Source organism: Dipodomys spectabilis, unplaced genomic scaffold (assembly GCF_019054845.1).
Source record: "Dipodomys spectabilis isolate Male_0828 unplaced genomic scaffold, ASM1905484v1 ptg000002l, whole genome shotgun sequence".
Lineage (NCBI taxonomy): Eukaryota > Metazoa > Chordata > Mammalia > Rodentia > Heteromyidae > Dipodomys > Dipodomys spectabilis.
The window spans coordinates 60588371-60660459 of NW_024870679.1; the positions used below are offsets into that span (position 1 = coordinate 60588371).

At 37.4% G+C, this 72089-nt stretch overlaps 1 protein-coding gene across 2 annotated transcripts; it reads left to right on the forward strand.

Annotated features, from left to right (window-relative positions):
- The first annotated feature begins 10375 nt into the window (after nucleotides 1–10375).
- Mysm1 (Myb like, SWIRM and MPN domains 1) lies at nucleotides 10376–50357 on the forward strand. 2 transcript variants are annotated; one of them, XM_042676826.1, is made up of 20 exons: nucleotides 10376–10449; nucleotides 14694–14769; nucleotides 16321–16391; nucleotides 17960–18037; nucleotides 18134–18157; nucleotides 19348–19426; nucleotides 22247–22345; nucleotides 24536–25296; nucleotides 29320–29450; nucleotides 30664–30767; nucleotides 32361–32438; nucleotides 35130–35218; nucleotides 37854–37908; nucleotides 38300–38350; nucleotides 38891–38965; nucleotides 39489–39677; nucleotides 40461–40593; nucleotides 44725–44830; nucleotides 45009–45066; nucleotides 46245–50357. In XM_042676826.1, exons 1-20 carry the CDS (start codon nucleotides 10388–10390, stop codon nucleotides 46401–46403), a joined length of 2478 nt encoding a protein of 825 aa, XP_042532760.1. In that variant the 5' UTR covers nucleotides 10376–10387; the 3' UTR covers nucleotides 46404–50357. The 2 variants fall into 2 exon arrangements, with proteins under 2 accessions (XP_042532760.1, XP_042532769.1); XM_042676835.1 differs by lacking the exons at nucleotides 16321–16391; nucleotides 17960–18037; nucleotides 18134–18157; nucleotides 19348–19426.
- Nucleotides 50358–72089: the final 21732 nt, after the last annotated feature.

Consider the following 72089-nt stretch of genomic DNA (forward strand, 5'->3'; position numbering starts at 1 on the left):
AGCAAGTTTATGTGTGTGGAATAAGAGTACTATTGTGCAAGACAGAAGAACACAGTGCAGAAACAAGTTTGATATTCTATTTCAAATCTAAAATTACTACCTCTCTCTAGAAAGGAATTTGTAGTTGAAGAACTTAAGTCCTGATAGATGAATAAGAGAGTAAAGTGAGGAATGATTTCACAGAAGCATTTTGCAAAATTTGTTCATAATAATAAAATGATAAAATATATTACAATTTTATAACTTCAGTTGATAACCATGGATGTTACTCAACTGATTCCTATTATCTTTACTTCCTTGAAATTTTTCAAAAGCCTCCTCTTTCAGTCACAGTGAAACTGTACTCACCTGAAGTCCTTACATGACTTTTATTTTCCAGAACCTGAACTTTCACCCAAACATTCTATCATGTCTTGATTGACTGGCTCAATATCATTACTCAGTCCATGGACCACTGATTCCTAGAAAAGAAAAAGCAATACTTTGGATGAACAGCTTCTCCAATATTCTCAGCTCAGTGTATCTGATATGTTTTCTCTATCAACAATAATGTAATTTCTCCTATTCAAGCCTTCCATATATCTCGTGCACATATTCATGACATCATTGGCTGTCCATGCCTCCTTGTCATTGTTCAAGCTTTCTCCCATTGCCTAGAATGCCCTTTTCTTATCTCTCCACACATTAAACTTCTAAAACCATGTCCAACACCAGTGTCTGTGCTTATACCTCTGCAGGAAAGTAGAGCTTGAAAGACAGTAATTTATTTTGGAAATGACCTCAAGGATCCTGAGGGAGGACTGAGAAGTATGAGAGAAAGTCAATGCAAATCATTACATTGTCCCTTTCTGTGGGACCATTTAAAGAATTGTTACTGGTAGGAGATTTATCAGCTCCTGCTCCCTACTGGTCACAGTTGGGATGTTAACACCCTTGCATTTCCAAGTTGTATATAGGTCAGAGAAGTCCTAGTGCAGAAAATGAAAAGTGCACTAGTGCTGTCACATCTGCCTATTCAACTGAAAGATGAGGGGCAGTGCACAAGAGGTCACAGAGTTAACTTGACATGTTAAAGCTTCATGGTGCCCAGGCATCTGTTCTGTTGCTTTGTAATGATCAGTAATTTATATATTGGATATGAACTTCTTAGCAGTGGTGATAAGATTCTGTTCACCCTGGTAGTACTGTACACAACACAATTACTAGCACTAGCATTTATTCTTAGGACCAATGGACAGAAACCACAAATTTAAAATGAATGAATCACTTACTGACAGCTACTCCATTTGTCAAGCTGTGGATTGTTCAAGGGAAATCTTATAAATAAAAATATGCAGGGCAAAAGAATTGATTAAAAGAATTGACATAGTAAAAGATCATCTATGATCATGGGGAAAAAGGAATTATTTTAACAAAATTATCAGTAATAACTGGTTGAATTTTTTTTACAAAGAAACCTAACAAAAGAAATAATTATATGTAGTACTAATAAATATATAATCATAAGACATTCCAATGAACTCATATTTTTAAAACCGATGTTTAATCAGGAGCTGGTGCCCACGTTTGTAATCCTACCCACTCAGGAGGCTAAGATCTAAGGATAATAGTTCAAAGCCAGCCTGGGCAGAAAGGTTCACAAGAATCTTATCTCCAATTAACCACTGAAAAGCAGGAAGTAGAGGTGTGACTTAAGTGGTAGAGCACTAACCTTACACTAAAAGCTCAGTGACATTACATGTCATGGTCCTGAGTTCAGGCCCCAGGTCTGCTACACATACACACACACACACACACACACACACACACACACACACACACACACACTACTCCTTTATAATACTTGTTGAGTCATTTAGAATTTAAAGCTCATATTCGTTCTATGACACCTATGCCCTAAAAATGTGCCTTTGCCTCCTATTTAACTTCCTTTTGCTCATTTATCTCCATCTAGGTGGCCTTCATTAGGCACACTCCAGCATGGGGACTTTGCATGAGGCTGTTAACTTCTGCCTAGAATCTGATTTTCGAATATTAGCTTGGCAAATTCTCTCACCTTTTCCAAGATGGTTCAAATGTTACCTTTCCTGTGAGGACTTATCTAGGCTCTCTGTTTAATATCTAAAGCCCCCACTGTCTGAACACTAGACTCAGTGATCTTTTTTCACTAGAAATGGGGATCAAAAAAACATCAAAAAACGAATAAGCTGTGTCCCAAAGGATTCAAAACCAATGTAGTTGAAATATGAGACATGCATTTTATTGACTGAATGTTCCCTTACAACAACTGCGAGGGTTTACAGGCAGTTTATAGACCTAGGGAAGAGAGGTTATTGATAGTTACATAACGAAATTTGTGGTGGGGAGGGTAAGTAGTAGAAAAATGAGGAAAGGGGTAACAAGTTTTAAAAGAAATGTTTACACTCCCACCAACAATGCAGTAAGGTTCCCTTCTGTCCACATCCCCTCCAGTATCTGTTGTTATTAGAGTTCTTGATTATAGCCATTCTAGCTGGGGTGAAGTGGTATCTCAATGTTGTCTTGGTTTGCATTTATTTATGGCTAGAGAGGTTGAGCATTTCTTCATGTGTCTATTGGCCATCCTTCTTTCCTCTTCAGAGAAGTTTCTCTTTAAGTCTTTAGCCCACTTATTTATTGGGCAGTTGTTTCTTTGAAGATTTGTTTTTGGGGGATTTAATTTTTTGAGTTCCGGGTATATTTTAGATATGAGACCCTTGTCTGTTGTATGGCTAGTGAAGATCTTCTCCCAATCCATGGGCTTTCTATTGCTCTTGCTAGCTATGTCATTTGCCCTGCAGAAGCTCTGCAACCTTATGCAATCCCATTTGTCCAACCTTTCTTTGATTTGTTGTGTTTCTGGGTCTCTATTAAGAAAATTTCGGCTTGTGCCAAGGAGACCTAGGGTTTCTCCTATTCCATCCTGTAATGTTTTCAGTGTCTACTTTGACTCCAAGGTCTTTGATCCATTTGGAGTTGATTCTGGTGTAGGGTGATATATAAGGATCTAGCTTTAGTTTTCTACAAGTATTTAATGAATTTTGCCAGCACCATTTACTGAAGAGGCTGTCTTTCTTCCATTCTACTTTTTTTTAGCTCCCTTATCAAAGATTAGATGGCTATAGGTCTTTAGCTAACCACTTTGGAAAGCAGTATGGAGGTTCCTCAAAAGACTCCACATAGAGCTCCCCTATGACCCAGCAATCCCACTTTTGGACATTTACCCAAATGATCACAAACAAGACCACACTAAAGCTACTAGCACGACTACGTTTATTGCAGCATTACTTACCATAGCTAAGATATGGAACCAACCCTAATGCCCTTCAGTAGATGAATAGATCAAGAAAATGTAGTATATATACACAATGTAATTCTATGCTCCATCAGAAAGAATGACATTGCCCCATTTGCTAGGAAATGGAAAGACTTGGAAAAAATTATATTAAGTGAAGTAAGCCAGGCCCAAAGAAACATAGGTCCTATGGTTTCCCTTATTTGCAATAACTAGTACATGTCTGAGTCAAGCAGAAAAGGTCAGATAAGTTGATGTTAGGGGAATGAACCCCCAGGTAAGTATTCAAATGTTTTTTTTTTGTTTTTTCCTTTCATGCAATTGTTTCTAACATATTTATGAGATGATTTCTATGTTGCTTTGTATGTCCCTCCCCCACGGTATAACCCATGCTTTCACTGTATTTGATGTTGGTATAATTTGTGGAGGGGAAGGGAAAAAACAAATCATTTAACTAGGGATACATCTCATTGTAACAATGAGATATACAAGTCATTATGTTGAAAAATGAACTTAACTTTGGTGGGGGGTGGAGGGAGTATGGGAAGGGTTAGGAAGGGGAAACCGAGGAGGCTACAATGCTTGATAAGAAATGTACTCGTTATCTTATCCATGTAATTGTATTTATTGTAATTATTCTCACAATAAAAAAAGAAAAAAAGAAAAAAGAAATGTATTTATTACCTTACTTATGTAACTGTAACCTCTCTGTACATCACTTTGGCAATAAAAAATTAATAAATTTAAAAAATGTAAACTCATGACAAGGCTCTCATCCTCAAAATATACTTTCTAGACTCCTTATCCTACTGCATATTTTCTTTTTCCTAGTATTTAAGCCCTTGCACAAATGTATAATTAATCTAGTGTGTGTATTGTTTATTGCCTCAATCATCTATTAGGAAGTCACATCAGCATATAGGACTTTGTCTTTCTTATTCGTCAGCAGATACTAAATATTACATGGAATTGATTGACTATCTTGCTTGAACCTTGGAGACAACAATTGACTTCATAATAGAAGACAAGCCAGTCAAACTGATGAGACATCTGCTAAGGATCAGGAATGGATCACTTAGAAACAACCATGTTATACTGCAAAAGCTCTCCAGCATGCAAGGCCTCAAACAATTTCCATCCAGAGTGATGAGTGCTGGACAGCACATGCTGAGTGGCGTAGGGTCACACAGGAAGGAGGGGAATAGCTAAAGGAACCAATATGAATGCTAATGTCTTCATAGATAAAGTGTTGCTGGGTATTTTAATATTTTCTGAAGATAAGGCATGCTATTTTCCATAATGGCTGCATCAATTTACATTCTCATTGACAAAGTACAAAGATTCCAATGTTTTCATAACCTGCTCAGTATTTATTTTCTGATTTTGACAGTAGCAATCCTAAGGAGATAAGGTATCAGTTGCTTTCAGAATTTATTTATTTTTGTTATTTGAAGAATCAATTACCTGTATACTTATAATTAAGTTTTCTGTTTTTAATTTTAAAACTTCTGGTCTTATTCCCTATTGAGTCACTCATTCAACAAAAATCACTTAGTTGCCTACTATGTAACAAGCATTATGCCAGACCATAGATACAGAGAAGCAAAGGCATGTTTTCCAAACTTCTTATTCTCAGAATAATGGGATAGACAGGCATATCAGCCAATAAAAATAGTGGTTAACATGTGGAACAAGAGAATGGAGGTCAACAATGAAAACTGTGGGTCAGACATAGCCCACATGAGTATTTGATTCAATAGGTTACGTTTTTTAAGGTTTGAGCTAGTTTTCACAATTAATCTTGATTTCTATCTGTCCTTACAAGGAAAATCAGAACATCTAGCAACTTTGAGCCAGAGTTCCAGAAGGTCAGTAATAGATCAGGGCTGAGTCAGAAATTGTGGCCCATCGGAGTTAGTGAGTGAGCCAGAATCCCCTTGCAAATGTGGATGGACTGGAAATGGGAGAAGAGGTAGGGACTCCAGGCATTTTGACCCTGGTTCACACTTAAATAACCAGTGACTACATACCTATGCAAACTCTAACACTGCCCTACCTTGTTATGATCAATAAATGTCAATTTGTTTGTTCAATAAATGTCTGGCAGATCAATTCAAGAATTTTACTGTTGGGTAAGATTATTTTATATGCCATTTGACCATTTTGATTTTAGAAATGGAGAAATGAGAATCTATAGTAGTTGAATAACTTGTCCAATGTAGTACTAAGAGAGGTCCAAAATAACTAGCCAATCAATTAAAGGGACAATAGGGAATTAGAACATAGAACAACACAGTTGGCATTGTTGTTTTGCCTATCCAACATCCTTTCAGTCCTTTCTGAAACTATACACTACACTTACTTTGGTTAAAAGGCACCATTCTTCCTTAGTCCATGTAGTCCTGGTAGAACTGATTCAAAGTGGGCATGTGACCCACATTTGGCTCTGCCTACCCACCTGGAGCTCCGCTGGTGGCTGAGAAGTCTGAATGATGCTATTGGTCCCCAAGCTAAGACAGCAAAATGATAGATAAGCTGTATTTCCAAGCTACCCACTTAACTATTCTGAGCCTGTTAGCACATCTGTAAACAGAGTAACAATTCCCATCTCAAAGGCCTGATGCCTGACTGTAAAGAAATAATATATGTAAAATGCCTGGGCACACAGTAGGAGCTCATTAATGCAGGCATCACTTTTTTGGTCTTCCAAATAATGTCAGATGGATGTAGCATTACTGTAATTAAAATGTAAGAGTGGCTTGGCAGACTTTCCTTACAACATACTGAGGACAGCTTTTTCAGTAGCTACCTTATGTGATTTCAGGGAATTGGAGAGGGCAAGGCAAATAAAATGCAGCTTGATTTCCTGGAACAATTCAAGCCATATCCAACTCCTGCCAAGTGTAGCCCATGAATCTATGTCTGCATTCATCTGTTCTCTCACCTCTGCATAGATAGAGTGGTTTTCCTCCCTACATACCAGCTATTGTACTTTTAAAGTGCAAACTTTTTTGAATCCCTGGCAGTCATTTAGCTGACAGTTTCAGCTCATAAAGTAATGATAACATTAGGAGCAGTTGTACCACACTTCCTGCTTTTAAAGCACTTTACAAATCTGAACTAATTAGCATGAATGCTAACATGCCAGCTTTTATGGATTAATGTTGCAATTATACTTTGTCTTTTCAATAAAAAACCACTAGAAATGGGGGGTGAGGGACTCAAGAAGTGAGCAAGCTGTCTCCCAAAGGATTCAAGACCAATGTAGCTGAAATATGAGACATGCATGTTACTGACTCAGTGTTCCCTTACAACAAAGGTGAGGGTTTAAAGGCATGGAACCTTCCGCTAACTTTGTTTTAAGGCCAGCAAAAGGAAGAGAGCAAGACAAAGGGGATAGCCGCATTTAGGAATTTGTAAACTCATGGGCCAAAGCTCTCATCCTTAAAATATACTTTCTACTCATTTCTTGACTTCAGCAACTCAAAAGAACCAGAACATCATCTACTTGTGATTTATTTTTATACCAAATAGAATGCTATTAGCTCACAGAGCATTGCAAATATATATACCCTATTTTTTCCATTGTAATGTGAAAATACAATGGAATAAGCATAGAGGGCCAGCAAGGCTCACATGTGAATCCCAGATCTGGTACTCATTATCCATGAAACCATAACTCTCTGAGTTTTTAGTTTCCTTCCCTTTAACTTAAGGAGTGATAATGCGTTCTTGGAAGAATTCTTGGTAGGTTCAAAGAAGATACTGCCTTACATATCAAAGAGATCTGGTATTATTGGTCCTCATATGCCCTGTCTGTCCATAAGTAATCTTCCTCCCCTTTCAGAGCACTATAGATATGTTATTCATTTTTTAAATATATAATTATAGATTTAGGGATACAGCCCAGTGGTAGAGCATAGTATGAAATAGGACCTGGGTTTGATCCCCAATACAACACACACACACACACACACACACACACACACTCACATTTAAAGAGAATTAGCACTGAAAATAAAAGTACATTTTAATGAGAAAAAGCTAAATGTACAATCATTAGAATATTTCGTGGGCTTAACATGGTATGGAGTTAGAAAGATGCTTAATTCGAATTTGGTCCTTTGGCTCTTAGTCTTTAAGAGAAAAATGAAAAGTGAAGGGACATGGTACATATACAGCAGTGGGAAGCACGTGTGGGAAGACTGCAGCCTGGCTGGGCCCCTCAATGTGCAGAGTGGCCAGACTTCAAAATTTGTCAAGAATGATATGGCCACCAGCCTGACAAATGATTGCTTGCATCAAGAATTAAAACTTCCATTTGCAACTGGCTATAAAGTGTGATCTGTCCTCTGTGTGTGTGTGTGTGTGTGTGTGTGTGTGTGTGTGTGTGTGTGTGTGTGTGTGTGATATCGACAGTACTGAGTTTTGAACTCGGGGCCTTGCACTTGGTAGGCAGGAGTTCTACTATGTGTAACACATTCTCAACACTTTAATGCTTAGATGTTTTTCAGGTTAGGTCTTGAATTTTTACCTGGGCCTGGCCTAGACTATGAATTACTTGCCTACAGCCTTCAGTATAGCTGGGAGGCTAGGTACACACCACTATACCCGACTTATTAAGGTAGGATTTTCCTAACTTTGGGGCTGGGCTAGCCAAGAAATTGGTTTTCCAATCTCTGCCTACCAAGTAGTTGGGATCATAGGCATGAGCTACTGTGTCTGGTACATTCTTTTATAAAAAGACAAATCACAACATCTGAAGGTTGGCTTTTCTCTGGGTGTGGTGTTAAAACAAAAAGAACTGGATATGTTTCCAATACAATAGCTTCAAGCCATTAATCATGGATTTTTGTGGGTACATATACAACAAATATTTGATATCTCACTATAAAGCCAGTTCTGCTAGAGTCATAGAAATAAAGAAATAAATGTAAAAATAGGATCATGTCATAACATAGGGAGTCTGGCTTATGAGATGGAAAACATTAGAATCTTCCTTCATACTAGAATCAGAAATCTGTGATTGTCCATCCAGTTCCCTTTCCCTTAGACCTGGCATGTAAAGGAACTGACAGCACTTATTACTATGAATTTAGGTTTGTAAGTTTAGTTGTAAATTTATGTGATCTTCCATTTACTTGAATATTTCTGCTCTGATGAGATTGTCTCCTGTTTTAACTCTGAAGACAGACAAATACACATATATGTACACACACACACACACACACACACACACACACACTCACCACTGGAAAAATATTTGTCATAGGAAAAATACCACCGCTGAAGTTAATTTTGGTTTGAATTTCTGCTCCATTGCTTGCCAGATTTATGTCTGTTGGTAACTCCACAACTCCTCTTGTTAACTTTAAGAAACCACAAGTGGTTAGCTTTTTGGATGTGGCACAGGACTTTACTTTCTTCCACGTATATTTCAATGTCTACTGATGCGATGGACAGAGAAACATTTATTACAGCATTGCAGGAGACACCGTACACATTTTATTTTGAATTATTCTTCTAGGAGGTGCTCTTCTCATTTAATGTGATATATATTTAGATAGTCCTGTCATGGTCCCAATCTCTATTGCTATATAAAATCAGTGAAAGGCATATCCATTTTTCTCTTCTTTTAACTGTTCAGCCAAGCACAACAAATAAATCCTTGCTCTAAATTAAATTTGACAAGCAGCTTAAAATGCCTTCTTTATGCTGTTTGGGGTTACTATTGGGAGTGGTCATTGGATAAACCCTTTAACAATAGAAAGCACGCTTCTCCAGGTGGTCTGACAATGGAGTTCATACAGCGTTCAGTTTCTGAATACTGGCTCTCTCTCTTTTCAAATCTTGCTCTCCATCTTCTGCTACAATATTCATAGTACTCCCCTGGGAACACAGGTGACTTGGGACAAACAGGAAATTGTGAGAAGTAGGTACATTTTGTTGATTGTTGCATTCATTTACCTGATGGGTGTTTATTAAGAACTTATTATTTGTTAGACACCATGTTGAATGGTCATATAAGAACTAGGTTTGTCTTTCAGGCATTCCCAAGCCAATGGAGGAGGCAGACAGGTGAAGCAAGGATTACAATGCAAATGACATATGCTAAGGTAGAAGTATAGTAAAAGGCAATGTCTAATTTCTTGAAAAGCACACATTTTTTGGCAGATATGATGGTATTACTCACCAGTCAAAAAGGCATGCAATCTTAGCTCTGTCAACTTTCTGAGCCTCAGTTTTCTTACCTGTGAAATATAACTCATATGTACCTACCTTACTAGGGCATTATTGTAAGGGTTCATGGTCATGAAAGTTGTGTTTTATTTTGTTGTTGGCCATGGGACTTGAACTCTGGCTCTGGGCCCTGTCTTTGAGCTCTTTGGCTCAAGGCTAGCTACCACTTTGAGCCACAGCGCCACTTCCCAGTTTTCTGGTAGTTAATTGGAGATAAAGAGATTCATAGACTTTCCTGCCTGGGCTGGCTTTGAACCACGATCCTCTGATCTCAGCCTCCTGAGTAGCTAAGATTACAGGTGTGAGCCACTAGCGGCCAGCTATGAAAGTGATTTTTAAATTCTAAGGATCTCTATAAAAATTACAAGTTAACTTCTTATCCTCACATCAATGTTTAAGACTGTTGAAAGAGGCGGAGATCCAGAGTTAGAGAGAGAGGCAGAGGCACAGAGTTAGAGACGGAGGCTGAGACACAGAGTGACTTTTCAGTCTGCCACCTGCACAGTTCAGGACAGCAGATCTGGCATGACTTTTGATCTAGAAAGCCATTTGCTGTTTTTCTACATTTTACACAAGAGAAAAGTATTTGCTCAACAACATACGCTTAAGAAGTCCAGACAGGGCCGCTTTCCTAAGTTTTCCCAGGCCGACCAATTCAAAATAACCAACACTGGCCCCTGGGGGCGGGGGGCGGGATGTCCACTGGAAGTCCCGCCTCCCTGGCTGGGGCCCGAGCAGGCTCAGCTTCTCGTCTCGAGATACATCCGGTCTCGCCTCCAGCCTCTTGATCTCTCGCGAGATCTCTCGGGAGCACGGGCGGGGTCAGGAGCCATCATGGCGGCAGAAGAGGCGGATGTGGATGTCGAAGGGGACGTGGTGGCAGCCGGACACCCCGGGTGAGGCGTAGTGACTGGGTCAGGCCGGGGCGCGGAGGGACGCAGGGGCCGGGAGAGCCGCCAGGGGTGAGCAGGGGTCCTGGGATCGTCGCAGGTGTTCCCGGGGCCGTCGGCGGGGCCTGGGGCCGGGCCCGGAAGTGGCCCGGGCATCGCGGCCGCGGGCATCGCGGCCGCCGGCGTCCCGGAGCCCGGCGCGCGGGCCCGGGGCCCCTGAGGGCGGCTCCTCGCCTTTTGCCGCCTGCAGTGGGAGCTCGAGTCGGTTCCTTTCACGTCCGCTCCATCGCAGAACCCACCGGACAGTAACCAGCACCAGGCGCCTCACCGGCGGGCCCGAAGCGCGGGGCCCCTCCTGCCGCCCCTCGCGAGCTCCAGCCCCCGCGGGCCCGTCATGGCATTCGCTCCTGCCGCGGGAGGCGCGTGGTGACCGACGTGAAGGGGGTCAGACTTCAGAGGGGAACAGTTGGAGGTCTTCCTTCTGTCTTTGCTGGCCCTACTGCTTCCCCGAGTGACAGGCGCACGGTCTGTCCGAGTCCCACAGCGCTCAGGTGTAAACGGAAAAATAGCACGGGAATCTCACAAGGATGTTGGCTAGCTCAAGTGAAATCACGGAAGACAGTCCTGCAGGACTGTAGTTGTACAGGGATTTCAGTTCCATAAGTCAGGTTGTGGGTGATAATTCTGTATCAGTGTCATTCCCTCCACCATCTCCTCATCACCCCACCCCCCACCCCCACCTTTACCGTCAAGTTACTAGTTCAGTTTTTACAAGATGCATGTTGAATATAATTAACTACATTTCCTCACCCTTCCTTCCGGGGCCTGTTATTTTAAATAGAACCTCCTCAGACTCCTTTCTTTTTGAGTAAGGAATTTGTCTCCTTTTGGAAGAGGTCTAGAACTCTCAAGACCTGAGTTCTAAGTGTTGTGTAAAGTTACTTGTAACTGTCAATAACATTAAGTTGAACTTTATGAAGTTCCTAATACTAGATTATTTTTTACCTGTAACTTGGCAATATTACATATCAGACCTAACCATGAAGCATTAAGGAAAAACGATGAATTCTCTCTCTGCCTGGTGGCTCATACCTGTAATCCTAGCTACTCAGGGAACTATGACCTGAGGGTCATTGTTTGATGCCAGCCTTGGCAGAAAAGGCCTTGTGACTCTTTATCTCCAGTTAACTGTCAAAAAGCCATTCTGGACGGTTTGCTCAAGTAAACTGTTAAAGCACTATAAAAAATAAGTGAGGGATAATTAACTTTGCATAGTCATTTGAGTCTTTAGATAAAGTCATCCAAAGTTGTGCAGATCAATAAGGAACCTTTCATAATAATAATTTTTTTTTTTTTCCTTCGGTCCGGTCATGGGCCTGAACTCTGGGCCTGAGCGCTGTCCCTCAGCTCTTCAGCTCAAGACTAGCACTCTACCACTTGAGCCATAGCGCCACTTCCGGCTTTTTTTTTTCTGGTTATGTGGTGCTGAGGAATCGAACTCAGGGCCTCATGCATGCAAGGCAAGCGCTCTACCACTGAGCCACCTTCCCAGCCCCCTAATGTTCATATTTTTAAAATAGCTTTTGAATCTTAAGTATTTTTTTGCATGTTTGATATAATTTTCACAAGTCAGTGAGATAAGTAGTCAGGAATGTATCATTTAGTCTATAAAGAAGTGAATTTGTCTTGGAGACAATGATGATCACCTGATGGCATTGACTATATGCTGCTTCCATAAGTCTATTGTAACTTTTCTGACTGTAGTTTTTCTTTCTTTTTTCATATTGAGCATTAGGTAGTGTTGATGTCATAAAGTGAAATTACAAATAATCGGTTTCTGATAGTCAGAGCCTTGTTTATACAATTTCAAGGAGCAGCATTTTCATTATGTTCTGGCAAATGATGCCTCATAGTGTTGGATCTACAATAAGTGATTGAGTTTGATTTATGCCCTTTGAGGTGTGTTGATACAGCACAACAGAACATTTGTGGACCTCTTGAGAATTGAGAACATACTACTTGTAAGGTCTTGCTAAGTGTAAGGTACCAAAGTTAAAAGATAGCATTTTACCTTCCTTCTACCATTTCATCTCATCTTTTCTTGTTGTTTAAGTCATGAGATTGAAGAGGTTTTGTCATAGAACTACGTACACATAGCCCTGGATCTCTTCAGACTTAATTTCTATCTGAAATTTTATCACTGCTGCAGTATTGCCAATATCCTACCATTCTGACCTACAAAAATGTCAGTTATCTAAGTTCAACCTAATACTTGATATTTCCAAAATCTCTTATCAACCAAATCTTTGTCCTAAGCTTCAGACTCATTTGCCTAACTCTTTGAATCTATCTGCATTTGGGTATCTCACAAGTACCTGAGTCTCAATTTACAAACATTCCCAACCTGCCTTTCTAATGTTCAGTGAGTAGCACCAACATCCAGTCACCCAGAGAACAAACCTGAACTTCAGTCTTTTTCCTAACTTCCATTTCCTGCATTTTATCAGTTATTAAGGGCTTGCTCATTCTAACTATTCTCTTATATGTATTCACTCCTCTTGGTTACACTGATTATTCTTTTTTTAAGCAGCTAATGGCAAAGATTATTCTTTAGATATAGGTTACTAGCACTTTTCTCACCTTAATCACTATTTATTACTCCTTGGCCCCTTTTATTATTTCCTGAAGATAGTCTTTCCTGCATGCAAATCTGATCATGATATTCCCTTCATTCTCCAATTGGTTTTGTCATAAAATTCTTCATTACCTACCTACAGAAGACCTTCGTGGTCCATATCCATCTTCTTTGCTCATTTAACAAATGTTGATGGAGTACCTTCTATAGTCCAAGCCCTGAGCATGTAACAGTTATAAAAAGCCATGTTCAGAAGTAATTTCTTGTTGAAAAAAGCACATATAAACTATGTATGTCAGATGGAGGTAAATGGAAGGAAGATGAATGGCTTGTCTTTATTGCTTATACTTGTCCAGGAAAACACTTAAGACCTGAAATTATGGGACCTCATTGCTAAGTATGGATATACCATAGGATTGCTTTGGAAAAAATGACAATATTATTGGCAACAGACTGTGGGTTATGAAGGAGGCTTATATTTCAGGCTTATAATATTTCTGGCTGGGGCAATGAAAAAAATAGAAGTGTCATTGGCTAAGACAACTTTCATAACAATGGAAGAATACTAGATTTGGAAGGAAAGGTGATTTAGGTTTAAACCTGTTAACTTGTGGTACCTATAAAGATTCAGATTGGTGTCCATATGTATATATCAGAGTGTGGATGTTGCTGATCCTTACTAAGGAATAGTAATGAAAAGATTTCTGCAATGAATGTGATATGGTACGAGTCCCACCTCCTATACTCTTGGAAGACTTAGTTATTTCTGCAATGCTTTCCTTCTGCTAATATGTCTTATAACCTGTATTTAACCTTGTCTAGATTAGATTTGACATGTGTTAAAACTTGTGTGCTATAAACAGTTGAAAGACACTACTGCTTTCAGTTGATGGTAGAGAATACCTGTTAGCCCCTCAGTCTGTTGTAACCATTATAGGTCTAATTAAAGGTAAAGTATATATGTTAATTGATAAGTTTTTGGTCTTTTAGAACTCCAAAATTTTAGTTCTGAGGAAAAAATACTCAGTAATTTGATTCAGAAACTGTAGTTTCATACAGGCAAAAGTAAAATGCTAAATTATGTCATAGATAGGGACCCCTAAAACTTAACTATTAAACCTTTTTTTCATATGAAGTGTACATTGTCATGTATTAGTTCAATAAAATGAGTGAGAGAAATAACTAAGATTGATTTTCCATGAACATAGGAATCCTCCAAATAACCCAAATTATTTAAAAAATTTTATGAGATGATATTAAGACTTCCTTTATTACTTTCTATTTTGATTCTTCTAATTTCATTTTTTCCTTCATTTTGGGGTGGTATTGGAAATAGATGTTATGGCTTAGATACAACTAAAGAATTTAATAACGTTGAATGAATTTATACACACACATACCCCTCCCCGCACACAGATAAATCTGGATTTTTGGTTCATTTAGGTTATTTTTTTCCTCAGAGAGTAAAAGTAAAGTGGGTGTTTCTGTAGTATTAAGTCTGCTGAGGAGAGTGTGGAACTATTTTCTTAACATGAACAGCTGGCTAGTTTCTTTGCTATATAAGTTAAAGCCATTTACTAAGACATTATAATTTTTTACTCCTTAATTATTACAGAAATGATGGAAATGAAGCATCAGTTTTACAAGCTGATCACTATCTTGATTCATGGAGAAATGAGAATGGCCTTATTGTAAGTATTTTGTTAAATATTATTCATTGCCCAAGTTCTTGTTCTCAAAAATTACAGAAGCAGTACTTCACTTTGAAAATATGAGAACTGTCTTTCTTAACTAAAAAACGGTCTGTTAGAGGCTATTTGGAGTCAGGTGGAGTTAGGTACAAATTGTTACCACTTCTCAAGTTTGTGAGTCTTGGTTTCTTCAATTTAAGAAATAGGTAATACCACAGAATGTTTTTGTTATTTCACAATTATTTACTGAATACTTACCATGTGCCAGACACTGGGCCAGGTTTAGAGAATACAATTATAATCAAGATAGACATGGCCCTTCTTTCAAGGAGCTTTTATTCTAAAGAAAAGTCAGATGAAAAACCCTACTACAGTTTATGAAGGAAAAAAAAAATCAAAGTATTGACAGAATACTCAGTGTAGGAGGATAATTAAGATAAAGCTGTGAATGAAGAAAATGTTGAGGAAGTATTTAAGTTTAAAGTCATGGGAAGACTAGGTAGATATGTGAATGGATGAGAAATAAAATCCGAAGCAGAATAAAGAGCAAATGGAACAGCTGTGGTTGAAAGAAATCTAATCTCTGTGTAGAATGTGGTAGAAAAAGACAGTGACAAAGTTGAAAAGTAATGTAAGATCTCTGCCTATGGTTTAGATCATGCCAAAGCATTTTAATTTTTTATAAGTGAACTAAAGCATTGATACATTTCATAAATATTTTTAGTACAGATGTAAGCTCATTTTTATAACATTTATCTTGCTTGCTCAATGAATAAATATTAGAAGGGAGGGAAGCAGAAATAAAATTATAAGTACCCTTTAGGAAACATAGTAATCTTTGTCTTGGTTGGTAGCAGAAAAGATAAAACGGATAGATTTGAATTATATTTTAGAAGTAGAGCTTTATGTTAGATTGGATATCAGAATTGAGGTAAAGGAAAAACACAATTCTATCTTTGTAGATTCACTTAGTGACTATTAATATATTTTGCTAAATTGGAAATGCTGGGGAAGAAGTAGATGGAGACCTGATAATGAGATCTGTTATGTTAACTTTGAGAAGCCAATTATATATTTAAGTGGAAATTTCAAATGATTAGTTGATAAAATAGTGGAGAGCTTGGAAAAGCACTATGAGCTGAAAATATGTAACCTTGAGAGTTGATCCATAGATGGATCAATAGGATCCATCCATCTTGTGGATGATCTATAGAGATTGTTGCTGAGGGACACAAGTATTGAGTTTTGGAACTAGGTTAAGTGTTTAGTAGAATGTCTGATATCATGTTCTTTTGTACATGATACCAGCCATTTTACCCTGTCATGGGTTAGGAGCATGAACCCTGGAATCCAGAATATATGCCTCTAAGTCAGATCTCTTTCATTGGAAATGCTAGCAGGGAGATGGATGTGTATATGAAATGTTAATGCCTATGTCATAATGTTATTGTGAGAATCAAAGGTACAGGCTGTTAATATTTGTTATTATATAATTATGTATTTTACTTAACAAAACAAATTAATAAATTTAATAAAACTTTTTTTTAATAGCCTTGGACTCTGGATACCACTATCAGTGAAGAGAACAAAGCTGTAATTGAGAAAATGTTGTTGGAAGAAGAGTATCCTTTAATGATTATGAAGAAAGTAAAAGTTTCAAGGTTAAAAAAAAAAATCTGTCAGGAAGTGGTGCTGTGGCTCAAGTGGTAAAGCACTGGCTTTGAGCTAAAGAGCGTAGGGATAACATCCAGGCTCAGAGTTCAAGCCCCATGACCGACCAAAAAAAAAAATCAGTGCAAAAGTTATAGAAATAGATCACTGTAATTACTAGATGAGTTTTATTTAGCTGCATACTCCTGTTATCACATTACCTCCTGATACAGAACACACCATTGTATTCTTCAGGTTCTGCTTTACTACTAGTTCATCTTTTCAGCCAACTCTTTATGATATAAGAATACTGAGGAGAAATTAGAGAATATTTAAGTTAGAACCTAAGTCCACAGTTTCATTCTTAGTTATATAAGCTAAAACTCAAATATGTCCATTTGCCCAAGGACACAGAATTAGAATTTGCAAAATTCTCAACTGATTCTCAATTCTTACAATTTATAACTTTTTGGGGGGAAGAAACTTAAGTAAAAGACACAAAACATATATAGCAGAATGAACATTTTTCTTCCAAATTTGTGAATACTTCCCTAAGGTCCAGCCATTTTGCTGCTTCTTGGGATTTCCTTCATCTGTGCTTGCTGTTTGTAATTAACTTCTTGGGACTTGGTTTTCTTACAAGTATGATGAAAGGAATGAACAAAACAATTGAATTTTTGGCGATAGTCTAATAAATACAGATTTATTTTTAACTCTTCTGTTTGCATTTCATAGATTTCTACTCAGTAAGCCATAATTTCTGTTCTTCCTGTTCCTATTTGTTGCTGTAAATTTTAGAATCTGTAACTTTAATTATTGTAGGTTATCCCCTTTTGTGTTTTCTTGTTTGCTAACTTTCCCTAAACATTGCAGTTATAATCTAGATTATTGCTTTTCAACAAGAAGCATAAGTATTATAAATTTTCCTAGTAGTTTCACTTAAAATAAGCAAAATTAATTTTAGTTATATAATGCATATTTAATTTTAATACTCTTGTTTCAATATTTGTCCATATTAGTGGAATGTTTCAGTCTTTGTTTCATACTAAGTATTTGAAACCCAATGTGTATTTTATTTGTATATTACATCTTAGTTCATGCAAGCCAATTTTCAAATGCTCAGAAGTCACACGTGTGGCTGGCTAGTAGCCACTTGTTCCTTTTCAGATATGGAAGCAAATAGAATAAGGGTTATATAAATATTTAGTTACATATAAGCATAAGAGATACATAATCAGTTACTTAGTAGAAGCATAGAAGACTAGGATGGTGTTTTTTTTTTTTTATAATTTTGTCCTCAATACAGTTACTTGTAATGCATAATATAATAAACAGTAAATATTTGCTAAATGATTAGTGTCTCAGACTAATGTAACAGTATTATATAGTAGGCTCCTTTGAAGAACTTTGAGAAGAAATTTCTTGGTAGACTTAAATATTAATTTTTACTGAACTCTGAGTCTGGGAATGCCCATTTTATAAATCACATAAGGGCATTATCACCAATAACAATTTTTAAATTTCTTTAATAATTATATAGATATTATTTATCAAAAAAATCACATCCAGGAAAATTCTGGCTTGATCAAAAGGAAGATGATAAAAAATACATGAACAGGTAAAAAATCAATTTATAATACTATTAAAAATATGAGTTGTATTTTTAGAAACTTTTTCACAGGCTTCCTTATTTTTCTTTTTACATGTCGTGCAGTCTGCAGAAAACAGCAAAAATCATGTATGTATTTGTTTTATATTTTTAAACCTTTTTGCTTGGTTAGAGTTTTTGAGAGAATTTTTTTAAATTTATAATTGGCTAGAGGAAAGGTGCTCTTTATTGAAAAACAAATGTAAAAACAAAGTTTTGTACAGAAGTTGGAATGCATAATTTTATGTTGTTTATTTGCCAAATTCTTTTAATGACCTTTTATAGGGAGTTCATATTACAGAAAAGATGACTAGAGCTATAGGGAAACATTATTAGAAGCGCCTACCTAATATGAATTGGCTTGATTCCTATTGCTCTATCAGCTAATTTTAAATTTTCAACAAAATTAACTTTGATTTGTGGCTCTTAAAAGTTACCCACAGAAGTTGCCAAGTGCTGGTGGCTGATACCTGTATTCCTTGCTACTCAGGAGGCTGAGGAATACAGTGCAAAGCCAGGAAAGTCTGTGAGACTCTTACCTCCAGTTAACCACCAAAAGGCCACAAGTGGAGATGGGGCTCAAGTGGTAGAGTGCCAGTCTTGAGCAAAGGAGCTCAGGTCCTGATTTTAAGTCCTATGACCAGCACACGCACATGCACAAAATTATTTACAGAAATTAACTGTTTTAAAATATCTTTATAACTGGATAAAATTTGACATTATTTACAGTTTGTAGACTTGCAAGTTTATGGTCTATTTAAGGGTAGATTTCTAAGTGCTCAGGAGCAGCCTTTGGCATTTACATTTTGCTGAATAAACAAAGTGAATGGAAAGGTAAATGGTGATTTTTTTTTTTTAATGATTGTTCATTGCTTGAAACACTAACTTACAAAAAAAATAAATGTAATGTCATAGTTCTGACTTCTTTTCTGGCTCAGTATTTATGTAATTTATACAGATGAACCAAAGAGTTATTTGTAGAACCATTTTAAACTTACATGTCTCTGTTACCCCTTGACTTCCTTGGATGGTTTTTAGTGTTATCTTGACTCAAATCATATATTTTGGGGGTTCCTATCATCGTGAGTAGAGATATGTAACAGGGTAAATCTATTCCCCTGGGTAGAGGCTGCAGCATTTTTTTTTTGTTTTATTTTTTTTAATTCACAGACTCAAAAAAATATTGATTTTAGCCCATGGCTATCTATAACCTTTAGTTGCATAAATATGGAATGTTCCATTTCAGAAAATTTTTTTGCAATTCCTCTTTTTCCCCTCAGGGTACACTCTCCTACAAAACCAGCCAGTTACTCAGTAAAGTGGACGATAGAAGAAAAAGAACTGTTTGAACAAGGGCTGGTAAATAGAGCAATTTTTAATTTATAGTAAAATGATTCTAGAAGCAAATATTGGTACAGTTGTAAGATTAAATTTATTTGTAGAGACCAAGCTTGTAATTACTATTACTCTTACCTTTCATTTTTCACAATTATAGTGTAAGTACAAGAAAATTCTTTTTCACCTATTTCCAAGGCACTAAAATTGGATAGTTACATATTTTTGGTAGTGATAAAAATCTGAGAAATTGGCTGTTGCTTTATATGACACCTGAAATAAAAGTACCTGAACTAAAACTATTAAATATTTAGTTGTTTTCTCTGAAAACAGAACAAAACCAAGTAATAACCTGTGTATTTGAAACTGAGTGGTCAGCTGAGTTCTTTTTTCTTCCGATTGTTTGGGATAATGTTGTCCATGTATTTGACTACACATGTTTGAAGACCAGTAACTTTTCTTTACTGTATGTGTCTCACTGAGATCTTTTTAAATATACAGAAGTCATATAAGGGGGGGAAACATGGTGTTCTAATTCTGAAAATACTCCTGACTCTGAAAGAAATCTTTAGCAAAATATTCAGATCTTTTTTTCTTTTTGGTGATACTGAGGTTTTAACTCAGGGCTTTGTACTTTCTAGACAGGTGCTTTGCTGATGATGCTTTAGTTATTTTTGAGATAGGGTCTCACATTTTTGCCTGGGCTAGCCTGCACCTTGACCTTCCCATTTATTTATTTATTTTGATGCACCTGAATGACAAGTGCGTGCTACTACACCCTCTATTGGTTGAAATGGGATCTTGCTAAATTTTTGGCAGGATTGGTCTCAAGTATAGTTCCTCTAGATCTTTTTTCCCTGAATAGGTAGAATAACAGTTATTAGCCATCATGCCTAGTTTCATTTTTTTAAACTATCATTAATATTTTTTAAACTATCAAGACTGCATTGTATACTTTAGCTGTATGTTACTCAGTATTTTGCTAATTTTGAGATTATATTTATGTATTATATAGAGAGCATAATTATAGATTTGGAATGCAAATTAAAATATTAACTTTTTTTTTGTCGAACATGAGGCTTGAATTCTGGGCTTGGGCGCTGTCCCTCAGCTCTTCATCTCAAGGCGAGCACTGCACTTGAGCCACAGTACCACTTCTGGTTTTCTGGTGGTTTATTGGAGATAAGAGTCTCACGGACTTTCCTTGCCCGGGCTTTGAACCGTGATCCTCAGATCTCAGCCTCCTCAGTAGTTAGGATTACAGGCATGAGCCACCGGCGCCCGGCTAAATATTAACATTTTTATGAATGAGAAATAAAATGCATTTTAAGACTATGATATGTATACTCCATGATGTTCTTATGTAAAAACAGAATCTATTTTCAAGTTTTTAATCTGTTTGAAATTTTTTTTCTGTGCTCTTGACACTTTTTGTATCAACACTTTAATACATTGCATGGTAGTTTAACTTTACCAATCTTTTATTTAAGTTTTCTAACAATTTTGCATGAGATCTGTAGTCTTATTTCAATAGATATGTCCTTTATACAAGTGGCTTATGAATTTAGGGTTTTTGATTGTTGTTGATATTGGTGGTAGTTGAAGAGACTTAATTTACATGTTCAAAGTTCAGATGAGGAAGTGGTGCTGTGGCTCAAGTGGTAGAGCACTAGCCTTGAGCTGACGAGCTGAGGGATAGCACCCAGGCCCAGAGTTCAAGTCCATGACTGACAAAAACAACAACAACAACAAATAAAGTTCAGATGACTACCGAAAGTTACCAGATGTTAAGGCTCCCTCAATTTTGAGGTAAACTGTGCCCTCTTCTTCCTGTATCCTTCCAAAGATACGTTATCCATATATAAACAAATGGGAATTTATTTACACAGAGATAAGTAGAAATATATGTACAGGAAGGTATTTTAAAATATTTTCTTACACACAAAATCCTCTGAATTACTGATAATACATCCTTCTACCTTAGCCCATTGATAAAGTTTGCTTAAAGACTGAATCTTTCTGAAGGGAATTTCTTCTTTTTGTTTGGCATAGGGCTATCTTTTTACTCTGTTAAACATTTTGGAAAGTTTTTTTTTTTACTCTGTTCCTCCCATTTTCTTTGTGACTATGCCCCTATCATCCCAAGTGATCATATTTACGCAGTTACTCTTGTCTTCAAAAGTGTTTCATGCTGTCCTCTTACTTACTTCGTTTACCTCATGATAAAGAGAATTAATTCTTCAGTAAGTTAGTCATCTCTAAAATTGCAAAGGTGACTTTTATAGTTCAGAACTAAATGGGACCCCTGCCATGTTCTCTGTTCTTCCTCAACAGTTTCAGGTGTTAGGAGGTACATTGAAAGGAAGATACTGATAACAATTCTGCTCTATTTCTGAGTCAACTCACTGTGATATTAGCGTATATAGGAGTATCTACTGTGGGACATTCTGTGGATAATATTGAGATATGAATAGAATCTGAGTAGAACAATTGTAATTAGTGCACATCATATTCAGTTAATCCTACAAGTTGAAAATGTAATCTACTTCTCTCTTAGGCACTTGTTTCTTTTAAGAAGATATCTTATATCTAGAACTTTATAATGTTTAGTATGAATTCATACAGAAAGGTATTGTGAGTCATTTTGTTCAATTTTTAGAATTCAAAGTTCAATGAAGAAGGTAAGCTTTGATTTTAAAAGCTGAATCTGTTGATGGGGTTTCATTTTTTGCTTTAGAAAATAGATAAGATGAATTTTTCATTTGTTGTTTTTTGAAATGTGGCAGTTGCTTGAAATATAAGTGAGCTAACTGAAAAGAGTATTTTTCCATTTTGATATCACAGGCTAAATTTGGCCGAAGGTGGACCAAAATTGCAAAGCTAATTGGAAGCCGTACTGTTTTACAAGTGAAGAGTTATGCCAGACAGTACTTTAAAAAGAAGGTAAGCAGAATAGAAATAGCCTACTTAATTACAGTAATATTTAAGATAAAATGATGAGTGGAAATATTTATTTAATATAAGCATTTAAAGCCTATTGTTGAAATTTTATCAGCCAAACAAATAAGTGGTCAATGGCATCCTATACAGCAAATAATCTTCCAAAGAGAAACTCTTAGAAGTCTTATCTTACTGTTTCCTCTGAAAATGTTTTCTTTTAAAGTATATATATATTATTGAAACTTCAGAATTTTCTTTTAAGTATATGTATTATTGAAACTTCAGAATAAACTTTTTAGAGCTTAGAGAATATAACTGATAATATGATAATGGAATCTATTTAATGACAAGTTTTTTAATTTTTTTTAAGAATCAAAAACTTTAATTACATTGATTAGAAGGATACAGCTGATTACATTGATTAGAAAGATGTAATTTTCAAGTAATTTGTGTTGATTCAGCTGTGTGATTGGGGGGGTTGGTCATGGCGCTTGAACTCTGGGTTTGGGTGCTGTCCCTGCACTCTTCAGCTCAAGGCGAGTGCTCTACTGCTTGAGCCACAGCGCCACTTCTGGCTTTCTAGTGGTTTATTGGAGGTAAGAGTTTCACACTTTCCTGCCCAGGCTGGCTTTGAACCATGATCCTCAGATCTCAGCCTCCTAAGTAGCTAGGATTACAGGTGTGAGCCACCCACACCTGGCTCAGCTGTGTGATTTTGATTATGGATTTTTTTTTTTTTTTTTTGTGGTTGTAGGGCTTGAATTCAGGGCCTGTGGGGCCTAGGTGCTGACCTCAAGCCCTTTTACTCAAATTAGCACTCTACCACTTTGAGCCACAGTTCCACATCTGGTTTTTGAGTGGTTAACTGGAGATAAAAGTCTCACGAGGACTTTTCTGCCTGTGCTGGCTTTGAACCGTGATCCTCAGAACTTAGCCTCCTGAGTAGCTAGGATTATAGGCATGAGCCACCATTGCCTGGTTGATATATGGAATTTTTTTTAACATGTTTTATTTGAGTTCTAGGAAAAATTATATAAAACTTGGGAATATCTTAAGTGAAACGTGTTTTAATATAAATGTATTGTACCTTGTATATGAGATAGATCTGGGTGTTAGCTAGGAATAAGTGGTAAGTATTGGAATAGATTCATTATATACCTCAATTTTCAACTACCAAAAGTAGTTTCAAGGTAGCTAAATAAGGTTGAGGTATTAAATAAAAAATAAATAAATAAAAGCTTACCTGGTTATTTTTATCACCATGGTCCTCAGTTATATTCAAAGATTAGGGGTAGAGGATATACTTCAGTATTATAACAGACTTAGTATTTCATGAACCCAAAGCAAAATTTCATCTGAAATTTTAAGATTGTAAACAGGAGACTACACATAAATGGGAAGGTTGTTAAAGCCTATTGTAAGTTGTAGGTGCTAATTTTCTTTTTCCTCCTGCTACCGTTGTATTTTCTACAAAGTAAGCCAGTTAACCTCAAATATAGGATCTTAGAACTTGATTTGGTAAAGGATCTATAAATAGTTTCTCACTGAAAGATACCATATCCCTTGCTACCATTTACAAGGCTTATCAGAAACTTTACTATAAAGGTTCTTTCTTTCTTTCTTTCTCTCTCTCTCTCTCTTTCTTTCTTTCTTTCTTTCTTTCTTTCTTTCTGTACAAGACTGGGACTAGAACTTGAACCTGACATTTTTGCTCATTTGCTGATGGCACTCTACAAACCGAACCACACCTCCAGCTTCAAAATTTTCATTTCAAGTTATATTCAAGGGCAGAGATGTAACTCAGTAATATAGCACACTTCTAACATGGATGAGGCCTTCGTTTCAACCCCAACCAACCTATTCACAAACCAAGGGGAAAAGGTCATAACTACTCATTGCCTCTGTAGAAAAATGTTATTTCTATCTATAAGAGGATAAATATTTCTATAATAGGACATATTGAAGATAATTTTGTGGTTTAAAATACAAACTATTATGCTGAAACTGCATTCAGTGAACCTGAAAAAGTATGGTTTATTTCTGAATTTAAAACATACTGAAAATATAATGTCAGGTTAAATATGATTAACATGTAGTCAGTTTAATATTTTTATATCTGTTAATATGTTATGTGTGCTGGATCATTAAATTTCAAAGTCTTAATATTATGGGGATTTTATTCTGATTCTTAAGGTGAAACTGGGTCTGGAGACAGAAATGTCAACTCAGAAGAGCAACATTAATCTACAGGTTAAAAATGAAGATAAAGGGGCAAAGGAATGGACACTGTCATCTCTCAGGGGGCGTGCTGATCCCAACTTGAATGCTATAAAAATTGAAACATTATCTGATGATGAAGAAGTAGATATCACAGATGAGGTGGATGAATTGATTTCCCTACCACCACAACAGAATTCTAGCAGTGTTCTCTCACTAGACATTGCTGATAGTAAGAGGAATGAAACCAGTCATGGAGAATTTGTACACCCAGAGTCTGGTCCCTTTTCTAAATCTTCCAAGGAATATCTTCAGAGTGTAAAGCAAGAAGAAATGGAACTACTTTCAGGCTCAGAAATTGCATTACAGACTGGAAAACAGAGCAACAGTGACAAAAGTTCAGTTGAATTAATTAATCAGAAATATAAACAGATTAAAAGCTTTGATGGGCAAGGTGAAAATGGAATGCTAGATGATGCCAGACAGTGGGTTTCTCTAGAGCCTTGTGAAAGGCAGAAAGATATGAGTGATAATGAAATGCTTTTTCATTCTCCTTGCCAAATGATGGAAGAAAGCCATGAGGAAGAAGAGCTTAAGCCACCAGAACAAGAAGTAGAAATAGATAGAAATGTCATTCAAGAAGAAGAAAAACAAGCAATTCCTGAGTTTTTTGAGGGGCGACAAGCTAAAACACCAGAACGTTACTTGAAAATTAGAAATTACATTTTGGATCAGTGGTAAGTATTACATTTTATTTAGATGCTGTTTTAAAAACCTTACACTGAAGTATTTTAATCAGGTCTATGCAGAATTTAAAATTTTGCAAATGATCCAGAGAGCTTTCATCTTTATTATCACTTCAGTAGTCAAGATTTAAAGTTTGTCATAGTGGACTTTCTAAAATGCTACTGCTAGCATAATCCATCTTAGAGTGTTTGAGCTTGAAACAAAAAGTGACTGATGATTGCTTTAAGAAGCAATTTCTTAGGACAGTGTTGGGAAGCTATAAATATATAATAAGTACTGTCCTAGGCAACAGTGTCTTTCCAGGTTTATTCATATGTCTTGACTAAAGAGAAGGAAACATTTGGTGATTAAGGCATGGTGTCATGAAGTTTGTTTAGATTGCAGAACTCGGCTTCATGAGGATACAAGAATTTTCTGATGCATGAAATTTACACTCTAAATTGTTGGTATATTTTACTGGAACTACATGAGAGAGAGGGAGCAAAAGAAGGCACTTCTCACCTTATTAACCTGAATACTCTGAAAGTTGAATTTTTCTTAATAACATATTAATCAAACCATCGTTAAACATTCATAATTACTATTACTCTTTTTCTAAGAATTGTATAAGGCCATCTTTACATAAAGATTCCCATTTCCTTTGCAGGGATTCTGCTTTGTTTCTTGGTTTTTTTTCTTCTGTTATATTAAGAATCTTCCTAGCCAGGTGCAGTGGCGCATGCCTGTGATCCTAGCTACTCAGGAAGCTGAGATCTGGGGATCGTGGTTTGAAGCCAGCCTGGGCAGAAAAGTCTGTGAGACTCTTATCTCCAATAAACTACTAAGAAACAGCTGGAACTGCCACTGTGGCTCAAATGGTAGAATGCTAGCCGCAAGCACAAAGAGGCTCAGGGACAGCACTCAGGCCATGAGTTCATGCCCTAAGACAGGCAATAAAAAAAAAAGAAAAAGAAAAAAGAATTTTCCTGTCCTTTTGCATTAGCTTTCTGCTATAATCTCAGACTGTTACCAGAAAAAAGCAAAGACCTTGTTAGATCAATCACTGTTAATATCACTTAAACATTTGGCTTTTAAAGATGCCCATATGCTGAAAGAAGAACTTTTGTTCTTGATCTTGATACATGGTCATCTTGTACTGGTTAAACTACTAAAGGTTTGACTACTGGCTAAGGATTGCATCATGATAAAAAAGGAATAACTGCTAATGGTTACTTAGAGACCTCCGAGGTATAATCTGTGTATTTAATGTTATGATTATTAAATTTATTACTTTAAATTTTAGATTCTAAATCAGGCAAAATAATTTACATAAGTACTATAATTTATATGGGAGTAGTTTTGTAAAGCATTACCATAATTCATGAAATCATCTCAGTATTTCTATTTAAACATGCTGATTTAGTAGAACAGTGTGAAAACCAAAAGAAGTGTTCTTCAACAGAATTCAAATCTATTCTCTTAAGAAATAGGGATGAGAGTGGTGATTTAAAAAAAGGAGAAATGGTAGGGAGTTAAGTTTTAAAAATAAAGAGGCCTGCCAGATTTGTTTGTAGATGAAAGTATCCTTCCATAAAAGCAGACGCAGTAGACTCTTTGTCTAGGGGAATTTTTAAAATTAAAAAAACAGTAAGCAATGCTGTTACTGAATTCTTGCCAAATGCCATGCATTATATTTAAATTTTCTCTAGTCCTCTTGACAACTTTGTCCTCATTTTACAGATGAGGAAAATGAGAGTCACAGGATAAGAGGATAAAGAACTTGTTCCGGGTCACCCTAGGTGAAGGTGATTTCAGAGTCTTTTTTGTTGTTTTTTGTTTTGAGACAAGGTCTCTCTGTACAACCTGGTTGGCCTCACATTTATTGTATAATCCAGGCTGGTCTCAAACTTGTGAATTTCTGGCCTGAGTCTTCTAAATGCTGGGAATACTGACATCTACCGCCATAGCCACTGAGTCTGCAGTCTTAATTTGGTACTTCAGTCTTGATTTTGTGTTTTCACAAAATCAGAGCCTTGATAATTCTATCTTGCATCTTCTTTCCTTCCAGATCTTGGTAGTCTTGTCTTCTTAACTCATTCAGGTCTCCTCAAGAGAAATGAAAGGACTCTGGACACCGTCTCTAAAATGTATTTTCTTCTTGTTTTCTGTTTCATCTTCTCCATAGAACTTATTACCACTGAAAATATATTGTCTTCTTATTTTGAGAATACTGGCAACAAGAGGACAGAATTCTGTTTTGTTTATTGGTAATTTTCTTTTTTTTTTTTTGGGTCTGGTTGTGGGGCCTGAACTCTGGGCCTGGGCGCTGTCCCTCAGCTCTTCAGCTCAAGGCTAACGCTCTACCACTTGAGCCACAGCGCCACTTCCGGCTTTTTTCTTTTTGCTTATGTGGTGCTGAGGAATCGAACCCAGGGCCTCAGGCATGCAAGGCAAGCGCTCTTCCACTGAGCCATCTTCCCAGCCCCTGTTTATTGGTAATTTTCTACTGCCTAGGACAGTGCTTCAAATATAGAAGGTACTCTGTTATGGAGAAAAGATTATCATCTGTCTTAGATGAATGGAAGTCTTGAGAGTACTTATCACTTGTTTGCTACTGTGTAGATTACTGGGTTCTGTTTAAAGCCTTTTGATTTAGATAATCTTTTGATAAAGTCAGTATAGTAGACATGTTCTTTCTTGCTTTCCTATTACTGTCTGTACAGTTTGTTTCCTTTTCTCTCAAGACATCCTGAAACTTTTATATGGAAGTTTCTATTTTCTCTGGACTTCATGAGATTTATGATTTTAAATTTGTTCTGTGTTTCGAAAGGCCTAAACACATTAAAAAAACTTATTTAAAAAAAAAGAAAGGCCTAATTAATCTGTGCCTGTTTTTTATATTCTAGTCCCCTTATTCTTTTTCATTTTAGCACTATTTCAGTCTGGCAATGTAGTATATATTATTCATTGATTATTTGATGGTCTCCCCCACTGGATTAGTTCTGTAAAGTCAGGAACTTGGCCCTCTTCTCTAGAACAGTGCTTGGTATACAATGCACAGATATATACAGAATAAAATATATATCTGAATACTTATTTAATAGCATCTGTTCTTGAATCCTGTTTCACTCACTTCCTTAAGTAAATGCCTTGTGAACCCACTGGTTCTTTCACTTCTAAAATGAGAGTAGTGTATCTTATAAAGTTGTAAAGAAGGTAGTTGTGTAACTCACAATGTTACTCACAAACTCGTTTCTAATATTAACTTTTTTATTACTCTAAAACCTTAATTATGTTTCCTAGCATAACTCCTTACATTTATTCAGTAATTACATGTCTTAGGCTCATATATGAGCCTCCTTATTTCCTTCATAGTCTTCATGAGTTTCTTAATTCCACTGGAGTCCCCTCTATACCTGTTTCTGTTTGTTACTGAGAATGAGCACTTAATATTTATTGGTATCATGATTCAAAATGAATGTAAAACTTGCAAACATTTATGAGCTAGCTAAATGTTTGTTTGGCAGAGGTAGAGTAATATGTAAGTAGTAATATTAAGAGTTAGAAACGTGTAGAAGCTGATTATATTGCTCACTGATAGAACACCTAGCGTGTATGAGGCCTAAGATTTGCACCATATGGGAAAAACAGTTGGAAATGTCTAGTATTACATTCTTTCAGACAAATAAACCTTCTGTCCAAAGATTTTGACTTGAGTTTAGATTTGTGAAGCTTCTAAGTTCAAAATCTAGGAAAACTGGAATCTATGGATTTTAACATTGGAAAAAGAATGATACCTGTAAGAGAAAATAGCACAATACATGTACTTGTAAGTTATTGAGTCATTTAAAGATATCTTATTTCAGAAAAAAAATACACTTGGGTATTAGTATTATATTTACTACACATTTACACATCGAGAGGGGTAAAATAAGGTTTTCTTAAGGTTTCTTATATATTAGACGTTTTCCCCAGAAATCTTTTTTGCATGTTTTCATTCATCCAAAATAATTTTACTTCCATCTCTTAATTAGGGAGATATGCAAACCGAAATACTTAAATAAGACCTCAGTACGTCCTGGCCTGAAGAACTGTGGGGATGTTAATTGTATTGGACGGATTCATACATACCTCGAGTTGATAGGAGCAATCAATTTTGGATGTGGTAAAAATAAAAACCCAACAACATTTTTTATCCTGATAGCACCTTTTAATTTCTGTGGCGATTACAATTCAAGTAGATTTAAGTATGTAAAATTCACAATATACCATAGTTTTTTTGGAATAGATATGTTAAGATTTTGCTGTAAAATTTTTTTGATTGAACTGTTCTTTTTTATCTACAGTAAAAATTGAAAGTGTAATTTTAAAAGTGTTTGATCTAAATAGAAACAATTTGGGAACATAGTTCTTTTTTTGGGGGGGGGGAGGAACATAGTTCTTTATCAAGTGGAAATATAATTTTAGGAAAAGTAGTGAAAAGTTATCTAATTTGCAAATACAGCTTGAGGCCAGTATAGCACTTAAAATGATTCAGATATTGGGATCATTTTATACAAATATTCTAAAATACAAAAATTCTGAAATTTGAAATGTTTCTTGTCCCAAGTGTTTTTCATAATGATTACTGAACCTGTGCTGAACTCCCACTGGAAATGGTATCTAGCAATGATTAAATAAAAGGAAATAGTGTAGGAGTCTTACATGTAATAAAAGCACTAAAATATTTTCATTGAAAAAAGTTTTTTTTAACCTTAATCAAGTTTGGAGTTGATTAGTATGCAAATTTCAAAATGTATTCTACCCTCTCATTGAATTAACATGACAAGAACTTGTAGAAAACTAATAGTTATAGTTGTGTATAGTCATAAGGTAAATGGAACCTCACCACTCATAGTTAAAGAACAGGATTCTGTGTTTGTTTGTCTATGAAAATGAAGCAACAACTATGAAACTTCCATAGTTAAAGAACAGGATTCTGTGAGTGTTTGTCTATGAAAATGAAGCAACAGCTATGAAACTTCCATAGTTAAAGAACAGGATTCTGTGATTGTCTATGAAAGTGAAACAACAACTACGAAACTCGCTGATAGAAATGATTTCATATTATGTAGAGAATACGCATCTGCCTTGAGGTCTGCCCTTCATTTCAGTGGCCTGGTTTGCCCAATGCCCTGAATATTGAGGCTATTAAATTTTTTTTTATTTATTTTTTTTTAGAATTATAGCAATGCTTTATTTGAGAAAGGCAAGGTAGCACACCAGATGTATTATCATGAAATAACAATCACCAAGAGTTCAGCTATAGATGTATTGTCCTACTTAATGAACATATTTCACAAATGATATATTGTTTTATCTTTTCTGAATTCCAATAGAACAAGCTGTATATAACAAGCCACAACCACTTGATAAAGTACGAATTAGAGACAGAAAAGATACAGTAGAAGCTTACCAACTTGCCCAGCGTTTGCAATCTATGGTAAGCAGTCAGCTTTGTTGCTTAATGGTCTTTTCACTGTATTCCTTACTTAGTAAGGTATGCCATTTTTTTGTGGGGCATGGGGTTTGAACTCTGGGCCTGAACCCTGTCCCTCAGAAATTCAGCTCAAGACTAGCGCTCTACCACTTGAGCCACTGAGCCACTTCTGGTTTTCTGAGTGGTTTATTGGAGATAAAAGAGTCACAGACTTTCCTGTGCAGTCTGGCTTTGAACCATGATCCTCAGATCTCAGCCTCCTGAGTAGCTAGGATTACAGGTGTGAGCCAATGGTGCCCAGTTTGTCTATTTTATTTTATTTTTTTGGGGGCGGGGGGGTCCGGTCGTGGGGCCTGAACTCGGCCTGGGTGCTGTACCTCAGCTCTTCAGCTCAAGGCTAGCGCTCTACCACTTGAGCCACAGTGCCACTTCCGACTTTTTTGTTTTTGCTTATGTGGTTCTGAGGAATCGAACCCAGGGCCTCATGAATGCAAGGCAAGTGCTCTACCACTGAGCCACCTTCCCAGCCCCTTGCCTATTTTTTATATCTGCTTACAAATGACTTTGTTAGAAAGACTGGTTTCTCTTGTACTTTTCTGTGTTCTATTCCAATTTCTATTTGGTATACAAGACGAAACAAGCTATAGAGCTCTCAGAATTGACTTACAAACCATTTAGAACCATAATGTGTTTCTGACATGGCCTTCAGCTATTCAGTTTGATTTATAAATCTGTCTTTTAAAGCTATATGGTTTATAGTTCAGTTTTCTTTTTCTCTTCCATTTTGGAATAATTGCTCTTTGTGTTTCATATGTTGAAATCAGTGAATTTTAAAATGTTTAAAAATTGGTGAATCATATTTTTAAAATAAAGTTATCCAGCAAGTCTCTTATGAGTTATAAAAAGATCTTGTTAGTTTTGCATGTAGTGTAAGAGAAAGAGAATAAAAGTGTATAGATGGTTGAGTAGCTATTTTTCTGAGTATTTAAAGTATAAATCATTTCTACCTAGATGTGCTTATCTAAGAATGTTTTCAAATAACTAGGTAGAGGTAATATGAGTACTATAATGCCCTTTGGCACTTGGTCCATTTCAAGCAATTCAATATAATGAGGTTTATAAAACTAGACATTAGTAATAGAATCAGTGAATTTTTTATTTGTGCTAACAGTCTCCTGTTAGTCTCTCTTTTAAAGCCAGGAAGTAATTTTGTTTCTGGTTCTCAACATTATTCCTTTTTCTGTATGTCCTTACAAAGTTTCTAGTAGAGAAGGTTAGAGAGAATTCATTTTGCTGATGGTCTATAGTATTTTATGGATGAAACTGAAAATTAAAGAAGAAATGGAAGTAAAATATACAAAATTATCACTAACTTTTAAAAATAAACCCAGCTGTCACTTCCAGGCCTATACCCTGCTTTTTTCTGCAGTCTTCTTCCTCTTAACTTACTCTGATATCAGTAATGTTATTTTGAACATGAATTTCTAAGTTTACATAAAGTAATCATTTTAGATAGTCATTGTTTTAAATTTTATATGTTAATGTGCTGTGATTTCTCCAGGTTAATCTTTTTGCTTTATTTTAAACCTCTTATAGCGTGCACGGAGACGTAGGGTACGGGACCCCTGGGGAAACTGGTGTGATGCAAAGGACTTAGAAGGACAAACATTTGAGGTAACTTTGACCTTTCACATGAACCATCATTGAAAAGTGTTTTGTTCGGTCAGTGTTTATTGGCAAAATATTTGTATATCTTAATAGCATATATATTCCCATGTCAATTTGTCTGTCTGGAATTTATCAGTAAACAATCAAATGGAAGCCATTGGTAGTAAAGGTAACTAGGAACGTGCCTCATTTTCTGAACTTTGATTGTCTTAATAATATATGCCAGGCCAAGAAGTTAATGTACCCAGTTCATTTTATTAAATACTTATTAAATAATGTCGATACACCAATTAAAAGATCGTTCTATACATTCTATACAAATGTATAGAAGCTATAACTACTGAAATGTTATTTCTGCTAATAAAAACTGGAGTCCTGGGGCAATTGACATAGTTCAAGCGATGGAATACTTGCCTAGAAATCAGGAGACCTTGAGTTCAAACTCTAGTACTACAAAAAAATTTAAAACCTAAAGTCATAGGCATAACAAGCAATGAATGTGCTTTTGTGTGTATAGAAACATGAGCCCTAAATATATAACTTGTTGTAGATAACCAGCATAATAAAAAGGAAAGAATATGAATCTGTTTACTGGCTTTGTTACTTTGGTTGACTACTTGGCCTCACTGAAACTTTTTTTTTTTTTTCTCAGTCATAGGACTTGAACTTATCCTGGATGCTCTCCCTCAGCTCTTTTGAGCCACAGTGCCACTTCTGGTTTTCTGGTGGTTTCTTGGAGATAAGAGTCTCATAGACTTTCCTGCCTGGGCTAGTTTTGAACCACGATCCTCAGATCTCAGACTCTTGAGTAGCTAGGATTATAGGCGTGAGCCACTGGCGCCTGGCTTGAATCTCATATTTTAATTTATGAAATGTGGGTAATACTTCCTAAAAGAAATACCTTTTACAAGAAATAAGAGACCAAATATATAAAGGTCCTACGGTTAGGTATTCAATAAGTCTGCATGCACAGGTACTCAGTAAATGTTACTCTAAATGTCTTCCCCATTTCCTATTCCCAATCTTCTAGTCATATTAGTACATGCTGTTGTTCATAATAAATTTATATTTCTAGTAGGAGATAAAAAAAAAACCTATGGTAAGCTCCAGACACTGGTCCAAGAATTAAAGGATTCTCCAGCTGGTGGTTCATATCTGTCATCCTAGCTACTCAGGAGGCTGAATGAGATGTAAGGATCAAGGTTCAAAGCCAGCCCAGGAAGGAAAGTCAGTAAGACTCTTATCTCTAGTTAAGTACTAAAAAGTAGAAATGGGTCTGTGGCTCAAAGTGGTAGAGCACTAACCTTGAGCACAAAAGCTCAGAGACAGTGGCCAGGCACTGTTAAATCACATACACACATGAAAAAAGATCCCTTCAAAGAGTGATCAGAAAAGGTTCACAAAAGACAGGTTATCTGATTCACAAGCTTAGCAAAAAGATCATTGAAAAGTAGATGGAAACATTCCAGGTTGAGAGAGCGGCACAAGCCAAGAGGTACCTATGAAGAATACTAGATACATTCTGGAAAAGGTGCATGGTTGATTTTGACTAGATTATAAGAATGGTGATAAAAGAAAATGATTGGATATAAGCATTCACTCATTAACTCTACTGTAACACCATGGCATTGTTATTACTATTTTCATTTTAAAGATGAGGAAACTGAAGTGTTAAAAGTTCAGATCTTGTCTGTGGTCATCAGCTAATAAGGAGCAGAACCAGGCATTCTAGCTCTAGAATCTTTATGGTAGTGTTTCCTCTTTGCTGGGGATTTGCTGGTGTTAGGGATTGAGCACAGTGACTCACACATGCTAGGCTCTCTATTACTGTGGAATTTTGTTCTTAACCATTACATTGTTTATCCATTGTGAAAGAAAATTCAACATCTCAGTAACTTGAAATAGGTTAAAAAATAGACTTCTGTGATTATGAGTTTTCAAATCTGGATGATAGATCCTATTTATTGACATGGGCAGCTCAAGAGCAGGAACAATACTTTTTTAGTGTGGCTATGTAGTTTAATGAGTTAAAATACGCATTATCCAGCCAGGTGCTGGGTAGCTCAAACCAATAATTCTAGCTTCTCAGGAGGCTGAAATGTCAGGATCTAGGTTTGAAGCCAGCCCAGCCCAGGCAGGAAAGTCATGTCTCCAATTAGCCACAAATAAATAAATAAATAAATAAATAAATAAATAAATGAGCTGGAAGGCAAGAAGTGGCTCAGCTGGCAAAGAGCTAGTCTTGAGTATCAAAGCCCAGAGACAGTGCCCAGGCTCTTGAGTTCAAGCCCAGGACTGTTTTTCGTTTTTTTTTTTTTTTGAGTCCGGTCATGGGGCCTGAACTCTGGGCCTGGGTGCTGTCCCTCAGCTCTTCAGCTCAAGGCTAGCGCTCTACCACTTGAGCACCACTTCCGGCTTTTTTCTTTTTTCTTATATGGTGCTGAGGAATCGAACCCAGGGCCTCTGGCATGCAAGGCATGTGCTCTACCACTGAGCCACCTTCCCAGCCCCCCAGGGCTGTTACCTAGACAGACAGAGGATTTCCAGTAAATTCTTGTTGTTTGTTAGAAGAAGGAAACCCCCTGTGCCAATTTAATCTTAACTTCATACACTCTTAAATTTGGTTTTAAAGACATTTATTCCTACTCTTAGTATTTGATATACTCTTTAATTAACTGATGGCTTTTATTTTTTTAGCATCTGTCTGCTGAGGAGTTTGCAAAACGAAGGGAAGAGGAAAAATGTAAGTCTACTAAATCTTCAAAAGCGTCAAGACCAACAAAAAGGTATGGCTTTACATTGTATAAAGGTACTTGATTTTTGTTAGTTTTTTTGTGTGTATGTGCTGGTCCCTGGGGACTTGAACTCAGGGCCTGGGCACTGTCTCTAAGCGTTTTTGCTCAAAGCTAGCACTCTACCACTTGAACCACAGCTCTGCTTTCAGCTATTTGGTGCTTAATTGCAGATAAGAGTCTCACAGACTTTCCTGCCTGTGCTGATTGCAAATCTTGATCCTCAGATCTTAGCCTCCTGAGAATTACAGGTGTGAGCCAACTCAGTATCTGGCCAATGTAATTGTTTTTAACTTAATCACGTGGTTAGAAAATTTGTGGGAAAATATCCAATAGCTTTATTACATTATTCATATTAAGGAATATCAGTTACTATTTTCTAGTTAGAAAATTTTAAAAAACAGTAAATTTTTTTTTCACTAATTATTAGTTTGGGAAACCTTCCAGCTAAAGTTTAAAGTTCAGGTTTCATAAACATTGGATCCAACCAATATGTTACAAAGAAGTCTTGTTTACAACCAGTGGCCATTCACCTCTGAACTACTCTCTTTGTGCTAATTATACACAGTAGTTGTAGGACTTGTTTTTGACTGTATATATATTACAAATGTAATTTGTAGAATTAAGGATCATCAAGTAGGTTAAATATCTAAGTTTTCTAGATCTCTCATTTCCTGCAGTTGCCCTATTAAATAGACTATAATTTTACTTCTTTTAAAACTAGATGTCTAATACTGCCAATAGAACACTTTGCTAGCAGTTCTGTGTTCTTGCATAAGCCTTGAGTTGCCATTTATAAAATAAAATTAAGTGGTAGCTATGTTTTAAATGCTTCACTTACAGTAACCCATTTAATTTCAGTCCTCTTAAGTAGTTTTACATTATCATTCCCATATTACAGGTGAGAAAATTGAGTAGAAAGAGAGGTTATAGTAACTTGTTTATATTAATGTATATAGTGGTGGAGTTGTGATTTAAGCCAGAGAAACCTTAAAAATCCTTATTCCTGGTAATATGTAATCTGATATCTATATACTGCCTTTTCAGAACAAATTAAAACTTACACTGTCATGCAAATGAAGTAGGTAGAATATATAAGAAACATAGTTTATATGAATCATCATTTATCTGAACTCCTCATCCGGAATCCACATACTTGATTTTCTCAATCTGTATGTGAGGTTTGCATTTCAAGTCATTCCAGCTTGTCAGAAACAACTTCTCTTTTCTTCTTTTCTCTTCTCTTTCTTTTCCTTTTATTTCCTTCCTTCTTTCCTCTCTCCCTTACCTTTTCTTTCTCTTTCCTCCTCTCACTCCTTCTTTCTCTGTCCATCATTCTCTCCTTCCCTCTTACCTCTTCTCCTGCCTCCTTTCCTCATGCTCTTCCTCTTCTTTCTGACAGCCCTGGGGCTTTGAACTGAAGGCTTCATGCTTTTACTTGGCTTTTTTAGATCATGGTCAACAATTTTTGTTGCACCTCCATTTTTGGCTGTTTGCTGGTTAATGGAGATAGAATCTTTCAGACTTTGTGTGCCCTGGCTGGCTTCAAGCATCTGTCCTGAAGATCTCAGCCCCTGGAGTAGCTAGGATTACAGACACATGCCACCAGCACCTGGCTTTGTCAGAACCTATTTAAATTCATGTGTACTTTCTCATTCTACAGCCATCACAAACATTGATGTTGGTCATGTTCATACTTCCTAAGTGCCCAGCCATGTTTTTCAAAGCTGTTTAATATTTTCCCCATCTGTCTTGGCCTTTAGTTTCTTTTTATTCATTTAATTTAAAAACTTTTGAGCTTCACTTGACATACAATTTGAATGTATATTGTATTTGGGGCCCTGTTTTTGGTTCCTGGAATATATTTGTAAAGCAAAACAAATGTATCCTCTTCAGTACTAACAGACTCTGGTAAAAATGGGACCCAAATATCATACTCTTTGTGTTATATTCTGTTAACATGTTTGTTTCTCTTTCAATGAATATAGCATTAAAAAAAAAAACCTTTGCATTATTTGTAATATATTTTGAACCTCAATTCTTTACTAGCCACAGCTTTCTAATGTTTCTTCGGGGTTTACACATGGTTTTGTATCTAACCTTGGCTAGGTTCCTTTCTTTCTCTTTACATTTTAAAATCAGAGTTTTGTCGTAGGACTTTGTGTTATTTCCTGTAGCAGAACATTTCATTATTCATTCAGCATTTAATGAGTCTTTGCTCTGTGAGGGGCACAATGGCCTATATTGAATGGAGTGTTTTTGAAAACTATCTTCCTTGAACTTGCAGATCTCATATCAGATATTGGGTTGAGATTCAATGAATTTTTTTTAAAGTCTGCTTTCTATATAAGTCAAAACTATCGTGTTTCTTTGGGAAAATGTTAAAGGAATTTAAGACAACAGAATTTCTTTCTCAGATTGTCTTCCTTTTTTTCTTTCTTTCTTGCTTTTTTTGTGTCAAATCTGAACAGTACTTCTTTCAGAAGGGTTGTATGGAATGTCATGAGAAATTCTTTTAATTTCAAATACAAAATTTAAGTTTATTGTTGATAACACATGCTCAGATCCGTAAATCAGTATTTTCTTCCTAATCTTATTATATTAAAAATGTTTTTTTTCCCTTTTTCAGCTCATTTGATCCCTTCCAACTGATACCTTGTAATTTTTTCAGTGAAGAAAAGCAGGTACTCTTTATATATCAATGAATGATCATAAGTGGTATTTCCATCAGACAGAGCATACTTATTTTTTTTCTGGTGTATAAGCCATGTGTATATAAAAGGATAAGAGCCTGGAAAAGGAAAAGGCCCTAGGTTTTGGCCCCAGTACAAAACAAAAAAATCAGACAGGGACAGGTATTAATAGCTGGAAAAGAAGGAATTTCTTTGTGCTGGGGTTTGAAGAATAACTAAACAACAACCCCAAGATAGTAAACTCTGCTTGTGTTGTTCCTTGCGTGGTAGTGAGGATTTTGGGGATAGGTGAAGGAGAAAGGGTGGATCTCTGCTTAATGAGAATAGAATCTCTGTTTTTATGCTCCCATTTGTTTTTGTTTTGTTTTTTTTTATATTTCAGGAGCCATTTCAGGTGAAAGTGGCTTCAGAAGCACTTTTAATAATGGATTTGGTAAGGATAATCTATTGTGTTTACTTAGTTATTCTGATTTCTATTCTTGTGTATTTTTATTACAGGCATAAGAGTATGGAAGACTATCCTCTTTTACAAGGAATCTAAACTAAGTCTTTTCTTTTGGAGAAAAGCCAGACAATTGCATGTTTCCATATTTTAGAGAAAATAAATTAATGTGAGTTTTGCAGACTGTTTACCATTATTAACCCTGTTTCTATTTCCTAATATCCCATGTCTGCTGCCTTTTAGATTACTGAAACAATGCATAACACTTGTAATTTGGAGGTTCCTTGTTTGCACTAAACTAAAGTAGGACTATGGAGTCATTTGGTTCAAACTATTTCAAGCACCAGTAAAGATAAACTTTAAATCTAAGTCCCGGTTGCTCCAGCAACTAGTTCCCTTCCCATTATACTTTATTATAGATAAGCATGGTTACCATACTTAGACTGTCTATCCTATGATAGCATTATTCTTTTTTTTTTTGTCAGATGGGTTTGTTCATTTGGTCTAAGTCTATCTCGTATTTTTTTTTAGCATGCTCATGTTTCTATGGCAGAAGTAATTGGCCTATTAGGAGGAAGATACTTAGAAGCTGATAAGGTGGTTGAAGTAGGTGCTTTCTTTTTAAAAAATGTTTAGTTACTATTATCCTTCTGTATGACAAATATTTTGTAGAATTCCATGAATATTACCAAAGTAGATGACTTAGGATATATGTGAAAATATGCAAATGTAAAAATTCTCTGAAGTTACATATTTTCTTAATATTCTATATACTAAGCATCTATTGGCTTTTCCTATCAAGGATAGAATACTACTAGGCCTTGGCTTCTGGTTACCTTTGCCAACATAAAACTACAACTAAGAGGCCAAAAACACATGCTAATTCTTACAGTTGAAATTGGTATGCATTATTCTACCAATTATTGTTGTCATTAATGAATCATTTGTTAAAAGAATCCTTTTTTACCATTTTACATTACAATTTTTACCATTTTACGTTACCCTTATTGCTATTACCCACTTAGAATAGAAAATGCATACTAGCACATAGTCACTTTTGGAATACAGTTGATTTGCAAATAAAACTGATAGGATTTCAGTGTAATAATATAAGGATCAATATTTGTAGGTTTGTGCAGCAGAACCATGTAACAGCCTGAGTACAGGACTGCAGTGTGAGATGGACCCTGTATCACAAACCCAAGCCTCAGAAACCTTAGCGGTAAGAGGCTACAGCGTTATTGGATGGTATCATTCTCATCCTGCATTTGACCCTAATCCTTCCTTACGAGATATTGACACACAAGCTAAATACCAGGTATGCTCATAGGTTTTATTCTGTAAATTATTATCTACACTTCCTCCCTTTCTGAGTGTTGGTGGCTTTCACCTGTAATCCTAGCTACCCAGGAAGCCGAGATCTAAGGATTGTGGTTTGAATCTAGCCTGGGCAGGAGTCCAGGAGAAGCTTATCTCTAACTAACTACCAAAAAGCCAGAAATGGAGCCGTGACTCAAGTAGTAGAGTGCTAGCCTTGAGCACAAAAACTCAATGCCCAGGCTCTGAATTCAAGCTCAAGGACCAACACCAGTAAACAAAACAAAGTCACATTCCCACTCTGATTTTTTATTAAATATACTTTGATTATGTTTAACTTTATATTTCCAGTATTTTACAGCTGGGACTTTGATTTAAGTTGCCTTTTTTTTTTTCTTCCCAATTGGTGGGACACATGTTTATCTAAGCATTTGGAAAGTAAGCAGTTTTGTTTATTATAGAAAAGCCATGAATGCAACATGAATAAATTCTTACAGGAACTTAAAAAACTGTTAGGAAGAACTAGGACAGGGATTGAGTGAATAATTAATATAATTGGAAACATTAATATAGTTTGCGCTTGGGGAAAAAACTTTTTTTAAAAATTCTGCAACTTGTGTGTTTTTGCTGTAGGTTTCTATTTGTAGTTATTAATTAGTTGTTGGGATATGAAGTTCTTAATGTTCCTTTTTTCTTTTTTACTATTTGATGTTTAGAATATTGATATGGATAAATAATTGATTTAAATATGTATGCTAAAACTATGCTTTTCTTCTAATTATAGAGCTATTTCTCCAGAGGAGGTGCAAAATTCATTGGAATGATTGTTAGTCCGTATAATGGAAACAATCCTTTACCATATTCCCAGATGACCTGCCTGGTAATAAGTGAGGAAATGAGCCCAGATGGCTCCTATCGTAAGTTTTCAACAGTAACAACCTCTTATCAATCCTAACCTCATTTCTTTGAATCTCAGAAACAACTGCAAAGCATTTGATGGGAAGGTGACCCTAGATGTGATGCTTAATGCAATCACTTCTCCATCAGCAAAGGATGAAAATGTAGACAAGCAGTGTGTGTGCTGGACACTGGAAAGACTACAGTAAAAACAAGACAGAATTCCTGTTCTAATGAAAATATTTTTGTAAATATAGATTGGCTTTCTCTGCAATGTCATATAAATGAAAAAAACATAAATGACTCTAGCTTTCCTTCACCTCCCAGTGACATTGGGCTTACTAGAGACTACTTTTGCTTATTTTTTTTGGTACCAGTGCTGGGGCTTGAACCCAGGAACTGGGCACTGTCCCTGAGCTTTAGTACTCAAGACTAGTGCTTTATCATTTGAGCCACTTTTCCACCTTCAGATTTCTTTTTTTTTTTTTACCTTGTATTTTATTGGAAGTAAGAATCTCATGGGCTTTCCTCCACAAGCTGTCTTGGAACTGCTATCCTCAGGTCTTGGCCTCCTGAGTAGAAAGGATTACCGGCATGAGTCACAGGTGCCAAGCACTAAGGTCTGCTTTTACATATCTTAATTCCCATTCTAACTTAAGAATAAATTTGATTGGCATAGCTTATCATCCAGCTTGGTTCCTCTTAGGTTATATCTACTCATGATGCAGTCAATTTTGGACAGACTAGGAGACAGACTAGAAGAAGGAATGGAGCATGGATAGAGAAAGAATTGACACTTCTAGGATCTTCTTAATGCTACTTCTTGAGTAGGGATTTCCTCTGTACACCTCACTGCAGTTACAACAGTATACTCCTTTTTAAATCATGAGATCTTTGTGTCTATTGTTCTGTTTAACACAAGGTCTAGGATAAAGTGAGTTTGCTTAATTGCTAATTCCTCTTCATTTTGAATTATATTCCTTGGATGCTACATATTTGGTCAACACTTCCCAGCATTACCCACATGTCATATTTAGCAAATCTTGTTAAACTAAATACCCAAACACTAACAACGGATAGTCTTTGTAGTGCTTAGTTCACTGCCTTCTATCTAGGATCAGTCAACCACCATGAGTTTTTACTGTGTGGATAATGGTGGCATTAGCCTTAGTCCAGTATGCCAATCTGAGCACACCACATAATCCTTTGAATTACTATAGTTTTACAAAAAAAGTTACAGGAGAAAAATAAATAAATAAAATTAAATTGTTTTCTATTTAAGTCATTCTTTTTTCTCTCAGTCTTTTAGGTTTTGGTCATAAGCCTCTATTTTGATAGTATCTAATACAGTTGTCACTAGGTACATGTGACTTTAAATTCATTGGAATTAAGTGACCTTTACCATTCAGCTTATTTGATTCAACTTCTGACCAAAGTAAAGTAACAGAGACCATTCTGAAGCAATCACAAAACCTAAGGAAATAAAACAGTGGTATTTAGGATACAACTTTAGGCAGCAAAGGCAAGTGATTACTGAGATATGGGAGACAAATCAGTTGAGCTTCAAATTACCCCTAATATACTGACTTGAGTTTCCAGATAGGTAAGCATGATAGTCCATGTTTATATCCCAGACACTCAGGAGGCAGAAGGATAAGGAAGACAGCCAAGATAAAATTAGGGAGACCTTGTTTCAAAAACAGAGTGCTGAAATGTGGCTCAAGTGATGAGAGCATTTGCCTAGTGTGAACAAGGCCCAGGGTTTAATCCTCAGTAATGTGTATATAGTTTTCAGATATGGCAGAAGGAGGAGAAACCCAATAAGGGCCCTGCCAACTCTTGAAGACACAGAGTTAAGACCAAAGCAGCTAAGTTCCCAGAGAGAAACAAACAGTGTATTGTGAAAGATACACCTTCAAGTATACCTTCTAAAACAGCACATGAGTGTGAAGAAACTAGCCCAGGCAGGGGAAGGATAAGCTACTCCTGGATAGGACACAGCTATTCATTGTTACTATCATTGTAGAACGTTCTGTTGGACGCCTGTGTTGAAATGACTTGTCCATTGTTAAAACTGAGTTTTTTAATCTTAGGTTCTTTGTTTTGCTTCTCCAAACCTGGTGCAAAGTTTGAGATTTTCCACAAGCTATGAGATGGCATGTGTTACAGTGCTTTTACTATACTTGATCTTAGCCAAAAGGCTACGTTCTGTCTTTAAAATATCTTTTATGGTTCAGTGTCCTGAACTTGTATAAGCCAAGAAACATACTTAAGAATTGGTTTTAATTTAATACTATAGTGGATAGAAAGTGTGTACAAAAAGAAGTTTTTACTTTAATTCCTCTTTAAAATTTAGTATGTGCTTCTTAATACCAAATGGGGCTGTATATAGTTTATGTATGTATGTATTATGTTTTTCCAGTCAACCCTGGCTGAAAATACATTGTTTACCTCCTTTTATTCCCATTTTCAGCTTTCATTAAGAAGGGAAGTCACTCAACTATATTCAGATCCCAGCTGAAACATTTTCTAGTTATTTTAACTTGGGCAGATTAATTTACCTCTCTCATGTCTTCTCTTACTTTTTTAAAATGAGAAAAAAAACTGGTTTACAGGATAGATAGTTATAAAGCTTGTGAGTGAGGAATTGAAGTATTTAGTAAATAGTAGGTTTTTCAGTAGGTAGCTGTGATTATAGGGGGTAACTGCATAGTAGGTAATCAAAGCATGTCAGGTACATTATTGTTATCACCAGAAGTAGCCACTTGTGCTACAATGTGTTTGTTATTCTTAAGTTTCTGAAGGGGTGAAGTAAAACAGGAGGGAAGAAGTAAGAAATAAGAGGAAGAGATGATTATCAAAGGGAGCCCTTTAATAGCACATTCCTGGCTTTGCTTGAAAGCTTTATAGCAAAAAAAAAAAAAAAAATAGAAAAACAAACCACTAAAGAGGCAGTGTAATATATTGAGAACACATATTCTTTAATTCCAACTGTCTGGGGTTCAAATTTTGCTTCTTATATACAACCATGAACAGATTTATAACCCTTCCATGGTTCGGTGTCCTTATTTTTAAAAAAAAAAAAAAGGAGGACATATGGTAGCTGTGTCCTTTAGGTGATTTCACATATGTAAAGTACATCAGGCCTGGCACTGGTAAGCATCATATACTCATTAGTAACGAAGAGTCCGTGGCTTGCTTGGGTGCTCTGGCACTCTGGCGCTCTCACCCCCCTCCCCTTCCCCCTCCCTCTCCTCCTTCCCCTTCCCCTTCCTTCTTCCCCTCCCCCTCCCTCTCCTGGGGTTTTGAACCTCTGACATTTTACTACTTGAGCCATGCAACACACCGTAAGCTTTTTCTTTAGTATTCTGCAGATAACTTTATGTGGGAATGTGAAGGATATGTGGGCATTAGTTAAGGTGGCTCACTATGTGGTACTCTTCCCTTCCTAGCTACATACATGATGTCTATCTACCTCTTAGGACATTCTTTCCTCTAGAGCTTAGGTTTAAAGCTTTTATTTAGGTGTGGTTTCTGCCTCTCCAGGGTTAATGCTGTCTAGACTTAGATTGGTGCCTATAGAAAGGTGGAAAAAGTATGGGCTCAGAAATAAGGCAACACAATAGGATTTAGACTCTAACTCTCACTTGCTGCACATTACTTGGCTGTTTCAGCTTTGTTTTCTCATTTGTAAAATAAGAATAATGCCACCTATCGTGTTACAGCAATGTAATATGCTTAATAACTTGTGCTTATCACTAGGATGGCAGTATGTTTTGGCTTGCCTAAGACAGTAGCCTTTGATTCTGGCATGGTTATTAATTGTGTTCTCTTCCATTCAGAAGGTCTCTTGGTCTGAGTGATAAATTATGTGATCATCCTACCTCTTATAGTGCCTTGCATAGAACAGTCATGAAAGTGTCACTCTTACTTTTCTTCATTATTATTAATAGATCAGCATTAAAATGCTTGATGGACCAAGTACATTCAGCCAGTAAATATTTAATGAAAGCCCAGTGTGTTCTAAGTGCTTTTCAGCGGGTCTGCCAAACTATGGTTGTAAAAACACTGAGGGGAATTTTAAGTAATTAAAAGGAGAGTGGAGATTTAAGAAATAGTTGAAAAAAATGTGTTTCGTTATGCTTTTCTAGGTTTACCTTACAAATTTGAAGTACAACAGATGTTAGAAGAACCTCAGTGGGGATTAGTGTTTGAAAAGACAAGATGGATAATAGAAAAATACAGGCTCTCCCGCAGGTATGTGTTGTGGTTTGAGATGGCTGCACATCTGCAGTGTTTCTCATTAAATTATGTTTCAGAGAAAACCCAAGTTAGATATAAAATTGTGATGTATGGCACCAGTGATAGTTTATTACACAACTGATTACTTTATAGTATTTGTTTCATCAGTTTGTTTTCATATTTCTTCCTACAGCAGTGTCCCCATGGATAAAATCTTTCGCCGGGATTCTGACCTAACTTGTTTGCAGAAAGTAAGCTGCCTTTATTATAATTGGTTCCATTGTTCACAGAATCCAAAGCTATTTATCTCAATGTGTTTTCCCATGATGCCTTATGCTTTGTGGATACATTTTCTGGGTAGCTCTTTATTGCTTTTTCCTTGCTAAAATTAATTTCTAGAAGATAATTAGTAATGTGTTTTGTTACCCAAGCTTACACTGAAGTAATACTATTTTAGAATAAATTTGTCAGTGCTGACTGATAAATTTCTTAGCAGATTATTATTGTGCACAGTGGAGATTTTTCTGATTTTATTAAACTGAAAAGCACCATGTTTCCTTGTTAGCCTTAACAATTAATCATTCTTAAGAATGATAGTAAAAATCTTAACATTTAAATGGTCATTTAAAATTTTCTAAAGCAGGAAATAAAGGGTATAAGTTCTTATATTTCACTTCTAGTTTTGCTTCTGTAATGAATCATAGCATTTATCTTTGATGATTTGTTTTTAATAGCAATTAGAAATAGAAAAATTTGAATATATGTTTGGTTCATTGTTTTTCAATTTATTGACTACTGGGACTTGGATCCCAGGGCCTTGTACATAGTGACCAGGCTCACTACTTCAGCCATAGCCCCATAACTTCTTTTTCTGTTTCATTCATGATGTTATTACTTTTATAACAGAACAAAAGATGAAACAGGACTGGATCTCATGGCCCTTTCTCTTATATCCTCTGAGTTCAGAATATTTGCATTTCTTAACAGCCAGCCAGCCAGCCAGTGTCACTTTGGGGTGTTGATGCTGCCATACTTTTTACAGATAGTCCAGTGGGTTTTAGGAAGATTTACTGTGACTGTGGAGCTCTATCATCAAAAAAAGACCTGTGTCTTTTAATCTTTCAAGATTATTTTCTTCTGTAAATGTAACTGCTCCTCATCGCCCTAAAAAGTAGAGTGAATAAAGTTGCAAGTTTGTCCAGAGTAGAGAGTGTCACATAACAGTTCCACTTTTGTCTCTCTATGTGAAATTGTAAGGGTACTATACTCTGTGTTCCTTAGCAGAGTTTTCATTGTTCCAGCATAGAATTACTGAACACAAGTTAATTTTTAACTGGTACCTATTTAATTGTCAATGTGTAGTTTAGAAAGTTATAAAACAAAGTACACTTTCTAGGTACTTAATTATGAACTTTTTATTCTCTACTAGCTTTTGGAGTGTCTGAGGAAAACCCTGAGCAACATAACCAATTGCTTCATTGCTGAGGAATTCTTAACTCAGATAGAAAATTTGTTCATTTCTGACTACAAAAGCAAGCAAGAAAATGGAATAACTGAAGAGAACTGTACAAAGGAATTGTTAATGTAACTGAAACAAAGTAATTTTGACATGATAGATCCTATTTTCAAAGCTCATAACCTTGAAATTATTGTAATTTAATTGTGGCACAAATAGCGTTTTTTTTCTTTTAATTCACAAAATTCTCAACTTACCACCTAAATCACTTGAAAAGGGAAGGATTAAACTTGTTTTTATACAATGGGTATAGGTGCTATATAAACTAGGGTGCACTGTAAAGGCCTGTCCTTTATTAAGTAACTCAGTAGACTGAAAATTTATGCAAATAGTCTGCCTTACTGTTATATTCAGATTTATCAATGAAGAATCTCTAATTTTTACTTCTTTCCTGAACTAATCATTTATTATTTTCCATTTTGGCATCTCAGATCTCATTAGCAGGACTTTGAATCTTTGTATATGTTCTGATGAGATTTGTGTTGGCTGTTTGGGGTTGCAAATGAGATATAGTTTGGTAGTCACTGCGATAATTACAAACTGATAAATCTAATAACATACTATAGGGGGGCCGGGAGAGAATCTTAAAAATAGCCAGGGGAGTGTCCCAAAGGAGAGAATTAAGTTACCAATTTTTAATCATGGATATTTGTTCTTTTATAGCAACATTACTATAAGTTATGACATTTTTCTCAGCACTCTAAAAACATTTTTATTGATTTTACACACATGAAATAGTAGCTCTTCTATCTGCTCAGTATTGTAGTAATTAGACCTGGTAACTAATCCTCCGATAGCTTGCTTGTATATGTATATCTACTATAAGAAAAAAAGAGATCAGCTGCAATAAAGTTTAAATAAATAAGAGATTTAATTTTTAATATTCTACATATTTAACTCAGTTGTATGCTTTATGAATAGGAAGTGAAAGTCAGCATACTTGTTTTATAGAAAATCCAGCTTTTAGACAATTTCAGCTTTTCAGACATACATTATCAAGTATTCTTTTTTTTTGGTCTGATACTAAGACTCAAATTCAGTACCTCCTGCCTTTGTTCATGGGCTAGAGCTTTACCAACTGAGCCACACCTCTCAACCCCTCATATATTTTTGTATTGTTTTACAACTTTTGAAAATGTAAAAAAAAATTTATGTGATATCTTTCAAATTATATATTACTGATCTTAGAGAACTGAAAACATTAGAATTTAGTGTATGTTTTTGAACCTAAGAGGATAAGTGGTACTGGATCATTGTGAAGAGACAACAAATCATAAGTTTGATCCACATTTAAGTCCAATTTCCAAATAGAAATAAAGGTGCTACCTCTTTTATTAAAATTCTGTAAGTTTTAGTTTATTCCTACTAACCAAAAAACTGATTTATACCCAAGCATTCTTATGAACAGTTTAAGTATATTTCAGTTAGAAGTTATTCTCCATTTCTTCTTTATTTGTTTGTAATCAGTAACCAAAGAAGAGTAAGGCAGTATGGGAGTTTGCGGTTTTAGGTGACCTGGGCTTGTCTCAACCTTGTTATTTGGGGGAGATAATAGTTTACTTTCTGTGGGCATCAATTCTTTTGTGTGCCTGAGATTTAAATTACCTTTTACTGTCCTTCCAGGTCTAAAATTTTACCATTCATTCCATTTGTTAATGGAATTTTTTAGTTTGAGATTGTGCAGTTCCCATGTTAACATTTTTTTTTTAAGAAAATGAATCGTTTTCCCATGACAACATAGTTTATGAAATTACTTTGAGGGCTGGGAGTATGAGTCTAGACCAGAAATCAAGGAACCTAAGCTCTATCGTAACTGCATTACCCACTTTGCTGTGTGACCTCTATTCAGTCCAGAACATTGCTGAACTCAGGCTTTTTCCAGTGGAGAAAGGGCTTTAAAATCCCAAAGCTCTACCCTAATTCTGTGACTTTTATTATTGCACCCAACTGTCAAATAGTGAGCTTAATTTCTTTCTTGTACCAGCTTAGCTAATGAAAATTGATTCTAGCACTTCTCCGGTATTAGATTTAGCTCAGTTCCAAACAAATTCAAAATAACATTCAGAAATGGGCTCTCAAGCACCAAGCAAACAAGCAGGATTAAACTGTCTGTCTATGCCCCTCCATTCTAGCCTGAATCATTCTTCTTAAGTCTTTTAAAGCTGTGTTTTCCATTTCTGTAGTTGGTTTGACTATAAATTCAAAGCTGCCTGAACTTTTGTGGGCCTCAAGCAAATCTTGGACTCATTCTATACAGAATTTAAATTATATCCTATGATTCAGTTTGTATAAAAAGAATTCATTAATGTTTTAAATGGAAACATTTCCCTTAAAGATCCATTTTTTCCTCTCATGAAGTTAAATTAAAACATTTTTATGGGCTTTTCATACTACAAGCCTGAGGCACTGTGCCTCATGGATAAGTTGTCCCTGCTGTGTTCTGACCACCACCACTACTACCCCAGCCCCTGCAAGAGCACTGCCATCCCGCTGTTAAAGTCTGACCACTGCAATGTCATCCCTTTGCACTCTGACCAGAATTCTGGAGATTGAGGTTTCTCTGCAGCTGTTTAGTGCTTCCCTAACCTTCTCTATTATGTTCTGCATTCCCTGCCTCCAGGAGCAGGGAGAGGTCTGTCACCTGCAAACTGTCAAGGGCTCTCATTCTGGGCAGAAAGAGGTGGTGGGGCTTTAACGTACCACCCACGGATGCCTCATGCTCTTTCATTTCCCATGTATTTTGCTGAGTCCTAACAAGGGAAGTTGGAGAAAGCTGAGCAGTCAGGATCCCTAGGAGTAGTACTCTATCCTGTGCCAACAAAAGAGCCACTATACCTGACCACCTGGTTTGTTGCTACCCATTCACAAGGCCGCAACAACAGATCTTCGGTCTGGTTTTCTCCATGAGAATTGAGTCAGGGTACCCACATTTTTTCCCCGAGACTCAGTCTAGCATGACACATGGCATCAAGAGAAACTTTTGCAGAAGCACAAAAATAATTATCAAATTTGATTTGAATCCACAGCTTACCAGTACTTTTGATAGTGTTCTTACAAATTAATATATTTTACAATATGTCCAGAAAATCACTGTTAATAATATAATATACTTAAGTTCATTATGTCCTGGTTGGCCTTTTTTTTTTTAAGGTTTTATGTGTGATATAACCCGAAACTCTGTTTTCTGCTTGTTTGTTTTCCATTTGAACCTATAATTACACTTTCTGATATTTTATGAATTGATCTTCTAAGCCACATCAAGTTCCTAGAATCAAGAGGTTATGGACATGGTCTCCCCATTAAATCATGTATAACCCAGAGAAGCTATGATTATGCCATAGCCATAATTGTTACGGATCTAAAATTCAGAAGATAAATTAATCTCAGTATCTAGGTTGTTAATCATTTTCTTCCTTTGGTGTTTTTGAATATATTCAGGAGAGCTTTAATTTCAAGAGGGCCTGATTTGTTTTCTTTGAGGTATCCTAGTAAACTGTCTTGGGATTTTTGAAGTCTGTTAAATGTTTTCACACTTTTGATTCCTGTTTTATAGGTGACCAAACACTTTGGTTTCAGCCTGTTTACATTTCAGCATGTTATAAGTAGATCTGTCAAGTATCTTTAAACTTGTGGATTTGACATATACAGGACGTTTTGTATATATAAACTTACTAGATATCTACATGATTTGTTGATAAACCAGTTACTGTTATTTTTCCCAGATGTTATCAGTGTTGGATTTTTTTCCTTGGTTTGAAGTTTAAAATATTCTATAACAATACAGTGATTTCAACCATTGTACATTTGTGCATACCATGTTGTATATATATATTGTTAAAGAATATGGTGAATATCAGTGTTTATAGACTTAAGAAATATCTTACCCCAAAATGATTATGGTCTTTCTTCCATGCTTACTTGTGATATACCATTATATATCTAACTTTAAGACTTGGGATTTTATCTTATAAAAATTAAGGAGAAACTTGCTAAGGATTACATGAAAATAAATTTTTGAAAATAAAATGGGTGATCATTTTGTCTCTAAATTATTAGCAGTGTGCATATTGAATTACAAAAAGAAAAGCATTTATTCATAAAAGAAGGCTATTATTTACCAAGTGAGGGGGGGAAACACAATTTGCTAAGACACTAGGAATCAAGCTGTGATTGAAATGCCTACAGAGAACATTTAAGGATAAAGGATGACTAGAGAGAACAGACCCATCTTTGGAAGAGGTACGTGGCACGGTTTGGTTCATTGGTGTTTGGGGGAAGGTGTTGCACTGAGAAGTGAGGCAAGAAGTGAAAGTCTGAGAGTGCTGAGAATGCTTTGTCCGTTGATAGGTATACGAAGATGTTCACTGTGAAGCAGCCAGTGTTCAGTCAGCTAAATCAAATTATAGCAAGTATATAAAGAAAGTGGAAATCTCATTAACTTAGCATTAACTTTCTCATCTTTTCTAGTGAGTAAGAAACTTACACATTTAAAAAACAAGATCATATCTTTGGCTTCTACACGTTTCTCAGAACATCTTTCTGGGTTGCTCACTCATGGGTCACCAACAACCAAGAGAAAGAAACAGCTTTTATGAACATGTGAAGAAGAGCTGGTCATCCTTTGCATTCTGCAGTATCCATCTGAAGTCAGTGACTTGATGCATTTGAGTAGAGCTTTAGGATACTGTTTTTCTAGTTAAGGATGATTTTATTTTCTTATTTTTTTATCATCAATGTTTTGAGAGTAGATTCACAGAGCATTAGTTGCTAGGTCAAGAACTTTGCATCTTTGAGATGTTAGTATTTGTGGAGAAACTTCTAAGTCCTTTAAAGGACTTATTTTTTTTTTCCTTCATAGTAGCATAAGCGGGGTTCCTCTTGCTTATATAACAAATTTGAACTCAGGTCCCTCAGTAAAAGTAATTTAAGTGACAACAATGAAATTCTGAATTTTTATTCCAAGACATTTGCTGGCCATTGATTCCTCTATACACTTATAGTTAATCACGTCTTCCCTAATTTTCAGTGTTTCTAAGTGGTTGGCTTTTCTAAAATAGCATATTTCCAATTGTTTTTATTTCCAGCCTTCTGTAGTGGAGACAGGTGACAAAGGATGGAGAATCGTATCTATTTTAGCTTGGAAGTATACACATCACTTTTGCTAACATTTCTTTGCACAACACTAGTCCTACATAGATTCAGAGGAGACTAAATCAAGTCCTGATTGAGCAGCTCCTATTGAACAAGCTTCCTTGTTCCATAGTCTCTCCAGGAGAGACTATGTTACCCTATGGAAGGGGGGGCCCATGAATTAGTGACAAGCACTCTGTTCCACATGGCTAAAATTGGGGGGGAAAAAACTCATAAGCACAATGTCCTTATAAATCATTATGCTTGAGACCCTAAGTTCCTTAAGGAAAATTAGTGAAGGCAGTTTCCTAATGTATTAATTAACATGCCTCAAAACTGGGTGTGATGAATCAGCCTTGTAATTCTAGCTAGAAGGTTGGGAGTGTCATGGCCTGAGCCCAGCTTGGGCAAAAAGAACCAAAAAATTATGGTGGCATGCACCTGTTATACAAACCAGGGAAGTATAAATAGGATGTTAGTCCAGGGTGGCCCAGCCGAAAGTGAGACTTATAATGAAGGCAGGGCTGGGAAGGTGGCTCAGTGGTAGAATGCTTGCCTTGCATGCATGAGACCCTGGGTTTGATTCCTTAGAACCACATAAACGGAAAAAGCTGGAAGTAGCACTGTGGCTTGAGTGGTAGAGCACTAACCTTGAGCTGAAAAGGGACAGTGCCCAGTCCCAGAGTTCAAGCCCCATGACTGAGCAAAAAAAAAAAGGGGGGGGGGGGCAAAGGGGCTGGGACACAGCTCAAGGGATAGAGACTTGCCTAGCAAGCACAAACCCTGAGTTCAATATGCCAAATGCTACTACTGATAATAATACCTGTCTCAAAACAAAGACTGTTAAAACTGGAAAGACCTTACAAATGTCAGGTTTAGAGTGCTATATTTTAACATGAGGAAACAAATCTGCAGAAATGTAGCAACTTTTCCAGTCACATAACCAAATTAGAAGCATGGTTATATCTAAAGAGTTCGGCTATTCAGCCCCAGAATTAGTGCACATTTCTTTTGGGGGGGTGCTAAATAATTTTCAATTTTATGACATAAAGAACTACCCTAAAGGTTTTATGTGCAATTCCAATGTTCAATATAATTTATGTTTTAATTTAAAATGTAATTTTCTCTTTTAGAATTGCAAGATCTTTCTTATAAATGCCCAGAACATGACTTTTATGGGAAAGTTGAATAAAGAACTACTATTAAAATTAATATAATTAATGATACTCTGCTAACTTTAAGATTAGCTTTATTAGCTTTATCAAAGATTAACAACACCCCAAATACTTCATGTTTGCTTACCTGTCCCACATTTGTTTCAATCATCTTAATGAAATGTTCATATCTTACAGCCACTAGGGGGTGCACCCTCACAATAAGAGAAGCCTGGAGATGTCTATCCTGACACTAAAAAAGGTTGTGTATGCGTCCAGATTTATAAGCACTGTAGTACATTTACTTGTCTGGTTCCCCATGGGCTGTGATCTGGAGTGAGTTTCTTTGTTCCACAGTCTCTCCAAGTTATCCATCTTTGTTTCACGTTCTTTCATAACTGTCATCTGCCCATGTAGATAAGCTCTCATTGGATCACATGTAGAGCCTGCAATAACCCTAGAAGAGTTTTCTTATTCCTATTTTAAACTTAACTTTAAAGGCTCTAAGTAACATGACAGCCAGCAGTGGCAGAAACAGAATTCAAATAGATCTAAATGACCAGCTCATTGAACGATTTTACTGCTATCAGAACTGGAAGGAACCTAAGGAATAATTTAGCTCAAGCACACCTTAAGAGAAGAAACTTCATACCCATGATAGGTGACTTGTCCAGTACACAGGCACAGTAAAGGCCACATTGTGGTCATCAAAGTCTACACACTCCCTATCCAGCATTCTTAGATTATTTATACTTCTGGTAATCCCTGCTTTCCCTGAGCAACCAAAGAGATGATGTGCCAAGGCATGACTTGAGTCCAGACAACAGAAGAAATGGTCCTTGTCTTATGGACAGAAACTGCTGCATATGGTTGCCTTCCTCCACGGTATAGCCAAGCTTGGGGGAAGTAAATTCATAAGAAGAGCATCTTACATTTTAAAAAAGTTGTCTCCTTGCTTCCATCTCAACACTGCAGCCAGAGGCATTTTTTGATGGAACACAAATCTGTGTAACTTCTCTGATAAAAACGTCAGTGGTTCATGGAGCTTTCTGTACTACTTCCTACATGGAAGCATCGGAGACTCAGCTGTGCTCTATTTGTCTCTCCAGTTTCGTGTTTTTCCACTTCTTACTTCCAGTGCACACACCCTCACCCTTGCCTTTTGTGTGCCAATCATCCTGAACTAATTGGCAAATCCCATGTACAGCCCCATCCCTACAGGCTTCTACACACTTCTCCCAGTGTTTGGTCCTCTCTCCTGGTCTGACCATTTTCTTCCTTCTATACAAACCTTCAAAATTCAACTCAAACATCATTTCATCCTAGAAATCTGCCTTAACTTGTCATCCGTTACTCCAGATTGGGTTAGGGCTTTTCACTTAGGCTCCTCCAGCACCTTGATATTATTTATCTCTCTGAGCCCAGTCACACCAGCTCTTGTTTCTTTACTTATCCAAGAACTATGAGCTGAAGATCATGGCACCTACCCTTTAAACTCTGTACTTCCAGTGCCTAAAATGATACCTACTGTCAATTATAAAGTGCAATGAATGAACAAGTAACTGAGTGAAAGAAAACAATGGAAAACAGAATTTGGACATGAGGGGATGAACTCTGTTATACACAGATGCCACATTTGATTGTTTCTTTATCTGCAGTTTCTGTGGTCTAAGCGTATTAAATGGAAAATTCCTTTCCATTTTTATTAGTTATTGTTCATCTCTCTCTGAGACTAACTCACAGACTTTATCATAGGTATGAATGTATAAGGATTTTAAAAACATATATATATATATATATATATATATATATGGTTTAGTACTAGACACAGTTTCAGATGTCTGTCAGGATCTTGGACTGTACAATCCATAGGTAGCACAGAGGGGCGGATGCTACAGTACAAGAAGGGGACAGGAACATGTTTTGAAAAATCAGCATTATAGAGTACAGTCGTTGAGTACTTGCTATAGTTTAGATCTTGGATGTGTCTCAAGGATTATGTATTGGAGACTTGGGCCAACCCATGGCACTACTGGGAGGAAGTGTCTAGTACAGGGGAATTAGTTCTCTGAGTCATGCCCTTGAGTTGAATATTAGGATTCCAGCCCCTGCCTGTCTCTTTTTGTTTCCTGAGTGCAGTGTGGTCGGCACCTTGGCTTTGATACATGTCTCTGTGATGTATTAAAACCCCACTGCAGGCACAAAATGACAGCCAAGCGACCATAGACTGAAACTTCTGAAACCATGAGCCAAAAACAAACCTTTGCTCTTTGCAAATTTATCGCTCCAGGTATTTTATCACAGTGGTGGCTGACTGACAGAATACTTCTGAAAAACAATTGTTTCTTTACTAACTCAAATACAATGAGAGTTTAAGGAGACATGATTTGGCAAAGGCAGCTTGGTCCAAAAGATGACCTCTTTTGCAGTTTCCTCAAAACACAAAGGCAGGTGAGATTATAACACTATAAATGTAATTGCATTTTCTAATCAAAAGTACAACATAATGTGTGCAATTGTGAAGTTTCGGCAGCCTTGCCTATTTAAATTTGAAGTATTTTTATTACTACAAGTGAGGAAGTGGGGTGGGGGAACTGTTCTTTTCTGAGGTCATTATATGTGGAGAAAATTATTCAAAAATGAAAACCAGATACCAACATCCCTTTTACGATGTAAAAGGGTGCCTGGTGTTTGGAGGTTGGCCAGTAAAACGAGCTCTGAATCTTGAACAAGTGGTTTCTGTATCGGGTGAAAGGACCTGGGAGAGCACCAGCCTCAGCCCTGACTGAGTAAGTGAGAATAGGTAGCTGCATGCCCTTCAAGAAACCGCAGTTCTCTTTTGCCCAGAGAGTCATGGCTGCCCAACTTCTCTAATCAGAGGCAAGTAGAGGCTGGTAAGCCATCAAATGGGCAGGCCTGGCTCTCTGGACCCCAGAATGGGGTTCCTTCTCCTCCTTGGATGGAATATATCAACAAAATGACACGCACAGCACAAGCTGTGAAGGGCCCAGGGGCTTTCTGTCATTGCTGCAGAAGGAGGTGGAAAGGATCCTCTACAGCAACCTCACCTAAAGAGCCATGGACATGGGATCCAGCACTTGCCTTCACATTTCCGTGCAGTATGAAGTTTCTTTTGTGTTTGCAGAGTGGTGAGGCTATGCAGTAGGTGCACTGGATCTCTCTCTGACTGAAAACTTGCTCAGTAGAAGACAGAACAGGATGTGAACTGGCAGAGCCAGGGAGAGCACTCTACTCAAGGCCCCAGGGAGCCATGCGGTGTGAAGAGGAGATCTCCAGCAGGTTGTGCATACTGGATGTGGCTGAGTCTTGGGCCACAGAATGAGATGCAGAACTGGTCAGAACTCAATAGTGTCAGATGGCATTGTGGAGCGGGTATTTATGTTCCTTGGGAAAAGTGGTTCCAGAAATCATAAGCCCGTATCATCACATGCTAAAAGGTAGAATCACCTATGCCACTACGGCTCTGGCTTTTACTTAGCCAGAGATTTCTGTTTAAAGAAAATCTTGTTATTGCAAATAAGGGAAACCATGAGACCTATGTTTCTTTGGGCCTGGCTTATTTCATTGAATATAATTTTTTCCAAGTCTTTCCATTTCCTAGCAAATGGGGCAATGTCATTCTTTCTGATGGAGGCATAGAATTCCACTATATACATACATATATATATATATATATATATATATATATATATATATCTTACATTTTCTTGATCCATTCATAGCTATATATCATGACCATATAAAATGATGTTAAGCAAAATCATAGGGACACAAGATAGGGACACAAATATTTTTTTTCTTTCTTGCTATTGTTTCTAACATTTATAAGGTACCACGTAATTTTTTTGTTATTTCTTTTGTTCCTCCCCCATGGTATAACCCCTGTTTTCACTGTATTTGATGTTGGTGCCCTGCATCTTGTATGTACACTTCTCTAATTCGGGGAGGGGAAGGGAAAAAACAAAATGCTTAAATAAGGATTCAGGCTGACCCATTGTAACAATGAGATGTACAAAACGCTATGTTGAAAATGAACTTTACAACTTCATTGTGTGGGGTGGGGGGTAGTTGTGGAGGTGGGAGGGAAGGGATGGTAGGGGGAAAACATAGGAGGATACAACAATCCTCAGTAGGAAATGTACTCATTACCTTGCTCATGTAACTGTAACCCCTCTGTACAGCATTTTTACAATGAAAAAACATACAAAAATCTTGAATAAAAGTCATGTACATAGACTTTTCAAATTGGCTATGAATGGGAGAATGGATAAATGAAAGGTGGTATAATCAAGCAACGGAATACTAATTCAGTCACAAAAAAAAGCAGTGAAGTAATAGCATACTCTGCAACATGGTTAAGCCTTGTATTCAGTGAAGAAACCTGACATGAAAAGCCATGTAATGGATGATTCTCTTTACATGAAATGTTTGGAATAAACCTATGGAAAGAGAAAGTCTATGAATGGTTTCCAGGTTGGCAGAGAGAAGGGAATGGGGGTTGAGTGGTTAGTGGGTATGAGATGGTGAAAATACTCTGGAGTTGGATGGTGGCGATGGTAATATACTTACAAAACATGGAACGTACTAAAACCATACTTGAAACTGGTGACTTTGATGGTGGGTGAATTACATCTCAAAAAATTTAAAAAAAAAGGAAGTGGCACTGTGACTCAAAGTGGTAGAGCACTAGCCTTGAGCAAAAAAGCTCAAGGACAACACGCAGGTCCTGATCAGTCACACATGTGCCCAGCAAAGACAGATAAAATAGCCTATATCATCCTTACTCCCAGAGGAGTTGTGGTAGACTTAGGAGTAAGAGAAATAAAAATATATCACATAAGTAAACTTCCAGATATGCCCATGGTTAATCCCAGATCTGCCCTCTCTCTAAGTTTCCTGGAGCTCTTAATGTCAATAGACAAATTTTCCTGTTTCCCAACTTAGACCTGATTTAGGGACGGTCCTATCTAGACCTTGCTGAGCTAGTTTTGCCATTCATTCTGAGAAGAGACTATTAATCAGAATGATGAAATTGTGTTTTCAAATCTTATTGGTCTCTACAAGGGACTAATAGTGATTTTAAATGTTAAAGATAGGGAGGGGCCAGGGACTTCTGGGTTTGGTGATAGAAACAGAACACCTAAAAATGAATCCTTTCTGGCCACTATTATTCTGTGGCATCAGTTCTGAAAGGTCCAGGTGTAACTACCTCTACTACTAGATAGGTATGTGACCTTGGGAAACTGTCTCAGTGTCTTCCTACCTAAGTGGACTTACGGATATTACTTAACTTAGATTGTTGGAAGCATAAATAAGTTAACACATGCAAAACACATGCAAAAACACTGCTTGGAATGTAGCAAAGCACTCAATAAATATCAGCTACCATTATATTGCTTTTAGCACAGCTATTATTTTCATAGTGATGTTGTTGGTATTCTTATTTAAATATATCGGTAGTCTTTCAGTGTAGGAAATAGAACCAATTGTAAGTATTTCATACAGAAGGAAATTTAATCTAGGAAATTGAATACATGTGAAATTATTGGAGACCCCTTACATCCTGGGTCTTGGTAAAGGCTGCTAGGAATGGTCACAGGTAATTTTTACTGATAAATTGAGGATGTTAGAACTTGTGAGCTAGTAATAGGGCCTGCTGGAGTATTGCTGCTACAGTGACACCTACTGCTTCAGTTGCCTCTTAACACTGAGAAGTGTAGACATCAGCTACCTAACAAACCATAAGCCAAGTAAGCTTCTCTTGTGAATGGATGCAGTAGGTCCCAGGAGCCAATTTTGTAGAAGACAAATCCCCACATTCCCACTTGATAGCAAAAAATCCAAAGGGTGAGTTTCACATAAGGCTCTTCATTAGTTTCTTTGCACTTGGGAATAGTAGATACAGCAGGCTGTTGGTGACTCACACCTGTAATCCTAGCTACTCAGGAGGCTGAGATCTGAGGATCACTTTTTAAAGCCAGCCTAGGCAGGAAACTGTGAAACTCTTATCTCCAATAAATTCCTCAGCAAAAGCCAGAAGTGGTGCTGTGGCTCAAGTGGTAGAGCACTAGCCTTGAGCAAAAAAGCCACTCAGAGACAATGCCAAGGCCCTGACTTTAAGCCCCAAGACTGGCATGCACGCACACACACACACACACACACACACACACACACACACACACACACACACAAATACAACAGAATAGTAGATACACTTAAGCACTATGTTTATGAACCATTTTAAACAACAAAATCAACAAAAAGCATAGAATGTAAAACCCGTGTGTCATGTCCTTATCTCTGTTTGTTCTTGGGTTGGTGCAGAAATTTATTCCTTCTTTTTCCTCCTGACTTTCCCCAACAAGTGGCTCCTGCCCCTTCTCTTTCCCAACACAATACCATCTCCCCATAACATGTTGGACTTAATGCAGGTGCCCACCACTTAGTTACAAAATTGTTTTGTCTTCTTTCCTGATGGCTGTAATCTCTGAGAGTTGAAATAGCTCCTCTCTACCTCCAGGGTCTGACATATCACTGCATCAGTCATACAGGGAGTGCCTGCTGAATGTTGGATGGATGGATGGTGGCCTATTCCAGATGACATGGCCATCAGATGGAGTGACAAGGACTTAGAGAAAAGCTTCTTCTCATATTCTTAATTCTATATCACCTCGTTTGAAAAACAGTTATCCCACCACCCAGATTTTCCAAATTACACCTACTATTTCAGGTGGCTGCATTTGAGAGCTTCCATGGCTAAAGTAAAAAGCTCTGTCTCAGTGAATACAGAAGGTGCTGTGTCGCGCACGTGTGTGTGTGTGTGTGTGTGTGTGTGTGTATGTGCGTGTGAGCGTGTGTGTGTGTGTGTGTGTGTGTGTGTGCGTGCGCATGTGAGTGCATGTGTGTGTGCTGGGCTGGATGTTGCAGATCCAGTGAATGGAATCTACATAATGATTAGGGATAATATTTCAGCAGCAGGTTTGGGAGAGACAGTCAATTACCTAATTGTATTTTCCCCAAGTATTTTAACTTGATGGTCTAGAAAAAGGATTGAGAATTCGATTTCTGTAATTATTTTTTGGAGAGGTCTGCTCAGAATAACAATACCCATCTAACAGTTCTGAGAGTTTATTATAGGTTAGCCTATATTCTAAAGGCTTTACATGTATTATCTAATTTAGCTATCACAAAACCCTTAAGGCTGGTCCTATCACTTGCCTCATTTAATAGATGAGAAAACTGAGGCTCAGATGATTAAAGTTTCTCCTGGAAATGGGATTGAGGTGGAACCCCATTACTCATGGAAGTCAGACCGACACCAAGGGTGATAGTACTGTCCACTATGTCCGCCACATTCACAATTCTCTGTTGCATTCAATTACTCTATGTTTTCTTGTTAGTTAGTGAGATGCCCTGTTTTAGGTGCTAGAAACACTAGAGAACAAAGCAGAATCCCTGTTTTCATGCAGCAATACATTCTGAGGACAAAAGAAGCCAGATAATGGATCAAATCATACAGCAGGGATTGGTAAGTGCCATGAACACATGTAGAAGCACAACTTGGAGAATGGATGAAACTGATTTCCAGCTAAGTAATATCTCCTACAGAGTTCCCTGGAGATGTAATCTGAGCCAGTATGGATGTGGGAGTGTGGGGAAGTGAGAACAGCAAGACTGGGAAGAATAGCAGCTGAACCACAGCATGAGAGCCACAGAACTCTCAGTGGACAGTACTGTGATTGTCCAGATTGAGGCCGACAGTGCCAGACCTTGGGAGCCTAAATTCACCTGTTGCCTAGAGATAGTGAGGCAGTAGTCTGTGGCTAAGGGTAATGCCCAGCAAGGAGCATTTTTTTTATTTTGAGTATGTTTCTCTGTAGCAGATATTCCCTGCCAGGCCTGTAATGCTAAAGATTATCTGCCTATGCCTCCACTTTCTATCTTCCAAGCTAAAATAACACTACCTTTTTTCTCAGACATCAGGATGGCATAATGCTGGCAAATGACACCAAAAAAATGTCAAATAAATTAAACGCACGAAAGTAATCTCTTCTATGGAATAGATCACAGTGCTGTCTCTGCTCTTCGGCAGAGACAAGTCGGCTGAGAAAAAGGAAAAAGAACACAGATGATGCATCCTGTGATCCTATTTGTTTTTTGAAGGGATCTATCTGTATCCAGGTAGAAATATCGGAGGAGAATATACAGTGAGTAAGGACTGTGAGTAAGGAGCAGAGACAAGGCCTAGGATTGCCCTGCTCAGGTGAAGGGTGTGTATGCAAGGAGTTGCATTCAGATGGGAGAGGTTTTATGGCAGTGTAAAAGGCAAGGTTGGATGGGGGCAGCTTTGCCTTTTAGAGCTCGTTTTCTCTCCAGATTTGCTTTTGCTTTGGAATCAATGAGCTTGAGTTTAAATCCTTGCTCCATCACTAACAGCAACAACTTGGAAAGTGAAGGCCAATTACTTGAAGAAAGCAATGCCTCTGAATTCCAGTTTCTTCACCTGTAAAATGGAATTCCAAATATTTATTTTGAAGAGCGCATGTCACAAGATTAGCACGATTGTCACAGATACTTTCATTGCCCTGAGTAGTCACTTGGCCTTCCTTGTACCTCTCAACAAGGAGTGAAGAGTTTGGAGCATGGCTTCGCTGGCTAACATGCATCAGCTCTCTTTCATAGGTAAGTCAATGTCCTTCCTTGTAAATCAGTGGCTCACTCGATTTTAAAAGTTTTCATCAAATTAGTGCATGCACATTGTATAAGTGGAACACACCCAGCACTCCTCCATCCCTTGGTTCTACCATCTACTGGCAACCTATCTCACCAACCATCTCTAGGTTTCTAAATAGCATGCTTCTACCACCATTCCCTTGGTATCACATTGACCAAGGTGCCATTCATTGTCTATGTTGATCTGGTCATTTGGCATTTTCTGTCACACCCCTGTCCCCCATCCATCACATACCCATTGCTTAAGTTTAATTGGGACTAAGGTTCACAGAAGAACTGGGTAAATAGATTTAACTTTTATTTCATCAATAATTGCTTTCCAACAGTTTTGCTCATTTGTCTCACGGCCTCCTCTTTTTGTTTCAACATGGAGATACCTCCACAAGCCTTAGCCTGCTTTCCATGCCTACTGCCCCGCTACCATCGGAGGAATTTTCTTATTGTTCTCTTGGCGTGGGTAGAGTCACTACCACCTATTCACGACCACCTACCTATTTTCACTACCATCCTATTTTTTTCCTGAAAAAATGCTTTAAAAAGTAATTTTGGCGTTTGTATGGTGGTGGTGGTGGTGGTGGTGGTGGTGGAGTGTGTGTGTGTGTGTGTGTGTGTGTGTGTGTGTGTGTGTGTAAGTTTTCTCTTTATATTATCCTCTGGATTCTCTTTGAGTTTGCATTTGTCCACTAGTAAGATTGCTTCTTCTAAAGTACTTCACACCTCTGAAGCTCAAAAGGTATGGGTAAAGTGTTACATATTAATTTGTTCATGTAACAAATATGCACCAGAACTAAGCTCCCATCCAAGGCAGAGTTTCTGTCCTCAAGATTGTTTGTCTGTTATTCTTCCCATTGGGGAAGATGCATAGGCAATGACACTTCTCTTAGTAACACTTACCTCAAATGACATATCCCACGTATTTGTTTACCAGGTTTTCTGTCATCTCCCCAGCAATGTAAGTTTTATAAAAGAAAGGATTTTGTCTTATTCATGGCCACATTTCTAGTCACTAGTATGGTGCCTGGCACATACTTTATTTAGTGATGTTCAGATAGGTGAGTGAATGTTAATATTATAGGGAAAACTTTCATTAGAAAATAGAATCAAAAGAAGAGAAAACCCTGAGGGTCACCTAGTTCATGACTCTTGAATCAGAACTTCCGAGAATAAGGACTCAGAACTGAGCCTAAAAATGAGACTGCATGTTTATTTCTATATTGTTACAAAGTGGCTCTAAGATACATTAAAAATGCTTATAACTGTTCTGTATGCTAGCATCCTGTCAGGTCCAGGGACTCTGCCTGGATTTCTTTTGCCTTTTGGATTTTAACACTTCTCCCAGTGATTTGAACTGTGTCTGACATAAGATGGTTCTTAATACATAGATATTGAATGAATATCATATATCATGTTATAAATTAGTTGGGGTGAAAAACCTTTAGGAAATGGTCCTGAGACAGTTTATTGTACCCCATATATATGTATATATGTATGTATATATATGAACACTCATATTTTTATATATGTAAATGTATAAAGTAAAATTGATTTGATATTTTACCTCCTTTCCAAAATTAAATTCTAGATGAACTAAAGGAAAAAAAAATCCTTAAAAACTTTTACAGAAAGTATGGGATCATATTTTTATGATATCAAAGTAGAGAAAGATCACTTAAGCAGAGTATACCGCATATATCATACCATAAAGACTGATAAAATGGATGCTATCAAATGCAATTTTCTGTTCAATAAAAAGCACCAAAGCCACTTATCACAAGGTACTGGCGAAGCTTTCTTGTCTACCGGACTTTGAAGACCATGTTTGTAGATCTGATAGACTTTGATTCTAAATGATGTGAACCTGCCATTTACTAGCCGTGTGAACTTGCTCAGATCATGTGATTTCTCTGGGCACAAATTTTCTCTTCTGTAAAAAGAAAATACTCTAATTTGGGCGTACTTAGAGATATAATGAATATAAAGCTTTTTTTTATCAGAGTGCATAGTTTACTTTAGGCACCCAGTATACTGAGTATTGCTGCTTAAAGAGCCACACTAACATCACCATATCATAAAAACTGGTTCCCAGAACCAACTCATGGGTTACTGATATTCCCTCATTGTTGTATATGTCTTAGGCATGGAGAACCTGGGCTTTTAGTGTGCCTGATTTACTCCTGTGCAATGAATTTTTACCTTTTCCTCCATCTTAAAGGAGAGATAATATTTCACATTAATCACGGGGAAAAAAATGGACAGTGAAATTCAGTTTGAAAACCCAAGCAGTAATATCATCATCTCCAGCCTCCCACTTGAAGAATTTAAATTTTAGTGAATAATTAAGGCAAATAAGCAAACATTAACCTGATACCGTGTACCAAAATAAAATCTTTGCCCCTGAAGTTGTTTCCTTGGGTACTTTGTAACAGTGATGAGAAGCTAATACAGCTTAGCTTAACCCCTTATCTTTTCTAGCCTCTGCTCCAATACTGTTTTACAGCACAGTTCCCTGTTACCCTACTTCAGTGAGATAATTCAGGTTTCTAGTAACCCATTTTTTCCTATACCTTTATTGTTTTTAAATGCCCACTTTTATGATGATTGCATATGTGTATCACACCTAAGAGAATAGAAGTTTTATCAAGGTTAAAATGATGTCAGTTTTGTTCTTTACTATTTTGTCCCTTGCTATGTTTTTTATATCTAGCACAGTTTACTAGCTATAGTCAGGGCATGGTTAATACCATGGGTGCATAGGATATTTTTTTATTAGAAATGTATATATTTGGGACTTCTGCCTACTGAATTAGAAGCTTTTCGAGGTTGAGGATAAACTCAGCGTAAAAAATACCTTTGTTATCTTTCAGCAATGTACAAAGGAGTTGCCCTTGAACAAGGTAGTTTATGAATGCAACGTGTCTTAATCTATGTGAACTCTGCATTTTAAGCCAACTCCATAAATCATTGCTATGTGGTCAGCCCTGTTCTGGTGTTTGGAACTGGTTGGTCAAGAGAGAAGTGTCCAAGATTAGAAACCAGATGACATGGGTTTTAATTCTGTTTCATTAATTAGTAAGGATTGAATTTGAGAAAACCATTCTTTCTGATCCTCCTCAGTTTCTCTTTCAGTAAGTTTGGAGTTAAAAAAATCTGCTTCCAAGTGTATTTGTCAGACTCCAATATAATTAATTGGTAAGGAAACAACAAATTCAATATGACATGTCAAAACCAGCTTTCAAGTAACTTGAGAAACTGTAACCATTGGAGTAAACCAAAACTCAAAACACCCATGCTCTCTTTATAGAAGGTTTGTACTCCTGTTAGTCAGGGCTCTTAGCTTGGAGTAGAAACTCCTCTGAGCCCGCCAGTGTAAATAAAACCGAGTTCTCTTCTCCAAATGTTGCTTTGTTTCTTGTCAGTCTGTTTCCCCATCATAGTTTTTAAATCACTCTGTAAGGTGTATATTAGAGAAATGGTAGAATTCTCACGTGTTAAAGATCTCTCCTGTGGAGGGTCATTATCTCCAACCATCCAGCTGGTGCAGCCCACACTTCTCCAAGGAGATAGGATCCCTTTCTTTGTACTTCAGAAGAAGGCTAATGATAATAATTCAGTCCGCCTTCTGCTTTCCCAAGGTGCAGCCCATCATTATGGAGATACCATCATAACACTTCCAAGCCTCGAATCCCATTTCCTGCTGCAGAAGGAACTGAGTATACACAGCAGTGGTAAAGCCTGGAGAAGTAAAAGGGTGGCCTCAATTCCACTGGATAGCAGAGGCTGAGTCTCTGAAAATGACAAAATCCATACCAGGGAGTATGGGAGAGTCCTGGGCATATGAAAACTTTCCTCATTTATTTTGAGTTGTGATAGAAAAAAAATCAAGAAAAAAGAGATGTAATGAAATAAATAAACAAACCTTCCATCTTAAACAACTTGTAGTATAGCCTGTGAAAATCCTCCCATCTCTCCAACCCTTGGGTACCTTACGCATGGAACAGGTGTGTGACCAGATGAAGGTACTAACAGGTGATTGACCCACCTGCCTGTGAGACAGCTGTCTTGGTATTCAGTGCCAATAGTGCACCCAAGTCGCCCATGCTAGGGAACTTTCTAGGGAGCTGATTGGATGCTTCCATACAGATCTTTGTGAAATTCTTCATATCTGTTCTCACTGCTCCATCCTTACTGGGTAGATGTCATACATTAGAGTTTTCCAGAGAAATGGAACTTGTATACAGATACATAGAATCAACATGACATGATATATAGATATAGATGATAAATAGATACACAGGTAAGTAGATACAGTCAGTTTAAAAATTGACTCATGTGGCAATGCTGGCTGACAGGTTCAAAATCTATAGGGTGAAAACCTAGAGATACTTCCATTCAAGTCCAAAGACATCTGCTGAAAGAATACTGCATCTTGGGAAGGTTAATCTTGTTCTCCTTGGGTTTTCCATTTGTTAGATGAGGCCTATTCAAATTGTTAGGATTATCTGTTAAACTGTAGCGGGTATCTGCTTTATTTAAAGTCTACTAACATAAATTTAAATATCACCTAACCCCTCCCTTGCAGAAACATCCAGATTCATGTTTCATCACTTCTGAACATGATGGTACAGTCAGGTTGACACATAAAAATTCACCCTCATAACTATTTTACATTTGGTATTTCTCACCTGGACTTACCCCCTAACTCCTAATAGTTCCTCCTGCTTCCACTCATTAATTTATTATTCATTCACTCATCTGAAAATCACTAAATAAAGCCTGTCCTGAGCACTGTGCTAGTGACTAGAAATGTGGCTATGAATAAGACAAAATCTTTGCTTTTATAAAACTTACATTGCTGGGGAGATGACTGAAAAACTGGTACACAAAGACATGGGATATGTCCTTTGAGGTCGTGGAAAGTGTTACTAAGAGAGATAAAGCTGGGTAAAGAAGTAAGAGTGACACAAAAGCTCTGTTTCATTCAAGGGAGTCAGGGACCTCCTGAGGACTATTTCAGTAGGAATCTGAAATGAGAGCAGAATCATGTGAAGATTAGGCAGAATACTTGCCTAATGTTGAAAAGGAATGGATTTATACATGTGCCAAAGGTCCTAATGTGTCGACAAATGTGGTATATTCCCGGAGTAGATTGAGCAAGGGAAAAATAATAGCAGATAAGTTGAGGAATAGGCCTGAGCCATAATCGCGGGAGCATAAGAAGAGATTAAGGATGATTATCTTCTTTTGGCCTGAGGAAATAAAAGAGAGTGGTGTCACCAACTAGATGCGAGAGTCTTAGGAAGATTGGGGAACAGCTAGCAAAATTTCAAGTTCATTTTTACCAATTTAGAAAATGAGGATGTATAGGCTGAAGCTAGGAGGGTGGAGTTTTCCGGTACTATTTAAAGCTGTGGGGTTGGTAGGGGGCTGTTGGTCCATTTCCTTTTTCAAATAACATAATAACTCAGACTGGATGAGCTACAAAGAGAAGAGCTTTGTTTATTTAGAAATCATGAAGGAACCATGCCCAGAGCTGCAGGTGACAATGCCCTTCCTCCTGGTAGAGCCGCATGGGGTTAGGGGATCTACTCCAGTGAACTTACCTACCCCTAAAGACCTCCCAACCATGCTGCCTCTCAATGCCAAAGTCAGACTACGTTTCCACTTAAGTAGTATTCACAATAGCAATTAATCCCCAATATGAGCCACTTTGAGGGACATTCCCAAACCCATCCAAACCACCACAGAGGGTACAGGTGAAAAGGTAGAAGAGACGAGAAGTTTGAACCATTGTTAGAGTAGAACAGAGGAATCCAGAAAAGGGGGCTGAGAGGGGAAGGCAGTGAGGATAGAGGAAAACCCAGAGAGGACTGGAGGCCAAGCAAGCACACGTTGCAAGAAAGCAGAAATGGTCACTATATCAAGTGTCACTTCCTTCAATACCAAGCTTAAATTAAATAGGTTTCTTGTGAATACTGAGGTGTTTGGACTTCTTTTTTCTGACATTTTATTTTGTATTTCTATTCCCTTTGCTTTTATTTTCTTTGCATATTTATTTCCCTCCTGATATGAATTTAATTTGTAAGTGACTTATGGGAAATCTCAAATAGTTGAGCATAAATATGAAATGGCTTTATGTTTGTTTCTAGGAATTACTTTCAAGCTATGCTGTGTTGTTGTCTTCCTCACACTGGGTAGTGACTCCCTAGTGGCACTGTGCCTGGATTACTTAATTTTCAACAACTTTTGGTTAACAGTATAGCTTAATTGTTCCATTTAAGATTCAACTTCAACTTACTTCTTTCTTCTTCTTTCTTCTTTTTCCTCCTCCTCCTCCTCCTCCTCCTCCTCCTCCTCCTCCTCCTCCTCCTCCTCCTCCTCCTCCTCCTCCTCCTCCTCCTCCTCCTCCTCTTCCTCCTCCTCCTCCTCCTCCTCTTCCTTTTAATAGGCGTTTTGCACCAGCAGCACCCAGCTCACAGCTGGTATAAAACTAAGATCTGTCTCCCTAAAGCCATGGATTTCAACCCTTTCCCCTGTCTTCCAGATTACTATTCCTACCTCAGGTAGAACATGGAAACAAGTGAACAATGATCCCAAACCACAGGACATGTTTGTATCCTCAAAGACAAAGGGATTTCTAGAACAGAGATAAAAATCTGTTCTATTTTTACTTATTGGAGTTCATGTTGATAAATATCATTTTATATATCATATACCCATAGCTATTGAGCCTATGTGATCCTCTCCTAAAGCTGTCCTCCTTTGGTCTCCCTGTGTGAATGGTTAGAGTCCTGTATAATTCTTTATGCCACAGTGTTTTTTTTTCTTTTACCATCCAGTGTGTTTACTTGTAGATTTATAGACACATTCTAGTTACAACAAATGAAGGAAACCATGCAACCTATGTTTCTTTGGGTCTAGCTTACTTCACTTAATATAGTTTTTTCCAAGTCTTTCCATTTCCTAACAAATGGTACAATATCATTCTTTCTGATGGAAATGTAGAATTCTATTGTGTATAACACATTTTTTTTATTCATTCAGCTGTTTTTTTCTTTCTCCTTTGTTGCTGTTTTTGGTACTTTTGTGTGTAGGTATATCTGTTAAGGGGAAGGTAAGCAGGGTAGGGGGGTGTTGGATGGGAGTTGGCATGGAAATGGTGGGACAAAGGGTGAACAAAAATAGCAGTGATACTCATTAGACACTGTTGTTTTGAAAATGAACTATAAAACTTAAGAAAGGGAGAAGGGCCAAGAGGGGAAAACTGAATCTAACTCCACTACTTTCTCAGTCTATAATCTTGGATAAGTAACTTAGCCATTATGAACCTTGGTTTTCTTGTCCATAAAGTAAGACTGAATTTACCCTATCTGCTTACACTGATTACACTGCTTACACTGTTCAAAAGAAATGTGCTCATTGACTTATGTAACCTACACAATAACAATAAAATTTTAAAAGCTGTTTTAAAAATCTGTTCTAGAAGTCTAGAACAGATAAAAACCTGCCTTGGTTTCTTTAGGCACTTGTCAAGGGGAAATCATTCTACTTCTATTACAAATACTTAAACTATTTCTGTTGAAAAATCAACTGCTCACTTGGAACCACAAATTGACCTAACTAGAGTAAAGGCCAAGCATTCTTGCCTCCTTTTTTATCTTCTTTTCTAAACCATTGATAGTTGGTTACTGTACTGAAAACACATTTTCAAGGAAAGATGGTAGAAACAGCCCCCGAATGAAGAGAATATCACAAGCTTCTCAGAACAGTGACTACAACCTCTCCAGAACCATTCCCCTCATCCCTTAAAAAATGACAGAGGCGGAGGGGGGGACCAAGATGGCGACGGGGCAGTAGGGAAACGCCACAGCTCTCTCCAACCAAAAAGAGTTCGAGTTCCAATGCTTAATCTCCCCAAGAGACCGACAACAACAAAAAGACGAACACTCAGAGAAAAACCAGAGGTGGAAAATAACAAAAAAAGAAAGAGAGGAAAAGAAGAAATTCAGAACAGAGAAGAGCGAAGACCCCTCCCCCAACCTTTACTGGCTGCGCGGCAGTGCGCCAAGCCGCCGGCCAGCCGGCCCGGCGGGGGCTGCCGGAGCCACAGAGACACAGGGGGCTGCTTGCAGATCACCAGGTACCGGATTGCAGAACAGCGGATCGCCAGGAAGAGAGAAACCTACCAGCCAGGAGTCTCCACGAGGATCCCACCCCCACCCCTCACTCTCCACCGGAGCGGAGAGGCTCCATCCCGCCAAAGCCGCCCGGCACCAGCAGCCTGACAAAGGGACCTGTCGGCAGACCACCCGCCCAATCGCGATCACAACCACCCGGCGGGGGCCGCCCAACCCATCCCGCAACCACCCCAACTGAACTCGGATTGCAACAACAACTGACGACCTACAGGGTGAGTACCCCACAGGGGACAGTGAATCCATCAAGGGAGACCAGAGCTGGAGGGAATCCCCAGACCCTGACCTAGACTCCCTACCCCAACACCCGGACCACAGGACCCACTAAAGCTGGGAACTGTTCGAGAGCTCCACCAGCCAGTGGAGCACACTCTGCTGGCCAGGCCAGAGCAAGAGCGCCCCGGAAGGGAGCTTAAATGCCCAAGCCAGGAACAGCACCCCTGGGTCAAGACTACCAACAGTAGAAGAAATTTGAACTGTGTCCTCCAGGCTGCATAATCTAGGTGGTATACACATTAGCACAGGCCTAACGAGCGCGCTCCAGGCTGGGGCCGGAACCAGGCCCGGGGACCGGCGCCTGAACAAAGCAAAAAGGGTCAGAAGTGGGGCTGTGGCTCAAATGGTAGGGTGCCAGCCTTGAGCTGAAGAGCTGAGGGACAGCACCCAAACCTAGAGTTCAAGCCCACAACCAGCCCAAAACAAACAAACAAAAACACATCAGGAGCCCATAGCAGACTCCAGTATTTGGGAGAGTGCATCCAGAGCATCTGATCTTCCCAAGAGCACCCGCAGGAGCAAACACAAGCAGTCTAGGCTGCTCAACCCTTCCAAAGGCGGGAATTGCCAGCAATCTACAGCAGAGAGCTGAGAATCCTAAGTAAGTCAGAATAGCAGCTGGAAATAGGCTCCCAACAAAATCCAGATCAGGCACAGACTCTCTCTACCAATACAGAATCAGCAACCAAGCAAAGACAGACACACCAAAACAAGATTGAAGAGCAGTCTCCTGAACCCCCATGCGAAAATCACAGAGAAAAATCACAAGGTTTACCACTACTCAGGACAGCAAGCTCACCTCAAAAGCCAGCAGCCACGCAGGGGAGAGCCCCAGTGGGAGCAAAGCAGGAATGGAAGACAAAAGCTACATCCAAGGGTTGCTGGAGGCAATGACTCAAGAAATAAAGCGAGAAATGGATCAGAAATTGAAAGAGCACAAGGATGAACTATCAAAAGATATACAGGATATCAAACAAAAGTTGGATGCAAAAATAGAAGCTGCACAAACCTCAGTAAGAAGTGAGATAAACACCAAATTATAGGTAATGCATACTGATCTCACCTCATTGAGAGGTGACATCAGTACTCTGAGAACCAACATTGAATCCATAAAGGGATCCATTTCCACCATGCAAACCACAATAGAAGCCACGGTCAACAGAGTGAATGAAATGGAAGGTAGAGTGTCAGATACAGAAGACAGAATATACCAACTGGACCAAAAAGTGACAGATATGGAAAAATCACTCAAATTAAACCAAAGGGAAATTCAAGAGCAAGCAGATAATGCTAAAAAATTTAACCTTCGCATAATCGGAGTGGACAAAGGTGAGGAATTCCAGAGCAAGGGAATGCAACACCTATTTAACAAGATAGTCAATGAAAATTTTCCCCACCTCAAAAACGACCATCTTAACTACATCACAAAAGCTTATCGAACACCCAACAAGCAAGATCCCAGGAGAAACACTTCTAGACACATTATAGGAAAAATGATGGATCTGAATAATAAGGAAACAATCCTGCATGCAGCAAAAATGAAGAAGGAGCTATACTACAACGGGAAAAAAAATTAGAATCACTGCAGATCTCTCCACACAAACAATGAATGCAAGAAAAGCCTGGGAAAGCACCATACGAGCCCTGAGAGCCAATAACTGCCAACCCAGACTGATATACCCGGCAAAGCTAGCATTCACATTCGATGGAGAACTGAAAACTTTTAATAGCAAAGAAAAACTAAATGAATACATAAACATTAAGCCAGCATTACAAAGAATTCTAAGAGGGGGGACACAACCTGAAGAAAGCAACCAGGACCTGGGACCTGCCCCAAACAGGCATTACTCAAAGTCTAACTGAGCAAGCACAGGAGGAAAGGAAAGAAGAAAAACTTAGGAAAACGGAATGGCAGGGACAACAATGCATCTCTCTATACTTTCTCTTAATATAAATGGGCTGAATTCGCCAATTAAAAGAAAACGAACTGAGGACTGGATCAGAAAACAAGACCCATCCATCTGTTGCCTTCAGGAGACCCACCTCTCAGCCAAACATACAAACAAACTCAGAGTGAAGGGGTGGAAAAGGATCTACCAATCAAATTCCCCCAATAAGAAAGCAGGTGTAGCTATCCTGATATCTGACAAAATAAACTTTTCATTAAAATCAGTACAGAAAGACAAGGACGGACACTACATATTAATAAAGGGAACAATCCAAGAGGAGGATATAACCATCATCAACTTATA

Coding starts and splice junctions, on each gene's coding strand:
- Mysm1 (XM_042676826.1), top strand. CDS start 10,388: ATGGCGGCAGAAGAGGCGGATGTGGATGTCGAAGGGGACGTGGTGGCA. Junction 37,909..38,299: donor TTTTCAGTGAAGAAAAGCAG/GTACTCTTTATA, acceptor TTTATATTTCAG/GAGCCATTTCAGGTGAAAGT. Junction 39,678..40,460: donor ACACACAAGCTAAATACCAG/GTATGCTCATAG, acceptor TTCTAATTATAG/AGCTATTTCTCCAGAGGAGG.